At 41.4% G+C, this 72,089-nt stretch overlaps 1 protein-coding gene across 1 annotated transcript; it reads right to left on the bottom strand.

Annotated features, from left to right (window-relative positions):
- Positions 1 to 56,765: 56,765 nt before the first annotated feature.
- UQCRFS1 (ubiquinol-cytochrome c reductase, Rieske iron-sulfur polypeptide 1) lies at positions 56,766 to 60,598 on the bottom strand. Its single transcript, XM_081963680.1, has 2 exons — positions 60,314 to 60,598; positions 56,766 to 57,502 (listed from the first exon to the last, which is right to left on the bottom strand). The coding sequence occupies exons 1-2, from the start codon at positions 60,525 to 60,527 to the stop codon at positions 56,892 to 56,894; spliced, it is 825 nt and encodes a 274-aa protein (XP_081819806.1). The 5' UTR covers positions 60,528 to 60,598; the 3' UTR covers positions 56,766 to 56,891.
- Positions 60,599 to 72,089: the final 11,491 nt, after the last annotated feature.

The following is a 72,089-nucleotide window of genomic DNA, read 5'->3' as shown; positions in this document are numbered from 1 at the left end:
ATAGGCAGTCTTGAGGGCATGCCAAGTAGGACTTTATTAAACACATTTTGTTAAAATGTTATCATTTTTGAAAGGGTCACTCTTTGTGGGCACCGTGGGAGTCATTATGTTTGGAGGAAAAAAAGCTGTTACTGAGAACGAGGCATCTGAATTTATATCCGTATCTATAGATGCATATCTTGATGCACCAGAGTCTGGAATGAATCTTTTTTTTTTTCCCAGGCTGAAGTCAAGAATAAACACTGTTCTTGTTACATCTAATCTCTTCATCTCTGGGCACAGAAGGGTTCTGAGTGAATGGGCTAAGATTTCCGCTCCATGTTTATCTGTTAGTTTATTTATTAAAAGTATTTATGTAGCCTCTCAAACTCGCACATATAAATGACTCAAGTGACTTCGGCTTTGGAGATGAGCACTGCCCCCTAGAGTCTGGAACAACTAGCACATATAACTTTACCTTTACCTAGTCCTTCTCTTTGTTGGACTAGACCTACCCAGTTCCCGCAACCACAATACTTTATCCTCCAGACTCCTAATCATCTTTGTTTCTCTTCTCCGCATTCTTCTTTGTACTGTTTTTCACCATGATGGGAAGCTGAGCTTTTTATCCAAGTCCTATTCTTATCTGGTCTCCTTCCATTAAGGTACATGAAACATTATCTTTGCTGAAGTTCTATGAAGCAATCCTAAAGCCTTATTGTGGTTAATGACACAGGTAATGCTATTCCAAATGCTCCCTATGAATGCAATACAACCCTCAGTTGGAGACTAATTTTTTCCCAGCTCATCCACACACACACTGTCTTTGGCTGATAATCAGGTGCCTTAGATGTCAAACTGGAAGGGAACATTGGAAAGCATCTTGCTTGTTTGCACAATCCATTGGCAATCACATTGGAAGTTCAAATTTGCCTCAGGTCATTAATGTGGATAGCTTGCTAATGGGATAGCATTTCCACACACCCTCCCAATTCTTTTTTTAAAAAATCTCCCTGGACTCAAATGAGCCTATGAATATTAATCTGTTTGTGAACAAGGTCTTCCGGGGGCTTTTAAGAAAAAGAATCATTGTACTTTTGTTTCCTCTTTCATTTGGAGTTTTTCTTTTCCTCGCTTAGATTTTTTTTTTTTTTGGAAAAAGAAATACTCGTACCTTTCATCAGACCCTCTTTGGTAAAATGGATGAAAAATCAATTGAAAGAGAAACTCCGAAGCTGTGTTTAAGAGCATCTGAAAAAAAAAGACCCAGTAAAATATAATAGTAGTAAGAAATGCAGGACATCAATTTGAGATCCGTTGCACTGGTAGACAATTCAAGACATTTGTTCTTATCTCTCAAGTCTCAAAAAAGAAGATGGGAATTCTCTCTGAGATCAAGAATTCAAATTGGAAGAGGAGAGAGGAAAGTGGTTGGCAACAGAGTAAGTTGTAAGACACCATGAAGATGCTGTCATTTCCCCACAACTTCTGAAGGCAAGCTGTTCGGCTGATGGTTTTCACTGTAAGGAAATTTCCCCTTAATTCTAGGTTGGATGTCTTTGGATGAACTTCTATCTGTTATCTGCCATCAGGTTTTTAGAGAATAGGTTGACCCCTTATTTTTTGCGACACGAGATGCCTTTCTTTTCACAATTACCTACTACTCTAAAACAAAAAAAAGTAAACAATAGATGGATGGATGGATGATAAATTTCTAGAAGATAAATACATAAAATATCTATCTATCAATGATCAATCTATCATCTATCATCTGTCTATCATCTATCTATCTTCTACCTATCTAAGGCTGTGAACAAAGAAGAATTGGGTGCGCGGGTCAAGCAGCAGCAGATACATAAAATATCTATCATCTATCTATCTATCTATCTATCTATCTATCTATCTATCTATCTATCTATCTATCATCTATCTATCTATCATCTATCATCATCTATCTATATATCTATCATCTGTCTATATATCATCTATCATCTGTCTATCATCTATCTTCTATCTATCTAAACTACAGATCTAGATGATAGATAGATAGTTAGATAGTTAGATAGATAGATAGATGATAGATGGATAGTAGATAGATAGATAGATGATAGTACTTATTCATACTCTGTGCTCTCTCTTTCTTTTATCTACTTATCTACCCTGTTTCCCTGAAAATAAGAACTTCCTGGATAATAAGCCCAATAGGATTCATTATCAGGTTTTTTTTTAAAAAAAACTCCTTTTTCTCTTTAGATTTTATTTCACCACAATGAAATATGGATTACTGTACTCCAATCATGATGAATTTCTTTCATATTATGGAGGGTCTTTTTCAAAGCAACATGTAGCTTTGAAATTATAAAAGGCTGGGCATCCTTTTGGGTTTTTTTTCCTTTTTTATTTGCTTTGCATTTCGTTGGTACAGCCAAAGCTGCGCCTTCTTCTTATTAAAAAGCAAAATTTAGGTATGAAATATTCCTTCTCTCTCAACCGTCATTCCCTCCCTCCCAAACACACAGACTTTTAAACAGGAGAACTTTAAAGAAATGATAAATGTTTGGTGAACTAGGCCAAAAGCCTGCAATCAACACTTTTAAGCCCGTTATTCTACATGCCAAGTCCCAAAATTCTGCTCTCAATTATGCTGGCCTAAATCCAAAGTCAGGATTTGCAGTAGCCAGAATTCACGGTTGCAAATAAACAAAGAATATGCCCAAGAGTCCATACCCAGAAGGAAATGAAGAGGAAGGAAACAAACGGTAAACTGCCAAATTAAAAACGGCAAGCTACTACCCAAACCATTCTCCAAAGCGTCTCAGGGTTGGGAGTCAGAATCCATGACAGCATTTGTGGTATTTTCTTACCATTTGTGGTATTTTCTTACCATTAAAATGGAAGGACATCACCTTTCTGACACTTCCCGTCTGTCCAGATGGAATAGAAATTAATTGCTGTCACCTTTCCTTAAGCATACGTCTCCAGAGTTCAAGTTCCCCTCATTCACACCTAAAATTTATTTTCTTTCAGCCACACAAGCTGCTCTCTCTCTCTCTTTCTTTCTCCCCCATTTTCTATTAAGCTATACTCGCTTTCGTTTTCCTTCCCGGATTCTCTGTACAGGTTGGGCTTTTTTTTTTTAACCCTTCTCGCACACTTAGCAATTGATTTCACTCGATTCAATGTGACGGTTGGATTAAACTCAATTTGGCTGCCGTCAAATCCAGATGTAAATGAATCATCATCGTCTATTCACATCTAGCTTTGTGCCTGTTCTGACTTAGGCTTCTGGAGAAAGCATAAATCACAATCTTAGTCCCCAAAACCCTCTTTTATTTATATGGCTGTAAATTATGGTCATTCTGAGTCCACAAGGCTTCACAAACTGTGTAGGTTCCGACAGATGTCTGTTTGAGTTGCCACAGTCTTTCAGGGGAATGTTGATAAACACCCACCTTATCTCCCTGGGAATGCTGCCAGAGACCTAATTGATAAATGCAGAGCAAGGCCAAACTTATAACAGAGTCAAACAGAACTTTTCAAAGCTTGAACCAAATAGATAAACTAATTGCTTCCTGCAAAAGCTCCTCTTTTATGTTTTATGGGAGGGGCCAATCATCTCCAAGCCTTACTCCCAAGTCAACCATGTTTTCTTAATTCTTCTTGCCTTCTGGCAGCTCTGCACATGCACACACTGGGAACAGGCTCCCATTGTTCTTCTGCCTCACTGATGTCAGACTCCAGAGGCTCAGAGGCAGCAAATAACTACCAGATGGCCTTGATCCTCTCTCTGCCTCCAACACAGAACCCTCGTCCGAGCCTTCCCCAAAATCCAGGACTGGCCCATGATCCTCCCCAACCTCCTCACCATCCGATTCTGCTGTCAGCTCTGCTGGCCACTGGCGGGCCACAACAGTGCCCTTTATAGAGCTTGCGACAAATCAGACAGCGGTAAACTGAGTTCACAGGACTGGGTGTGGCCCTTGAAATCATTTTGAAGTATCTCGTGGAACCTTGTCTAAGCATAATTGCCACAAATCAGATGATGGGAATTGGAGATGGGAAATATAAGGCAAACAAACTTACAACGTAGACTCTTCAACAGAATCAGCATAATGAAAAGCTGCAAAGAAAGATCTATGCAAACTCAAAGGGGGGGGGGGGGATTTCTAAAGATCTTGTTGGCCATGTCCATCAAGCTGATCATTGGATCAGTCCACACCGGCTCTCCATCTTCAAAAGTTAATTGCAGCTTGCAATTGAAAAACCAAGATCAGAGAAAAACCAAGATCAAAGAACCTCTACCATCTAGCATTGCTGCATCTGAACTTCGCCATCATTAAGTATAGTCTCAGTTACCAAAAGGCTGCCTAATCTTGATGCAAAGAAAGACTGACTAAGGGTTTTGAACAAAGATAGGATGATTAATACATTTATTCAGTCCTGGATCTCCATAATACACTTAAACCTTAAACCAACAAGTAAACTAGTTTCACAACACAGGTACACTACAAGATTTCTAGAACAAATATGAATGTAGATCTAAGCATTTTCTTACAATATCCTCGTCAATTGAAGACACTTCTTGGATGAAAAACAAAACCCCTTCAAGGAAAAACAAAATCCAGTTGCCTTTTGAAAAAGCATCTTGGAGACAACCATGACCTGGATGACTAAGAATCTCCATAGACATTCCCACTAAAAGCATGTTCTGCTATTTTGTTAGCTCAAAAACACTATCAAAGAGAATATCAAAGCACCCTGCGACTGAGAAAAATAAAATAAATAAAAAACTGTTAGGTTGGGGAGAATATCTAGAGGTTCCCCAGATTAAATCCAGCACATCAACAAAGAGTGTTTTGATGGGACGTTCAGTTGCATAGACTTCTTTTCCAAGAGAATTTGTGTCATGGAGGCCTTCAACAATTGTCTATAATGTATGGTTCTATAAAGGTATTTCACCTTGCAAGCCTTGTAGGATTTATTATTGGAAATTGGATTGGGTAATTTCAAATTATGTCATTATTTTGTTTTATTAGCTGTTTTTTATGTCCTCAAGAGGATAATTTAATGGAACTTATATAGGTTGCTTTGCTGTTTGGAGGGGCCAGTGAAGTATTTGGCCTTTGTCCAGGAAAATTTGGTCATGAAAAGTTCCACTGAAATGGGATATGAATGGGTTAAGACTAAGTTCACATACAGATTATGTTCAAATGGTGCATACTTTCCCACCAGTGTTCTGACCGAGGCTTCCCAAGAGCATGAAGCAAACTCCTGGTCTCAACAAAAACCTCTTTTATTAATTTACTGTGAATTCTGCTCATTCACATCTCACAAAGATATTCGAGGGAGGATTTACAGTCACAGATCTTATTTGGCTTGGAGAGCTGCCAGGCCGATATCTGCAAAACCAATTAACAAACCAGTCACAAACCAATTAAGCAAACTAATTGTCTCCTGCAAACTCCACTCCCCTTTTGCTCCTCTTTTATTTCCTCTGGGAGGGGCCATTCATCGTCTACCTGTGGCCTTACTCCCAAGTTGACCCCTGTTCTTTAGCTGTTCCCTTCATCTGGCAACTCTGCGTATGTGCACACTGGGAACAGGGGCCAGCTGTTCCTCTGCCTCACTGATGCCTGACTCTGAAGTCAGCTGATAACTGGCATACGGCTCTGGCCCCATCTCTGCCTCCAACACAGAGCCCTTATCAGAGCCTTCCCCAGACTCCAGGACTGGCCCATGTTCCTCCCCAACCTCCTCACTCTTTGAATCAGCTGCCAGCTCTGCTGGCTGCTGGGGGCCACAACAACCAGAATGTTTAGTATTAGGTAAGGATTTTTTTAAAAAAATGTTCAGAACTTGTGTGTATTTTCTTATGACTTAGCAAGGGGGGGGGGAAGAGTTTCTGTTCGATGAAGTGCTTAAATCATTTTGCTTTCAATATTTCTAGTCCTACTGGATGCATTATGATGCTGAAGTATTTTACAATAGATTTAGGATGTCATGGTTAATGCTAGGCAATATCTCCTGTGGGTTAAGATAATAAGTTATGATAGTGTGAACAATAACAAAAGACAACAGTGTTTGCTGGCTGTTATGACTTCTTGTAAAGCTTTAGAAAAACAACAACAGCCATAGTGTGTTGGTAAGAGGGGGTGTAGGGCCCAAAGCTGCTTTAAAAAAAACCCAAAGCAAAAGTATTTTCTGGTTGGAAGGTTTCTTATAATTGACTCAAACATCTTCTTTCAAATCCACCTTGACCTTAGTTTATGTGTAAATTTCCAAATAAATAAATGAAACTTTTGTTGTTTGTTCCAAAAGTATTTTTAAAATCTTAAAACTTGTTTTTCCAAGCTACGTTTGCTAAGGATGGAAGGAAAGTCACTTGGTGCTTTCACGTGATTAGATAATAGCTAATATGTAAACTATGAGCAATTGCCAAAAGGAATTGAAAAAGGAAGTAGACAAACCCCAATGCCCTTTTCAGTTTAAGCAAGGTAGCTGCTCCCTCATCTCCCAGAGCTCTAAGCCCACCAAAGGTCACTATCTTGCAGTCTCCTTGTGAGGATCAAGTGCCTGAAGCACTTTTAGGTGATCTCAAGTGCTTTTCTGTATCCGGAGAGGAATTACGAAGGAGCTCTGCATGTCGGCTCTTCATTTCACCATTTTTAGTGGCTGTTTCTCTGAGCCTCCCCCCCGAAAAAAAATCTGAATGAAGATGGGCAGTAAGTTCTGAGCCAGGACAACGTTGAAGGCTGCCTTTCATTCTGTAAGATTTTGGGGGGGTGAGTGGGAGGGGTTGGTGCCTTCAAGTTACGGTTGACTTGAATGGAGCCATTCATCATCATTGGCATCCATCAGTCTAAAAAAACTATGGTATCATGCTCTGGAAAGAGGTCAAAGCTGGAGTGTCCTTTCCAAAGCACGAGGCCTGGGTAGATTAATATGGAGGATAGACTGTTATCCAAGCAGCAGATCCCTCCCTCTCCACATCACTGAAATAGTCCAATTGAATGGCAGAGCCAATACAATTGGTTCCAGCTGCATTGCAGGAGTTACCAGAATGTGGTTGTACACAGTCATGAACTGCTTCCGGGACTCCGGCTCCGGAATTTGCCTCGAGGTTGACTCCTGAAGCCTTTTCCAGTAGTGGATAGAGCCACAAGGCAGTGGAGGATTGTAATCAGACTTTCTCTTCTCCTAGAAGATGGTTCTGCCACTTTATCTACCATGGGGGCGTAAAGCTCTCTTCCACCTTCAAAACTGTTGACCGTCTTCTCCTGTAACCCTGGAAGGGGGCCCTTATAAGGTGCTACAGCCGGGCCAGCTGGACCAAGGTTTTTTAAGGAGGTATTACTCCTCCATCCCTCACCCTTTGTCCTAGCTTGTGAGAGGCAGAGCCTGGCTTCCCAAACGTTGGGCCCAGGATGGCGGGTTTGAACGGAGCCAAAGACATAAAATTCAGGACCACAGACAGCAACTCTGCAGCTAAATTGCAGAGGTGTTTCTCCACTTGAATTGTTAAAATGTTCCCACTGAATTGTTCTAAGTTCAAAAACCTCTCCATGTCAGGCTCAAAATTTGAATTTGAAAGAGATCTTCTGAGGTGGAAGCACTTCTATTCAGGTCAGCCTGTTTTTGACTCAGAGGGAAGTATTTTATATCTAAAGTGGGGTGCTTTGAGGTGGAAATGGCTTGAACACATCTATTTTTCCAGGAGGGGGGAAAAAGGATTTTATGGTCAAATCAGGACAGGACTGCTGGACTTCCCATCCCCTCAAGTAATATCACTAACTTCTAACTCTAAAAGTGGGAGAGGCGATAAGAAGATCATACAGTGCAGTGTGGCTCATGGGTATTCATTGAGGGTGCATTGAGTGAGCCTCTTTAAATCATTCCTTGGAATATACCTCTCTCTGAGCATCTTGATGACAGGTGGAACATCCACATGATAAATAAATAAATATGATGAGCTTTTCAATACGAAGCTGAAGAACAGCTCGTTATCATTGTTTTGCTGAGTAATGGTAGCTATTAATGGGACCTTTGGTTAGTAGCAGTTGTTCTCAGGTCTCCTGCTACTTATCCTGGAGTCAACCTGCTGTCTTCATTGCCAAAGGCTTGTTCATAAGATATCACTCGAGCAACTGCATCATTAAAAGAGCTTGAATGTTCACAGGCTTCTTTATGCAATTATACTTTGCCTTTTCCTGGGGAAAAAAAAACACAGTCTCAAAGAAGTCTTTGAGCTCTGTGCTTTTCACTGCATATTTTGGAAGGAGTGACACATATACAGTGCTAGCCGATAACTCAGCATTGCCCAGGTATTTATTTATAGGGGGAAAATGTCTGGACCAAATGTAATGTCTAATGTTGGATTTTCCCCCTTACCAGAGGGAGCCCCCTTGTGGAGTACTGTGAAGCCATTACCATGGCAACTCCACTCCACTGTACAGTAGAAGCCATTTGAAGGCACGACAGGCTATATCTTAACAGAATACACACCCCGAGGGGTGTTAGGGGTGTTTTACACCCACATAATATTTTTCCAGAGAGTAAGTCATCTGTGTACCAAGTTTGGTTGAAATTTCTGGAGGCGCTCGAGAGTTATGATAGAACTTATCTTCAATAGCAAATGTCTGAAAACTGCACATGGAGATTTGGATTATGATGCATGTTCCAAACATGATTTATATATATTTGTACATCTATCATGTAAGGCAGAGTTACATTACATATCTGGGGCAGATCGCTATCTTCAACATCATGAAATGGCAATGATATTAGAATTGAAGGGTCGTCATCAGCTTTCTGCTCATGGCCCAATTAACTACTCCTTGACCTCAATTACCCCAACATTTAGGATTTTATAATTCTGAAGACCAGCCCGACCTCCAGGCATACTTCATGTGAATGAATTAAAATAGCACTGAATTCTTACAAATAGACTTGGTCCCTGCTATTAAAGAAATTCATATGGGTGACATCTCCATTGTTTCTTAAACGATAGGCCAGTTTATTTCACCTGACATTCGGGTTCACCTCGTCAATTTCTTTTACTTCTTTGCTATAGTTCTGTTGAGCTTAATCTCTTGATATTCGAACCACATCCAATGGTGTCTAAGAAGGACCAAAAGCCTCTTTCATATCTAGAAGGGGATCTTTTCATTGCACAGAGTATGAACTGAAGCCCAAAGACACCAGTCAACCCTTGGACTCATTTTCTGTGACTCCTGGAATCACCCCTGATTACAAAAGCTAAAAACGTGGTCAAAATTTTCAGTACTGAGTTGGGAAAAAAAGATTGCAAATCCTAAAAGAGGCTTTGCATTTATTTTTTAAAAAAAATAATAATCTGAAAATCACCCCAAATTTTCATTTTGCATGAGAATTCAACAATAGCCCTCAGTGATCAAATTAAAAAATTAACACATTCTCAGTCCTAACAACATTGCTTCTTTCTTCTTGAAAAATAAGATGTGGATTCTAGATAGCTCAAGTTGGACTTTGGACTTGATATTTCTTGCTTGTCAAATCAAATCAACCCATTTAACTGAATTATCCTGGATTTCCTGGATGTTTCTGACCATTCACTGTCCTTCCTCTGAGGATTTTAGGTCCTTTGATTCATGGCTACAGTCTGAAAGCAACTGTCAGACATGCCCCAGTCAGACCCTTAGGAAAGAAAGACCCTCGACTCCCATTTGGTAGAAGTGATAGGTTTTTTTTACTAAAAGATGCTGGCTGCAGTAAAGTCAGGCTAGAACTGAATCAAAATAATACAGAAAGTTTCCTCACATCCCAGGCCTCCCCCCATGAACAGTCCATCTTCAGCCAATACGAGTCCACCTAGGTGTTTTGAGAAAGCTGAGTTGTTTAGGGTAATTCACAAATTTCTCAGGGTGCACAGCCTTGGCTACTGACACAAACTGGTTTCGAGCTCTTCTGCTCTTCAACAAGCTGTCTTTCCTCCCATCCCAATTTCCCATCATGTACACATGGAGTTTGATTACCCATTTGTTCCCCTCTGCCATGTTCCCCTTCTCCCCCTTAGCCTTTGTTGGCAGGATCCATGGCAGAACTTTTTTGCCCTCTCCATATGGTTGAGATATGGCTTCATCTCAAACTCAGATCCATTCATATCAGCTATGATTGTACCATCTTACAGGACCTCACAAGGTGGAAGTCCATTAAAAGCTGCCTGGAATAACACATGTAAGAAAAGGAGGCTCAAAGAGGCAATCAGTAATGAAAAATAAAATTGTTAAGCAACATTCTCTCCCTTTTCTAAATTATGAATATTCATAAGTCTAAATGAAGTATGGACTCAGTTAATAGCACAGCATGGAATGTTAAACCAGAAGCAATTTGACACCTGTTTTGCTTCTGTGAGAATATTAAGGAGCTTTATCTTAAATAGCAGAGGCGTCATTTTCCTTTCTCATGCAAATACTGATTAGTTATTTATTGTCCACCTGTTGAAATAATCCCCGCCCTTGTCGGTTATGTTTTACAAGCATGCTGAATGGCTCTCCATTCATCCAAACAGAAAACCATTCTAGGTTTCCTTTCAGAAGTAACTTTGCCTAATAAATTATGTTTCTTTTTCTTTTTTAAAAAAAATATCATTCTGTAGAGGAAATATAGCCTTCAGCGTTACTTCCTGGCGTAGGATGTCAAAGTTTCAACAACCAATTCGAAAGAATTGTGAAAAATGAGGGAGAAGAGAGAGGGAAAAGACGGAGGCATAAATATTAAGCTGAATAACAGGTGGTCGATATTCAATCTTGTGGGAATCTTAGATTTTGAGTAGAGTTCTGTTTCTCTGGTAAGGAAGGAGTAAGTGGGGTGGTTTAAATCAGTGATCACCAACTGGTGGGCCATGAGAAAATTTTGGTGGTCGGCAGACAAATTATTTGCATTTTGTATATTGAATTAAATACCATTTATCTTTTTTAAAAAAAAATCATAAAAAATCCGTGGGATTTAAAATTATGAATTTAGTGGTCCCTGAAGTCCGAAAGGTTGGTGACCCCTGGTTGAAATAGTCTTACTTTAGGCATGGCATTTTGAAGGATCAAATGGCCACCTCCTCTACGATTATTTTTCCTGCAGCAGTTCATTTTAAACCATTTGAAATGAGAAGATAGGTATTTTACATTAAAAAAACCCTGTAAAGTTAGATCTGTTGTAGGTACTGTATATCATTAGGAAAGGAAAACTCCACTAAACTCTGTTTAAAGAGCTGAGGTGGCACAGCGGTTAGAGTGCAGTACTGCAGGCTATTTCAGCTGACTGCTAGCTGCAGTTCGGCAGTTCAAATCTCACCGGCTCAAGGTTGACTCAGCCTTTCATCCTTCCGAGGTGGGTAAAATGAAGACCCAGATTGTTGGGGGCAAGAGGCTGACTCTGTAAACTGCTTAGAGAGGGCTGTAAAGCACTGTGAAGCAGTATATACGTCTAAGTGCTATTGCTATTGCTAAAACAGAGTCTATTGGATCAAGATAGTTGGCTATAGAAATTGAATGAATGAATGAATGAATGAATGAATGAATGAATGAATGAATGAATGAGATTTCACCCTATCTATTCTCCTATAAAGACATGGAAACATGTATTTGGACATGCTGTGGAAATATCACTACGTCACTAACAGTTCTGACTGCAAAATCTATTGAGACAGAATAACAAAATAACAGAGTTGGAAGGGACCTTGGAGGTCTTCTAGTCTGGTCCCCTGCTCAGGCAAGAAATCCTCACCGTTTCAGACAAATGGTTGTCCAATCTCTTCTTAAAAGCCTCCAGTGTTGGAGCACCCATAACTTCTGGAGGCAAGTCGTTCCACTGATGAATTCTTCTCACTCATTAGTTATAGGTTGCTTCTCTCCTTGATTAGTTTCTTTCCATTGCTTCTTATACTGCCTTCAGGATAAGATGCATAGTGTTCTAATACCAGAAATTTTTTTTATTAACAAATGGATCACTGAAAAATCAATCCAAAATTTTCTCCTGAGGTACAAATGACTTGTCTCAGATCTGATCATTTGTACTTTGGGCACTTTATGCAAAGAGGCAACTCTCTGGAAAAAGTTCTAATGCCGGGAAAGGTGGAAGAAAAGAGAAGAAGAGGATGGACCCAGTTTCATTGGAGCATCAAGATTGTTACAGCCATGATGGGTGCACTGTTGGAAGTTCTGAAGACCATTTATGGAATCACCAGCACAATGGCACATAATCAATTAATTAATCTATCCTGCTTTTATTGGGTTGTATTTGATTTCTAATTTGTTTCAATTAATTGGGTTAGCTAGGTACTTTGCTTTATTTGAATCCATCCAAATTCACTCAAATATTGAAGCCTCAGAGCAGAGAAGAGGGGGGAAAATAAATCCTAACTCAGCTTCTGGTGATATAGTGATGAAATATAATTGCACCTATGGAAGGAAATAGCATGCTAGAGAGAGAGAGAGAGAGAGAGAGAGAGAGAGAGAGAGAGAGAGAGAGAGAGAGAGAAGGGTGGTGGAGGAGGAAAACAGTTTCCCCTTCTGATAAATTAGCTATGTGCTAAGACACACCTTCAGCAGCACCTGGAAGTGCTAAAAGAGCAAGCTTCGGTCTGCTTGCTGTTCTTAAAAATACAACGCAAGCTGACACAGCCATCAGATGATGGTGAAAATTCGCAAGATTACACCTATGGAAGGAAGTTTTGAATTCGGGAGGCGAAGATGACCTTGATGAATGTAACTTTTCTATATACAGCATTAGAGTTTTCTTCTCCGTTCTTGAAAACTTGCAGAACTTTTAGGAAGTGGGGAAAAAAGAACATGTGAATATGCCAAGAAAGTGAAGGAGTGCTCTGTTTTGAGTAGTGTCAGTTGTAGGAATGTTTAAGCTCTGGAAAGAGCAAGATAAATTAGCCCCAAAGTCTACCTGGAACTAATATTCTGTTCACCACAAAGCCAAGAGAATGTGGCTTCAGAATATGAAGATGAGCTTTGTCCTGGGCAAAAATCCAAAGACTTTTTGTTGAAGAAAGACTAACAAAGCCAGAGGAAGGAGTCAAGTGGGGAATTAGTCTGGAATCCCTACATGGGCACAAGAAGGCACAGTCTGACATCTACTTGAATGCCTTTGAACCTTATCTAGACTTACCCAGCAGAGGTGGCCAGTTTGCCCCGGTTCGGGTGAACCAGTAGTGGTGGCGGCGGGAGGCTCAGTCCACCTGCCCATATGTCATCACGGATGCTCTGCACATGCGTGTGCACAGAAGCGGCATGCATGAGTGTGCACCCAGTTGTGAACCGGTAGCAAAGGTAAGGGGATTTCATGCCTGCTACCCAAGTACAAACTGCCAGTCTGAGAAGATTCCTGGGTGATAGGTTTGAGCAATAAAGCAGTTAATTGAACACTTCTTGTGTTGATCTGGTTGTTCACATCTGGCAATCGTGGCCTCAATAGGCTCTTTCTAGATAACCGAATGGAGTGGATAGCACCTCAGTGCTGTGCACCTAGATTTGAAAGTTTGGCTACAATTTTCAATGTGGGGCAAATATTTATTTCAGTGATGGAAAGTGGTTTCTTCATGGAGTAATAACAATAGCATTGAGACATATTTATCATTCCATAGTACTTTGCCACACTCTCTGAATGGTTTACAATGTCAGCATATTGCCTCCAACAATCTGGGTCCCCATTTTACTCCCCTTGGAAGGATGGAAGGATGAGTCAACCTCGAGGCCCATTTGAATCAAACTCCAGGCTGAGGGCAAAGTTAGCCCGCAATACTGCATTCTAGCCACTGCACTACCACAGCTCTTCTCTTGTAATGTCCCATGTTTTTCAGTTCCTTAGCATCACCATTTATGGGCAACCTTGTGAAGACTTTCAACCGATTCAGAAATTATTTTGAAGCACTAACATTGTCCAATCCACACTTTACCCCACCCAAGGTTCATTTTATTCTTTCTGTATTTGTTCCCTTAACCGGAAACTTCGACGGACTTGTAAAAACCAAGATCTCCTGTGATTTGACTCATGCATACAACTTGTTGAAAACAAGACTTTTTCCAAGCACAATTAGATTTGAAATGTTCATGCACGTTTGGCATTTGGACCAAATCTCTAGAAAAGAAAAGCTGTTAGAGTAGTTGGTGAATTAGCAACCATAAAAAAATTGGCTCAATAAATCAATAAATTTGAATAATAAACAGAAAGCAGCATCCAGACATTAGAGAATGGCACTCTCCATGTTTGGCTTAGAAGCTGAAGATCAAAAGCACACATTAATCTGCATATCTGCAAAAATGTTTCCTCATTAAATGATCAATCCATTAAAAACCATTTTTGCTTGCCAATAAGAGAGAAAAATAGGAAAGTATTTCCCGAATGTAAATGTCATAACCTGAGCACCATTGGATAGGAATCTCTTCCTCTGGTCTCCATCCAACTAGCTTCTGACGTGGGAAGCAAGTCCATGAAGAAGTTAACCAAAGATAAGTTCAAATGAAAGAAAGTTAAAAAAAAGGTGTGTGACTTTTCTACTAGCTACCAGAAATAAAATGGCTGCGGAACTCTGGGATCCAAATGTGTTTTTTTTTTTAAAAAAACTGAAATTAAAATCTCCTTCTCCCAGTACTTTACAACTTTTGGGGGAAGTCAAACCTACAGTTGCCTGCATTGGCCTAGTTTCGGAGAAGTTCATAACTTGCTGCCTTTGGATGCTTACCCAAGAATTAAATAACATGACACACAACAACTACCGATGAATCTTGGAAAAGAAAAACAAGGCAAGTCCATCCTCTTGTATTCAAACACAGAGATTACATGCAGATTAAACAGAGTCTTCATTTCACATTCCGAGGCCCTGTGTTTGTTTATAAAATCCCCTTTCTCCTCAGGCTCAGCTCTGCAAGACACCATCTCAAAAGCCCAGAAGATGGTCTTGCTGTTTCTTAAATCACTTGCAGTCCATAACCACGTGTTTTAGTTTTAACCTATGAAGGATACGCATCACTCGGCATTTATCTTCAGGAGCCAAAGAGACATTAAAACCTCTGCCGTGATTTCTGAACAGCATCAGGATGGCAAAAACGCTGCTTTTATTATCATGGTTTATTTGACATGCTATTATAAAAGCCATGAGAAATGAGTCTAATTCCAGCTAATTAGCAGGAGAGCATTAGCTAGGAATAGAACCCCAAAATATAAATAAGCAAGTTATAAATCCTTGACAGCTATGGTAATAGGTTATACATTCTTCACCAAAGAATAGAATACATTGTTTTCAAGTACACAGAACGCTCCTTTGTTTTAGTCTGTGAGTACAGACTGTTATAGGAATGAAAACTCTGTCATTTTGGAGGGGATACATACTCTGTAAATGTCATAATGAAATTATCCATTCCAAACCTGGGAACAAAAACCAAAGCTGACACCAAAATATAGTCATGTGTTAAAATAAAATGCATTATGCATTTGTTACCTTGGTATTTGGCCATTGGTTCTAGGACGTGTGATGAGTATTAAAAAGGATGAGTCCCAAACAAACCAGGTGATATCACGTTACTCTTTGTTTCCAAAGGGAAGAACTTTCTGTCTGTCTCTTTTTATAAGTCAGCAACTTTCCCAGCTGGACAACTTCCTGTCCTTTCCCACATCCATCTCCCTCTTCCTACAGTAACACATTGAGTACTAAACAAATGCCGATTACTGGGACAACATTTTCACATCAAAATGTGTTGGGTATCAAAGTTGACGAGTTTTCAAGGATATTTAGATGAAATTGCTATAAAGTGTCCGTGCTATTAGAAATGGGCATTTATATGTGTACAACTCATTTCTGAACCTTAAAACAATTGAAAATGATACCTACTTGAAGCAAACAGAATTCAGTTCAGGGAAAACGCGAAACAGAAAGAAACCTAAACTCATAAATATGTTCGTTTTTCTTTGAATGCAATTCTATACATGGTTTCTTCCACCTTCTACTGCCTGAAATGGGTTATGTCCTTTTTTAAAATACCCTTTTCTTCAAACTGACCCAATTTCAAAGATGCCAGAATTATTTAAATAATATTTTCATATTACAAGAAAAAAAGGAAGATCCAATAAGATACAGATTCAGAGTTGGGGATTAGTTTCAGTACTTCTCTTGACTTACTGCCACAATGTTTTTTGTAAATCCACTTAAACGCAGTCGTAATCTTGGCTACAACTACCGGAGCTGATCAGTTTAAGGACTGGTTATAAGCAGTTTCAGATATACCCACCTTCTATTCTGATCCAGCCCATAGATGGTTCTAATCCATTTCATAAAATCTACTCAAGCATGGCTCATCCCCATGGAGTGAACTAATCAAGTATGGTCTCATCGTAGCTGCTTTATTTTAGTATCTCTCCTAGTGACTGCTTCCCATCCATCTTTTCTTCTCCTTCTTCATCCCCGCAGATGGCAAGACACCCATTCTATATTATCTCAAACAATTTCAGTGGGTGCACTTTATTCTTTCTCCAATTAACTGTGCCTCTTGGCTCTCTATTTTGACAGCTGTTCCTGTCTAACTAGCTGGCTATGTAAAACACACACACACACACACACATACACACCCCTCCTCCGTGTTTGTCTGCCCTCTGGTTCTGTGTTCAGCCTGCAGCAAAACAGTGTGGTCTCTTTCTTAATCATGTAAAATGAGTGGATAGTATGCCTTCCACACTTCGCACAAAGGTGGCCCACAGTTTGTGTTCAGAATCCACTGCTTAAACTGCTGTGTTCTGAAAACTGATGTTGATCTTTAGAACTTGCTTCTTTTAACAACTGTCTGTGCGCTGGATCAATGACTTCACATGCCTTAAGGCAGGGCTGGAGAAACTTCAGCTGTCCCCTTGGAGAAGGCTAATGGATGATGGATTCCAATAACATCAAGACTACCTGAAAAGCAAATAATGGGACTGGGAATTTTGGGGCCACTGCACTAGAAATTTTATAACTATCTCTGGGCGTGATATCAAGATTCCAAGATGGAAATAGCATTTAGACTTATATACCGCTTCATAATGCTTTACAGTATTCTCTAAGCAGTTTGCAGAGTCAGCATATTTTCCCCAACAATCTGGGTCCTCATTTTACCAGCCTCGGAAGGATGGAACCAGTCAGAATCAAACTCCAGGCAGTGGGCAGAGTTAGCCTGCAATATTACAACCTAACTATGGCTCCTAGACTGTTAGAATATATATTAAATTGCTTGATTTAACTAATGGGCATTGAACCAGTATATTTGTGTCAGTGTATGTTCAATAGCAAATAATACTTTGATTGATTGATTGATTATATGCCGTCAAGTTGCTATCAACTCTTAGCAGCCACATAAGGTAGATTTTCACTATGACAATCCTAGTTTGGCCCTACTAGTCTTCCAATGGTGAACCATTACTACTGTAACTATGGTAAGTCCATCCACCTTGATACTGGTCATCTTCTTTTCAGAATTAGAGCCTCCTCCTCCTCCAGGTGTTCACATACTGTGACCAAAGTAGGAGAATTTGAGTATGCCATAGCATAGTAATAATGAGTAGATTTTGCCCCACATTTGTATGAATGGATGTCTCTATATGGAAAATGGAATGTATCAGATTGTTCAAAGCAGAATGAAAGGCAAAAATCTTCTCTGGGGAAAAGTAACAGCTTGATGAGGCCGAATAAGATACCATAAGAGACAACTGCTCAAATGGTTCCCAGGTGAACTGGATAAGACACAGAGCTCTGATGGAAAAATATCAGGATTTGTGACTAAAGTGCCAGAATGAGATTAGACAAATTTCTTGGATGAGAACCAAAATGCCTTCAAGGAAAAACAAAGAAAGTCCAGTTGCCTTTTGGAAAAAAAAAACATCTTTGGGACAACCATGACCTGGATGATTGAAAATCTCCATAGGGATTAGTCAAGCTTGTTGCAAGGTATAGACATACATGGGGAAACCAATCCTTGTCTGTTGTGGCCCAGCCGGTGCCGGTGCCGCTGCCACCAGACTCCGACAGCGAGGTGTCCTCTGAGTCGGCTCAAGAGGAGGTGGGGGACCCTGGACAGGGTTCCGACGCTGAGCAGGGCGCAGAGAGGCTGGTTGGCCACCAGGGGGCACCTGAGGCATGGAGCAGTGGTGAAAGCCAAAGGAAGGGGGCTCCTGATGTCATGCCTTGGACCAGTGGGGAGGAGTCACAGGACAGTGAGTCAGACAGCAGTGAGCTATTAGATGCTCGTTACCGACGTGCTACCCGGCGTAAGGAGCAATTGAGCAATTACCGGAGGTAATGGCTCTCAGCTGCTGATCATTAGACTCCTCTCCAGACTATAAAGGGACTGCTTGTGGACACACCCTTTGCAGGAATCAACTGATCATTGGAGTTGGAGAAGCTCAGATCTGTGTCGTACTTTGGCAGGCTGGATTGCTGCTAAAGGTTTTACCTGGATTACTGTCAATCTGTTCCCTGGACCTTGGCTGCTAAGGTGATTATCTGGAGCTTGGTAGCTGGATTGCTGCCAAGGTGTGTCGCTGTAGCTGGATTGCTGCCCAGAGTGCTATCTTGACCTTGGCAGGCTGGATTGCTGCCAAGGTGGAACCTGTATGTCAATAAACATCTTTGAAGAGACTTTGTGTTGGAGTGTCTTGGTATACAAGAGGAGGGGGTCAGAACACTTGTCTATGCTTTCTTCTGAAACTCAAATCTATCCCAACTAGCCAAGTTAGGAAGGTATGCATGGGAATATAAACGTGTGAATTAGAAGGGATTTTTTTCTTTTGTTGTTCAAGAAGCAAACAATAAAAAATAAATAAACTTGCATTGTGGGCCACGCTTCTAGATAAATAAGAATATTGAGCACCGGCAGTGCTTTCGGGCTCTTAAAGTGGTAAGTCCAGACTTTTGTTGAGCCATGTTATTTCCCTTTTTTGGATGTTAGTGTTACTCAGATATTATTTATTGTTAAGGCATATGCCATGGGATTCCATTTATCTTCTTTTTTATAAAACCTGACCTTACTCGCTTCTGTTTGAGATAGTCAGGCTATCTTCTAATATTTTCATTCTAAAGAAAATTGGAGGAGGGGGAGGATAAAGTAGAGAGGTAAAGAAGAGAGGATCGTTGCTGCTGTAGCAAGAAATTGCAGGAATCAAACAAGATCCGCAGATACCGTCAAGTCCTGATGGAAATTAAACACTCCGTGCATAAGAGACGGACAACTCTACCAAGTTCAATCTGACTCCATTTCCCATGTTTCAGCCTGTGGTTTTTCCCTGTCTCATTAATGAATCCAGTTCGTTCTTTTTTAAAAAATTACTCCCCAAAAAGATTTGCTTGTATTTTCATACCTATTTTACCTCATAGATAATGCATGGATCCAGAGACAACAAAGTAAGGGAGTAAGGAGATTGTAAGCTTTACTATTAAATTTAACTTTAAACAGATTTACCTCATAGATAATACATGGATGAGTCAGGCAATGTTGAAAGGGTGGCCTCTAAATTTAATTAATAAATAAATGCCCAAGAGTCTGACAATGAGTTCTTTGAGGACACAGAGAAAATAAATACAGAAAGAAGTAAGGAGATTGTAAGCTTTATTATTAACTTTAGCAGGCAGATTTACCTCATAGATAATACATGGATGACAGTTTTCCAAATAGGTAAGCTCTTGCCAGTAGATTTTCTTAAAATAGTACATTGTTCTCCAAAGCTTCCATCGACATTCACCCCTCTCTCTCTCCCTCTCTCTCTCTCTCTCTCTCTCTCTCTCTCTCTCTCTCTCTCTCTCCACTTTTATTCAGTTTTGCTAATGAAGCATTCCCCCCCCCTTTGGAGAAAACGTTCACATTCTGTTCCCTAAGCGAAACATTAACATCTTCCTGTTAGTGTTGCCCAGCTGGTGTTCCAGCTGCCTCGCTGTTTCAAATATTGGAGATAATGCTCTTCATAACTAGTATCTATCGGTGGTTTTATCCTCAGTGGAATACTATTTTAAAGATTTCCAAGTTGGACGTTATCCTTTCCTGGGAGGAAATTCTGTACTGGAGAATAGCTCTCTGTGTTGCATTGATTCCAGAGTCTTATACAGTAAGAAAGCTCATCTCCAAGAGTCGGGCAATGTTGCTTCCACAGTGACAGGGTGGCCTCTACATTTAATTAATAAATAAATGGCCAAAGGCCTGACAATGGGTTCTTTGAGGACCCAGACACAATAAATACACAAGGAAGTAAGGAGATTGTAAGCTTTATTATTAACTTTAGCGGGCAGATTTAAATGGAAACACAAAAGAATAACACACTGAGCCAAATCATCACAAATCTTTGTTTGGCAGTTCCGGGGGGACAACAGAGAGACCCCAAAACAGCTAAGGGGTGGTAGTGAATTTTGTTTCTTTGTTTGGGTATTTTATTCTGAGAATTTTCCAAATTTGACAGACGTCTTTATTAAACAGAAAGGAAGAAAAGGTATAATAATGCAGAAGGATTTGTCCATTCTTAGCAGGTAGGGGATTCAAACTGTGGTTAAGAGGTCAGTTGAGGTAGCTGAACACAGAACTCTAGACCCATGATGGCAAACCTATGGCACGCGTGGCCGAAGTGGCACGCAGAGCCATGCCGCCTGGCATGTGCTGCATCGCCCATTCTTCTTCTGGGTTTCTGGTGCGCATGCGCGCATAATGATCAGCATGCGGCAGTGCTGGAAACTAGAACGTTTTGTGGCGTGGGTTATGCACACCGGCCAGCTGATCATTGTCTGCGCATCCATGCCAGTAACTGGAAGGCAAGGTGGCCAGTGTGCATGCATGTGCCAGAAACCGGAAGTTCATTTCCCGGCACATGCATGCCCATGCATCCCCCTTTGCAGATCCTCTTCCAGGTTGCAGCCCTGACATGCATGCATGTACACGCTCCCTTTTTGGCACTCAGTGCCAAAAAGGTTCACCATCCCTGTTCTAGACCCTTGGATCCTTGCAATTGTATAGCAATAAGCTTCCAGAGTCACTCCACAGTGAGATGAGCTGCATATAATTTTAATAAATAAGTAGATTTGAAGAGGGCATCTCATTTTCCAAGGCACGAGACTGGCCATACTTTAGAAGTATATTTTGAGACTCCGATATCCACAGCTTCCGAACGGTATTTCAGCTTTTTAGGCTTTAATTATTTGTCAAAGCATGTTAATGAATTAAATATCCACTTTATAGAGATACATTGATCATCACCAGACAGGGGAGATCTCAACCATAAATCAAATGAAAGAAAGGTGGCTTATTCAGGTTAATCCTAGTTAAACCAGCTAAATTTTTCATCCTATCCCAGCGGGTTTTTTTTTTTTTTTTTTTTTTACAAAACAGCAGACGGTGGGATGTGAGTTGAATATAATGAGAATAGATTTCATTATTGGTTGAATCCATTCATGAAGAGGGTTGCTAAAAGAAGGCGGGGAGGAAAGAAGAAAACACCCTGCAGTAAGCAGGGAAAATAGTTTCAAGTTTTGCCTTAAATATCTCTCTGATATGCAGTCTCCCACTGAGCAAATCAACTCTTTAAGGCCATTTAGCAAAACCAGCCAATTCCAGTTAACCAAAACAGTGATTAAAATGCAGCACCACACCTTCCAATGCTATCTGACTGCTCGAGGTTATGATGGAGTTGGAAATGCTACAAACTGGTAAACCGCTAGAGGGGCGAAAGGAAATGATTTTAAAACACACGCACCCCTATATGGCTTAAAATCTCATAACTTTTACTTCTACCGTGAGACCAAATGAATTCCCAATTTAATTGCAAAGGGGGGGAAAAAGACTTGTTAATGGCCAATGAAATTCAGCAAGGTCACTTGAATGTAAAAGAGGCATAAAATTGTATTACGGGTAATAATTGGATATTCATGGGATTTATAGCCCAACCTTTATCCAAGGCAACCTCCAATGATCTCTTTTAACGGTAACGGAGGGATGTGATGGGAACTTGAGGAGAAGGATCAGCCATCAACCTGCCTGAGACAGGATTTGGGACCCTAACACTTCAATGACTACTCCATGCTACCCCTCAAAATTTAGTTAGTTTAGTTTAAATTTAGTTTATAGTAGGTGCAGCCCTGTGATTCAGGACTAATAATGGTGTTCTCTTATTATATATTTATGGGGGTGCAATGGCTCAGTAATTAAAGACACTGTGCTTGTCAGCTGGAAAGCTGACAGCCCGGTTCGAGATCTGAGCAGCGCATTAAAATGAAATTTCATTGCATTCAGCTCTCAAAAGATAACCATTATGCCTACCTGTGCTCGCAAGCGCACACACACACACACACACACACAACACAGAGAAACATCACAGTATAGTTTGAATGTATACATAAACATGTCAAAAAAGAGAATCCCGAGAGTTTGCAAGACAGGTGGCATAAGGAACAAAGCTGTTGCAGAATCTAGTAGTTCTGCTATAGATACTTTGAAACCTCCTCCCAGAGGGGAGCAACAGAAACAGAGACCCTGAAGTGGGTGTGTGGGGTTTCTTAACAATGCTTCGAGCTCTAAGCACATAGCGCTTATAAGCAGCATCCTGAATAACAGGAAGCGAGCTTCCTATAATCTCCGTTGTCCTCACCACTCTCTGTATGGACTTTCTATCTGAGCAGTGCTGCCACCAACCAAACAGGGATGCGGTTTGTCAAAATGCTCTCAATTGTGCCTCTGTTAAAAGTGGTCAGGACAGAAGAAGAAATATGTGCTCTCCTCATCTGATGCAGGGAATGCAAATGCTGGTTTGCACGTGTGACTGAAGGCAACATATGAAGAGACCAAGTCAGAGTGTTAGTTATCTGCATCCCCAGATACTTAATACTATTGACCACATAAAGGACCCATTCTTTACTATTTCATTTCATTATTGATTTGATTTGATTTATTTGATTTTATTTTGTCCTCCTGTTTATAAAGTAGCTACTTATTTGCTGCACTCATTAGAATGGCAGGGGGGTCTAAATTTAAATCCAAAAATGTTTTGGATGCTCATAGAGCACAATATATCTTCTGCTCCCTGAGGATAGCCATGTCCTTTCCTAGTCCTCACATTATCCTGGAAAAAGTTGTGGTTGTTTTAAAGAATTTCAGACAGGGGTTATGTCACACATCTGCATACTGCCAAACATCTTTTTGGAAATGAACACTACATGTTTATGCTGTTCGCTAAGAACTCAAGGAAGTGCACATGATTTTCTTTTCTTTTATCTCCACACCATGATATAATGTATTCCAAAGCTGAATGGGGTTTAAACTTGGGTCTCTTGAATCTTACACTAAACCTTAGCCAATATATCATGCTGGCTCCTTTTTTTTTAAAGTCTCACAACAGGCTGATAGTCAAAAGGTCAGTGAACTAAATCTAAATGTTCCATAACTGAAGCCAAAATCAATGCTAAACAGTCAAGCATCAAGCTCACACTTGGACATTTATATTGTTGAACAGTGAGGAGCATTTTTATGGCTTTGTTCGGTGTGAGCCCTGCAGCATGACACACTGTCACATATTCTGAAAGCTTTCCAGGGAAATACATACATTTAGCTGAATTTCTAGGTCAAAAGTATTGGGAAATCACTGTTTTTAAACAACAGTTGCCAAAAATGAAATGCAACGGTGAAAGAGATACAGTGCTTTGAAAACAAGCAGCCTAGAGACTTCCAGATATGAAGTTATCAAGAGCAGTTTGTTGAAACAGCTTTGTCACTAAAGAGGAAGATGAACAAAAGGACAATAATTTTTAATAAGCAACTAAATCTGCCAAGACAGATTCAGCTACAAAAAGCACTTGTATTTAGTATTTTTTGATGAAATGCTGTTAACTATTGCTAAAGAAACCCGTTTTTAACAGAGACATTCTCACTCAGAGCTGATAGACCTTATAGATTTCTGTGCTTCACAAAGGAAAATAATAATCTCGTACATTAACAATATATGTTTTAGGACAAATCAGATTCCAATGTTTGATTTAATCCGGGGAAGCAAAGGCTTCAATTTAATCGAGTCATTTAAAGTAACTCTGGGAAATCATTTGACTTCATTTGAATTTTTCATCAACTACACATATACAATTATTTTAATTTGTATTTCTGAGTTATCTAGGAAAATTATGATGTGTGCTTGAGCATGAGTAGCTTACCTCACAACTGCTTTGGAGAGATCTAATTCAATTTGACAATAAAATTCACTGCTCCAATTTGATTTGGAAGGTCAGTTTAGTGAGGGAATGAAATCAAATCAAATTTAGACACTGGACCTTTTTTTTCACAAGCCTTATGTATAATAGGGATGCAGTGGCTCAGTGGCTCAGTGGCTAAGATGCTGAGCTTGTCGATCAGAAGGTTGGCAGTTCGGCAGTTCAAATCCCTAGTGCCGCATAACAGAGTGAGCTCCCATTACTTGTCCCAGCGTCCCTAGCAGTTCAAAAGCAAGTAAAAATGCAAGTAGAAAAAATAGGAAACACCTTTGGTGGGAAGGTAATAGTGCTCGGTGCACCTTCGGCATTTAGTCATGCCGGCCACATGACCACAGAGACATCTTCAGACAGCGCTGGCCCTTCGGCTTTGAAATGGAGGTGAGCACCACCCCCTAGAGTCGGGAACGACTAGCACAAGGGTCAGCAATCTGCGGCTCTGGAGCCACATGTGGCTCTTTCATCCCTCTGCTGCGGCTTCCTGTTGCTAAAAATATGTATTACAACCTCCAATGCACGACACCCGTCAGCACACAGTTTATTGATCTTTTCGACCCCGAGTAGGCCAACCATGGATAAATCCAAGAAAAGAAAAGTTTCAGAAGAAAACAGAACATTTAATTCTACTACATACGCTGGTTTTGTGGGCGCTCAGGAAATAGTCAGGCACAGGAAGAGTTTTGTGGCTCCTGGTATTTTCTTTTCTGTGGGAAATAGGTCCAAATGGCTCTTTGAGTTTTTAAGTTTGCCGACTCCTGGACTAGCACATATGTACATAGGTAACTATGTATAATACTCAAGGGCTGACTCCAGCCTAGTCTTTCTAGGGCTACAACAAACAGATTGTGGTATATTATGGGCTGCATCATCTTCTCTGAACTACCACACAGGCTTCCGGGATCTTTCCCCAGTTCATTTCCATCCTCAGCATGGTTCCAGAAGTCCCCATCTTTGTAACCTGGATTGAACCCAATACATGTTGTAGGAAAGTAGCACCCATCCCACCCCTCTCCTAGAAAAATGAAATATTCTAAGAAATATTAAAAAGGAAGAATATTATATTTCCCTGGATGAGAAGCAGAGAAACAGACTCACTCTTAATAGCCCCCACCATCCTCAATAGCCCACAGCAGATGTCCCGCGCTTAAGAGATAAAGAGATTATTAGGTCTATGTCAAACCTGCAGCCATTTTTCCTTTTGGATCTTTGGCCTGCCACACTTTCTATTATTCTACTATGCATTTTCTATTGTGGGAAAATGGGAGGAGGGATTATAAGGAGTTAGATGCTATGTAGCCATAACAAAATTCTTTCTAGAAAGCCAAGGTCATCCTTTGCCTCTGCACCTCTGTACCTGACCAGAATTGGATGGGTGGAACTGCCAGCATGGCAGTGGGAGATTGGCAAATGCCCTTGCCCAAGATCCAACAAAGGTAGGATTAGCCCTCTACCCATCTCACAACATGGCACCTGGGAAGATTACATCACTCAACAAGGCTCAACCAAGCCTGGGACTCAGGACAGCCTACAGAATTGCCCCTGCTTGACCCCATGGGAGTCTGACAACCAATCAGAATACAAGCTCAAATTCAAAAGCCTAGAGAGGATATAAAACTCAGGCACTCTCAGCATCTCTTCCTTTTTTTCTTCTTCACCCAACATCTTCAAGCCATGTGATCCTGTACACCATTAAACCATCTTTCCAAACAACCACCGTGTTTCCAGTGTCTTTCTCCCCACTTGAAACTGAACCCAGAAGGACATTTCTTCCAACAATGTTTCTGAGGACCCAACTCGATAAGATAGATAAGATAACCTTTGTTGTCATTTTTTTCTTCCTATGGGACTCTGGCACACTTTAAAAATGAAACTCCATTACCTGCTCTCAAAAGTGTGCAACTAGATACAAAACTTGTTAACCCTAATGACAATAGGTTAAAAAGGATAGGAACAATACCTACATTTGAGTGGATGGTTTTACGGATAAGTAATTGTTCCTTTTCACAAGTGGATCAAAGTCAAGTTCTCCGAAATCCTTCATTTTTCATCAGAAATATTTCATAAAAGAAGAGAGGGAAAAAGAAAAGAAAGGATAAACTCAGAAAATAAAACAGTTCTCAGGCGAGTGTCTGGATTTCATATCACAAATTCTCAATGATCTCACTGATTGTTTCTCGACTTCATAAATATCTCAATCAGAATAGAGCTGGAAGGGACCTTGAAGGTCTTCTAGTCCAACCCCCTGCTCAAGCAGGAAACCTTATACTATTTCAGACAAGTAGCTGTCCAGTCTCTTCTTAAAAAGTTTGAATGATGAAGTGCCTGCAACTTCTGATGACAAGCCATTCCACTGGGTAATTGTCCTCACTGTTAGGAAGTTTCTCCTTAATTCCAGGTTGCTTCTCTCCTTGATTACTTTCCACCCATTGCTTCTTCTCCTGCCTTCAGGTTCTTTGGAGAATAAGTTGACCCCCTCTTCTTTGTGGCAGCTCCTCAAATACTGGGATACTGCTATCATGTCATCGTCTCCCCTAGACTTTTTATTCTCTAGACTAGCCAAACCCAAATCCTGCAACCGTTCTTCATATGTTTTAGACTCCAGGCCTTTAATCATCTTAGTGGCTCTCCTTTGCACTTTTCCTAAAGTCTCAACATCTTTTTTGTAACGTGGTGACCAAAACTGGATGGGGCATTTGATCTGAATCCATTTTATCCATTTTCCCCCCAGTTAATCCATTTTCTAGGAGCTCGTGACATCTTGACACCAAGCGTATCCCATGGATTGAGCTTGGATAACACTTTCAGTGAAAATCTAGCAGGCTATTTTGGAAGCCCAGTGTGACATGGGATCGTGGCCATAAACGTGACCCCCTTCTAGTATGTGTGCTATGTCAGAGCTATCATATTGTGTTGCTTCTGACACATTGTACTACATCAGATCAAAATAATATAGGTCTATGTGAGTAATTGTAAGGCGGAAGTTTGAATATATCCCTTCTGCTGCGGACCATTTCATTACCTGTCTTTGTTTGAGGGACAAATTATGTCCTTCGTTCATTCCTGATGCAATGCAACAATCTATGGTTTAGAAGCATAAGAGTGGGTTCATTACTGGGCATTGCTTTATCTAGTCACAGATAAAGAATGTTTTCTCTGCTATCTATATTCTGTAGGGTTGTACATGGCTTCAACAGACAAGTTTATTATTTTGTAGGATGCAGGACCAGAAGTTGTCATTGTCATCATCATCATCATCATCATCATCATCATCATCATCATCATCATCTCCTAGCATTATTCCTGAAGGTGCTGGGTCCACTTTTTGGATTGATGAACACCATCTTGTATTCTTTGGAGAATCAGGAACTGGTCCAATATATTTTTTTCTGTTGGTAATCCTGCAGTGGTACCATCAAGAAACTTCTTTCTTCCTTCCTTCCTTCCTTCCTTCCTTCCTTCCTTCCTTCCTTCCTTCCTTCCTTCCTTCCTTCCTGCCTTTCTCTTTCTTTCTTTCTTTTCTTTTTCTTTTCCTCCTTCCTTCCTTTCCCCTTCCCCCCTTCCTTCCTTTTTCTCTCCTTTTTTCTCTTCCTTCCTCTCTCCTTCTTTTCCCCACTCCCTCCCTTCCCCCCTCTCTCTCCCTCCCTCCCTCCCATTCTTCCTCTCTCTTGCTTCCAGTGGCAGATTAAGGCTCACTAGAGCCCTAAGCACTGACAAATCTTGGTGGCCCCCTCCTTTGTACATACTGTACAAATCTTCATTGGGTTCATTTTCTTTCTCAACTTTGTGGTGCTCCCTTGGGCCTGGTGCCCTGAGCATGTGCTTAGTCTGCTTAATGGTTAATACACCACTGCTTGCTTCTGTCTTCTTTTTTGTCTTTCTGTTTTGTTGGGGAGAAGCAGAGAAAAAGATTTACAAACCTTGAAGAGGCACATTAAAAATGTTGCGTATCTTTGATTTCTGAAATAGTCTTTTGCATCCAAACAGGTATGGTTAAATCTGTGTAATGATTGAAAGGTGGGAAAATGCAAGAGTCTGTGTTCTCAGCCAAAAAAGAAAAGAGAGAATTGAAGCAGATGCTGTAGAGTGTGTGAGAGAGTCAGATGAAATTCAATTCTTTGTTCTGCCGTTAAAAGAAACAGCACATGGGGGGGGGGGAGGCTTTTAAAGAGAGTTATGGATGTTCACCTTGGACTTATGATAGAAGCTACTGTTCTGTCTCTTCCTTCCCCACTCTTATTTCCAAAATGCAGATGACAGCATGTTATCTTTTGAATGGAAACAGGATTTTGTGTGGTCACATTATCAAAATCAACAAGTTGTTTCAAGTATATGTAGGTCTTTACATAAACCCATCCCAGTAGAGGTTTCTCTCTTATCCATTGGAAAAAATGAGGTGCTTTAATAGAATTTTTGATATATACCTGGATACTTTTGAAATTGAATGTATCTCTTCATTAATCCCTGACTTCAAGGCTTCTTTCAACATTCTTCTTACTGAGCTATATGTTGCATTTTATTAACTTGTATCACAGCAGGACCTGTCTTTAATACTTTGCTCTTAATTTTGTGTTATACACACACACACACACACACACACACACAATTCTCCTTCTTCTTTTCAAATCAGCCAGTTGAAATATCTTAGCATTGTGGCCTGGCAGCCTAACATTTTGCTTTGTTTCTTTGTGGAGAAGAAGAGAAGGAAAGTTATGGATCATTGTAGAAGATTCTACTTCTGTTCTATTGTGCAGTCAAAGAAACCAAGTTAGAAAAAAGACGGCACTCTTAACCTCAGATGTACGGGTAATACAGTTGTTACCATTTGTACAAAAAAAAAAAAAAAAAGAAGGCACAAAGACAGTGCAGATTTGCATACAATTTTCATGTTATCCTTATCATCTTTCTTATCTCATCAAGATCCGTGGTGGAGCAGTGGTTAGAAAGCAGTACTGCAGGCTACTTCTGCTGACTGCCGGCTGCCAGCAGTTTGGCAGTTCTGCATCTCACCGGCTCAAGGTGAATTCAGCCTTCCATTCTTCCCAGGTCAGTAAAATGAGGACCCCAGTTGTTGGGGGCAATAGGCTGACTCTGTAAACAGCTTAGAGAGGGCTGTAAAAGCACTATGAAGTGGTATATAAGTCTACATGCTATTGCTATTGCTATCTTCTCCTCTTTCTCACCTCTCCTCTTTCCTTCTACCTACTCGTGTTGGTACATTACAATTCATCAATTGTTTGTATCTTATGATTTATGATTCATGACTTATCACTTTGTTGTTTGCATGCACACTGAGAGCTTGTGCACCAGAGACAAATTCCTTGTGTGTCCTATCACAGTTGGCCAATAAATTCTATTCTATATTATATTTCATAGAGATATTGCCAATAATGTATAACTAGACTGTTGGAGAAAATTCTGGGTAGCTGACATCAGTTTAGCCTATTCAGTTTGGTCCTTACTATTGAGTAAGACTCAAACTTCGTCTTCAACTTCTTCCTTTACATACCTGGATTGAACAGCCTCTCAAATTAGGATGGAGAAAGAGAAATCATCCATTTGTTCCTTACTTGTTGCCACCTAATTGAAAGGACATTTGCTTTAGAAATTCTTTCAAAGGGGAAAAGAATATCCAGGGAAATATTTCCTGATATAATGGCATATTTTTGGACTAATACGAAAGGGTCAAAGATGTGGCTGACTATCTCATTCTTCACTGAATTTTCTTGGCTTCCTCTGCCGTTTGTGTCCAGCTCTTTGATGAGCAAATGTATCCGACGTGTGAGGTAGTCCAAACAGGAAGGGTGGCCAGAGAGACTAATTTATGGTAAGGTTACATTACCAGGCAGGGATGCGGTGGCTCAGTGGCTAAGACGCTGAGCTTCTCAATCAGAAGGTTAACAGTTCAGCGGTTCAAATCCCTAGTGCTGCATAACGAAGTGAGCTCCCATTACTTGTCCCAGCTTCTGCCAACCTAGCAGTTTGAAAGCACGTAAAAATGCAAGTAGAAAAATAGGAACCATCTTTGGTGGGAAGGGAACAGCGTTCCGTGCACCTTAGACATTGAGTCATGCCAGCCACATGACCACAGAGACGTCTTCGGACAGTGCTGGCTCTTCGGCTTTGAAATGGAGATGAGCACCACCCCCTAGAGTCAGGAACGACTAGCACATATGTGCGAGGGGAACCTTTACCTTTACATTACCAGAATCTTGCAAGTCTGAATGTACATTTATTCAATCACATTTACCGTGGTGGCACAGCGGTTAGAGTGCAGTACTGTAGGCTACTTCTGCTGATTGCCGGCTGCCTGCAATTTGGCAGTTCAACTCTAACCAGGCTCAAGGTTGACTCAACCTCCCATCCTTCTGAGGTGGGTCAAATGAGGACCCAGATTGTTGGGGGCAAGATGCTGACTCTGTAGAGAGGGCTGTAAAAGCACTATGAAGTGGTATATAAATATATTGAAAGATAATTGACTTCTTTCTTTTCATTGCCATCCGTAATCTATATTAAAGAAGTGCCTCAAACTACATCTGAAAACATCATTAAGTCCTCCCTGCTTTCTAAGAAGGTGTTTTAGTCAATGGCATAAAGTGGTTAGAATGCAGTATTACAGGCTGACTCTGCCCACAGACAGGAGTTCGATCCTGACCGGTTCAAGGTTAACTCAGCCTTACTTACTTCCGAGGTGGGTAAAATGAGGACACAGATTTTTGAGGGCAATATGCTAATTCTGTGAACTGCTTAGAGAGGGCTGGAAAACAGTATGAAGTGGTATATAAGTCTAAGTGCTATTACTATTGCTAATTGAAAACTTGAACAGCAGCAAGAAGGCATGGTGTTCCTTTCCTATATGCAGGACAGTGGATGAGACAGCACATTCTAGTTTGCTGACATGGTAAATGTTTGGCATTAGAAGCCAGGCTATTGGGAGTTCTAATTCTACTGTAGGGATGGAAGACAGTTGAGTGACTTTGAACTAGTCCCTCTCTCTCTCAGGCCCAGAAAGAGGAAGGTGAGGACAAACCACTTCTGAAAGGTTGCCAACATTGGGTTTGGATTTGTCCGTGTAGTTGTTAAAAGTCAAGAGTGTCTTGAAGGCAAAAGAAAAATAAAAATAAAATAAAGTCCTGGGATAGGCAATATAGCCTAAGGCAGGACTAGAACAGATGGTCTCCTGGCATCTAATTCAGTACCTTTAATCACTGCACCAAACGGACTCTCGTCCCAGCCTTAGGGAAACACAAAATTCCAACTGAGTTCCAGGTTTCAGTTTGAGTTTGGCATTTGGCCTGATGAATGTATTTAATTATGCATTAGAGAGATGTGCCAGTGTATCCTCAATTTCCCTGGAAGACTTTCTCAAGAGCCTATCATATTGTCCACAGCAGAAGTATCCAACCTTGGCAACTTTAAGACCTGTGGAATTTAACTCCCAGAACTCCCCCAGGCAGCCATGGAGTAATTCATTCTGGGACTTGCAGTTCACAAGTCTTAAAGTTGTAGGGTTGAACATCCCGGTCCAGAGAGTTTTACTCATGGAGAAACCCATTGTCGGTTCAGATGATGCTAATCAAAACCAGAAGGTTCATGATTGAGGTCCTCTAGTTTGTGTGGCCACATCTTTCTTTGTTGCTAGTTGTGAAGTCATGTCCAACCCATCACGACCCCGTGGACAATGTTCCTCCAGGCCTTCCTGTTCTCTACCATCCTCTCAAGTCCATTTAAGCTCATGCCTACTGCTTCAGTGACTCCATCCAGCCGCCTCATTCTCTGTCATCCCCTTCTTCTTTTGCCCTCCATCGTTCCCAGCATTAGGCTCTTCTCCAGTGAGTTCTTTCTTCTCATTAGGTGGCCAAGTTTCATCTTCAGGATCTGACCTTCTAAAGAGCAGCCAGGGTTTATCTCCTCTAGGTTGGATCACCTTGCAGTCCAAGGGACTCACAGGAGTCTTCTCCATCACTGGAGTTCAAAGGCTTCAATTCTTTGGTGCCCAGTCTTTCTTATGGTCCAACGTTCACAGCCATACATTGCAACTAACAAAACCACATCTTTCTAGATAAGAACAAATTTCCTGTTTACCTTGAATATTGTACTATAGCTTCCATGTGAATTATTTAACGGAACAATCCAACATAGTGCACATCTCATCTTACTAATTTCTTCTCCTGGTCTTCATCAAATTGAACGGACTCAAATCCATTCTACAACCTTGTTTTTCAAGGTTTATAGCTCCTTTACAGCTAGGATTGGTGTGGCTTAAACCCTAAACTAACACCTCATATCAGGAGTAGCTGCTCATATGCATATCACACAAGGCTTTACTACTGCAGGTAGTCCTCGACTTACAACCCCAATTGAGCCCCAAATTTTGTTGCTAAGTGAGACATTTGTTAAGTGAATTTTGCCCCATTTTATGACCATCCTGGTCACAGGTGTTAAGTGAATCATTGCAATTGTTAAATTAGTAACACAGTGCTTAAGTGAAACTGGCTTCCCTTTTGACTTTGCTAGTCAGAAGGTCCCAAAAGGGGGTCACAACATCTTGGCAACACAGCAACCCTCATCAATATGAACCAGTTGCCAAGTGTCTGAATTGTGATCATGTGACCAAGGGGATGCCACAGCAGTCATAAGTGTGAAAAATGATCCTAAGTCACTTTTTCAGTGTTGTTGCAACTTTGAACGGTCACTAAATGAACTGTTGTAAGCCAAGGACTACCTGTACATGCAAACGTGAGGCACAGATTTATTGCATGAGCATGAACCCATGGGTGCAAAGCTCACCATTCGTGATGACACAGTGGTTAGAATGCAGTATTGCAGGCTACATCTGCTGATTGCCAGTTGCCTGCAATTTGGCAGTTGGAATCTCACCAGACTCAAGGTTGACTCAGCCTTCCTTCCTTCCGAGGTCAGCAAAATGAGGACCCAGATTGTTGGGGGCAAGAGGCTGACTCTGTAAACCGCTTAGAGAGGGCTGTAAAAGCACTGTAAAGTGGTATATAAGTCTAAATGCTATTGCTATTCTTGCAAAATATCCAATCTATTTTCCTTTATTTTATTAATAACAAGATGTGTCATCTCTCTAATTAGATGTGTCCCAACATTAAAATGACAAACCGCAATGCAGCCACAAGAGTCTTTCCTAATTCCAAGGGCTGAATTAATGCAGATGTCATTGCGCTACCTGGCCTTCTACCTTACAGGCCATTCCATCACAAAGCAGTAATGGTTTTCCTCCAGGGCCCAAGACGAAATCACCATCCATTCTTAGAGTCAGTTTGAATGAGAAACCAGATCAGTAACAATTTTCTATTTCTGTCTTGGAGTGTCTGGATCCAAATAAATGCATGTCAATCCAGGACAATGCATAATGGCAAATACTGGGGAGGCATACTCCATAAACACTCGAAGGGAAAGGACAGGACAATCAATATTTTACAATCCGGCAACAAATGTACTAACTTTTTAGCAATGAATGACTTCATAGATTGTCAGAGGTTTGGAGCCAAAATATTAAATGGGCATTGCAGATGGCAATTTGTGTGATTTGGGGAGTGTTGATGGATGGCTGTAATCTACTAGGAGCGCGTAGGCGAATTAATTATTGTGCAATCAGAAGAGTGCATTAACTGGAAGGGAAACACGTAGTATCACCTGGGATGAGCGATTTTGGTTTAGTTTTGTTTCATTCTAATATTGCCAAAGGAAAAATAGTTCAAACATTTATTTGTTCACCAAGAGAGAAAAATTGCAGTCATGCCACCTGCTTCGGTGACTCCATCCAGCCACGTGTCTTTTCTTTAAGTTTCTCTTCCTTATGTAATCTATTATCAGACCTCTAATAACAGCCTTCATTGTATCCCAAAGATTCTGCATTGATGTATCTTCTTTTCTATTTTCTTTAAAGAAAAAGGCCAGTTCTTTTTCCATTTTCTGTACAAAGTCTTTTTCTTTCAATATGATATTATTTAATGTCCATCTAGATCTTGTCCTTTGGCCCTTCCATTTGATTGTAATTGGATTATGACCTGCCCAGGTGCTTGTTTCAGTCTCAATTTCTTGTATGTTACAGATCAGTTCCGTTGAGGCCCATATCATATCGATTCTGGAAAATGATGAATGTCTATTTGAATAAAAAGTATGTTGTTCTTTCGTAGGATTTCAAAGTATTCAAAATTATTCTCATATTGTCTTTCATTTCTCTCCAAATACCTTTTAAATTTGTTTCATAATTTACCTACAAGAAGTGCATATTCAAAAGAGATATGAATACTTACTAGCATGGCACTCAGCCTTTCTTATGGTCCAACTTTCACAGCCATCCATTGCAATTGGGAAAACTGGGGGAAACATAACATTTCAGAGAGATCAATCACAGTGGAGAGACGGTTGTTGAAATTTGACTGGGCTTAGGGAGAGGGCAGTGATGTTGTTTCTGTGGAAGGAAATCTTTATGAAATGATTAATTTACAAGAAAAAGCAGCAGTTCCAGCCATTTCCTCGGCTCTCTAGGATAAATAATACAGACATTGTAAAGGCCAACTGTGTCATTTTAATAATTGATATCTGGCTGCTTTTCTGGCCCACCTGAAGAGCATTTATTGTATTTTGCCACAGTCCACTCCAAACACAGCTCAGATTATCAATTGCCTCTCCTCGTTTTTCAGTCAGCGGTGTTCTGTTTTACAAAATCTTATTTCTCCCAGCTCCTCCCTTTAAACTGATTAGATCCTATGGGTCAATTTACCCTACTCTCAACAGGTAGGCTTATGAATAATGACAATTAAGAAAGCTGGTGGGGAAAATCTAACTCAAATTAAATAAGGAAGACACAGAGAAATGTCTGGGTCTATTCTTCAAGCAAAGAGACAGGCTGTTGTGGCCGAGCAGTGGCCAGTGGAGCTGAGCGGAACACTGCAACTGTCATAAATATGAGTCAGTGGCCAAGGGTTTGAATTTGGATCATGTGACCATGAGGATACTGCCTTCAGGCCTGCCACATTTTCTGCTGTGGAAAAATGGGAGGGGGGAATTATATGGAGTATGGGAGAGAGATATATAGTCATAATAGCATTCCTTTCTCAGAGAGTCAAGGACATCTTGCCCTGTACCTTGAGGGGTGTGGCTGGGAGGCATCTCCAGTTTTGGATGGTGCCTGATTGGATCATGTGATGGACATGTGGGTGCTTGGGCAGGGACTTGGATTTTCGTTTGGGTGCGGGAAAACCTGGAAACTTTCAGATTCGGGTTTTCCCAGATGTGCCAATATGACATCTCCAATAAAATGGAGCTTTGAGGAACCTCAAGCATTGGAGACTTCTTTCGTTAGGGGTGTTACTTGGAACCTTGATAGCTGCAATGGTCGTAAGTGTGAAAAACAAGCGTAAGTCACTTTTTCCGTGCCATTGTAATTTTGAACAGTCACTAAATGAATTGTTGTTAAGTGAAGGTCTACCTATACACTGCTTTACATAATGCTATCCTGATGCTAGGCTCAATGTCCAGAAACTGAAAAATATTGAAAAGCATAAACCTATCTCTTGAGGGAGATGGGTAGTTCAGAAATACCGAAGAGAACAGAATAACAGATTTGGAAGGGACCTTGGAGGTCATCTAGTCCATCCCCCTCCTCAAACAGGTAACCCTACCATTACAGACAAATGGTTGTCGGGGGGGGGGGGGGAGTGTGAATAAATAAACAAATCTCACTTAAGAAAAGAAACTAGCAATTCTTTTGCAAACATAGTTTCACCTATATTCTATATGCCATATACACTATAGACTCTTTGCAGTACTTAAGTTAGAACATAGCTGAGAATTCAGGGAACTGAAATATATCATTGGGGAAATAAAGTTTTTTTTTTACAATAGCATATTATTATAATAAATAGTAAAGTAGTAAAATATGACTATTAAAATAGTAAATTTTAACCTTGGTTTTAATTTACTCTTGTTTTAATATAGATTTTTTTATGTCTGTAAACTGCCCACAGTCACCTAACGGTAAGATGGGTGGCCAATACATTTTATAAATAAACTAGCCGATAACCCGGCATTGCCTGGGTATTTATTTATAGGGGGGAAATGTCCAGATCAAATGTAATTTCTAACATTGGATTTTCCCCCTTACCAGAGGGAGCCCCCTTGTGGAGTACTGTGAAGCTGTTACCACGGCAACTCCATTACGCTGCACGGTAGAAGCCATTCTAAGGCACAACAGGCTATATCTTAACAGAACACACACTCCGAGGGGTTTTAGGGGTGTCTTACCCCAACAGTATTGTTTCCAAAGAGTAAGTCATCTGTGTACCAAGTTCAGTTGAAATTGCTCCAGGTGTTATGTTGGAACATATACACACACAGCCATTTTTATATATATAGAGAGAGAGATAAACAAAGAAACAAATAAATAGGAGCTCTCTATTTCAACTAAGCACAAGTGAGATGCTCTATGTGAGATGCGATTATTTATTTGTCCTTCTTCCACCTTCTTGTTCTTGACTCGTGACTCGGCCTATCGATTTGTTCTTTGGTCCTGGCATAAGCATTAATTCTGATTAATTACCTAATTTTACATCCTGCCTCAGTTCGCTCCAAGACCACTTCGGGGGTGATGAACAAACTGATACCTCTTCCAGGTCCATGGTCTGGAGAGTATTGAATAGCGGTGAGTTGTATTGAAACTTTGGTGGTGAGAGAATATTTATCTTCTACCATACCCAAGGCAGAAGAAAGCTTGCTTAGATCACATTGATCACATAGCATGTATAGCTCCATCTTCCTTAAGGATGGATCTATATTCCTTCTTGGAAGATTAAATGGCCACTCAAGAAGAACAGTCCACGTTGCCAGCTCAGCGTCTTAGCGATATATAAAATCCTAAGTGACTTTACCCCAGGATATCTATGTTGTGGCCCACTAGCAGAGCTGGCAGCAGATTCGGACAGTGAGGAAGTTGGGGGAGAAAATGGGCCAGTCCTGGAGTTTGGGGAAGGCTCTGACAAGGGCTCTGCATCAGAGGCAGAGATGGGGCCCAGACCATATGACAATTATCAGCTGCCTTTGAACTCAGACATCAGTGAGGTGAATGAACAGCTGGAGTCTGTTCCCAGTGTGCGCATGCACAGACTTGCCAGATGAAGGGAACAGTTAAAGAACAGGGAGTAAGGCTATAGACGGACAATGAATGGCCCCTCCCATAGGGAATAAAAGAGGAGTGACAGGGGAGTGGAGTTTGCAGGAGACAATTAGTTCATTCCTACATTCTTGCCAAGTATTGCGGAGTCTGAAAGATATCGGCCTCTCCACTCTCCATGCCTGATAAAGGTTGGTAATTGTGAACTCTCTTGAAAGACCGTGGGAGAGGAAAGACTTTGCCAGAGAGGAATTCACTGTAAATTAAATAAAAGGGATTTATCGGGACAAGGACTCGGCTTTGTGCTGCTAGGGAAGCCTAGGTCAGAACAACCTAGATAAATCTGCGGAGGCAAAGGTTGATAGATGGTGTCATCTTTCAGTGACTCATGGTAGCACATGCTCTTAGGCTCTTTCCTGATGTTTGATGGCTATCAACTATGTCATGATTTAAGGGCCAAACTGAAAGTCTGCCTCTTCATCCAGATCTTTCTTGTTCTTACATTCTTAAGCCCTCCCATCCATTTTAATGTATATTTTATGGACTGTTTAAAGACTCTTGTTTTAGTACTATTTTTAAATATGTTATCTTTACCTTAATCTACAGGTACTATCAGAAGCAGTGTACAAATGTCTTAAAGTTCAGGGACATGGTGTGGCTCAGTGGCTAAGACGCTGAGCTTGTCGATCAGAAAGGTCGGCAGTTCAGCAGTTCGAGTCCCTAGCAGCGCCTAATGGAGTGAGCTCCCATTACTTGTCCCAGCTTCTGCCAACCTAGCAGTTTGAAAGCATGTAAAATTGCAAGTAGAAAAAATAGGGACCACCTTTGGTGGGAAGGTAACAGCATTCCATGCTCCTTCGGCATTTAGTCCTGCCAGCCACATGACCATGGAGACATCTGAGCTCTTTGTGTTGGGCTCATTGTGGGCTCAATTGTGGTCGTAACTCAAGGACTACCTGTATTTTCATGTGCAAAAATAAAAATAAAAGGCAGCTCCTCACTCATCAAACTGAAGGACGAGAAGATATTTTTAAAAGGCAGAAGAAAATGTCGGGATACCGTGTTTCCCCAAAAATAAGACAAGGTCTTCTTTTCTTTTGCCCCCCCCCACAAAAAAAATAAGCACTTGGCCTTATTTTCAGGGAGGTCTTATTATTTTGGGGGTGCAAGAGGCAGTGAGCGTGGTCACCTCATGGCTGCTGCTGTGTTGCAATATTTTTGGGGAGGGCTTATTTTGCGGGAGGGCTTATTTTAGCACCTGAGCTCAAAAGATCAAGCTTATTATCCAGGGAGGTCTTATTTTCAGGGAAACAGGGTAGTATTATCTTGCAGAGAAATTCTTTTTTTTTTCCCGGATCCCTATCGCATTGCCAAAGAGGGAATCGGCCCTTAGCCAAAGGATGCTGTCAATTAAGGCCTGGGTCTGCTAGGTTGAGCTAGGTTACAAAATGCCACCCTCGGAGTCTCTGCTGATTCAGGAATTGTTCCACAGAAGGAAATTAAACATTGAGAACTCCTTTAAAAATAATAAAGTCTTGGCTCCTTGTGATGCTCTCGCTTCCTCAGCTCAGCTTCTCTGTCTCAGCCTTTGGTTCTGATTTATGGCATGATGGCTCCCTTCTCACACCGTAATGCAATTCATATCACTTTTTAATGCCTATCGCGCTATAATGAGTACACCAAAGAGGATAGCAAGGAGGAAACACCCCTGCCCCCCGATTGGCTGTGACAGACAAAAATACTTTTTTCATTATTTCCCCTTTTGTCATTCATGGAACTAGGGATAAAATATGGGTCTCCTTGGCATATTTCAATAGATGGAACGTGCATCTATAACCTCCTTTTTTTTTAAAGTCCCAAATCCTTTTTTTTTCCTATCAATAAAGTGAAAACAGCAACCCTCAAGTGTCAGCTTCTGGAAATGTTGGAGTATGACTCACATCGTTCCCAGCTATTGATGGGGTAGAAAGTTAGCACCCACCCCTGTCCTAGAAGAATGAAATACTTTGAGAAATATTTAAAAGGGCAGAATATTACATTTCCCCTAAAATTCGTGACAAATGCATCTTTTCTTTTATGTACACTGAGAGCTTATGCACCAAAGGCAAAGTCCTTGTGTGTCCAATCACACTTGGCCAATAAAGAATTCTATTCTATTCTATATTCTATTCCCTATTCTATTCTACTCTACTCTACTCTAAAAGAGAAATGGAAATCTTAAAGGAAACAGAAACTCAGAACCACAGTTCCCTGCCCCCAACCAGATACTAAACTGAGGTCAGCTTTAGAAATGCAGATTTGGTAACCAATTTAAGACAGGATATTTTGAACAAAGGTAGAATTAGGTAGGATGATAGGATCAGCCCTCACTCAAGCTCCAAACTAGGAAAGCCATTAAGACACAATGGGAATGGCCCAACACCCTTTCCAAACAAAAACCTCTTCATTGCATCACCCGGCAGGCTTCAAACTTGATTCAGACAAACTGACCCCACATGGGAGTCTGATTACAGCAACCAATAGAAATACATGTCCTTGCCACAGGAACAGGAAGCTCAAGGGCAAGGCCCAAGAGAGGGTATAAATAACCCTCACTCTCCACTCCACGTGGTCAGCAGAATCACACTGCTTGATGGTTCTGCTTCATCATTAAAACCATCTTTCCAACCAGCCTCCGTGTTTCCAGTGTCTTTCTCCCCACTTGGAACTGAACCAGATGGATATTTCTTCCAACAATGGCGATGGCCATTGCTATCCAAAACATTTGGGAGTTGCTACTTGAGCTGATAAGGCTAAGCTCACCGGCTGGCACGAAGGCAGAAGTGGACTTCTTGGTGGTTGAGCACATTATGTTAACCCCGACGGCTTCGTAAACATGGTTTTACCAACTTAGCAGCCTGGGTGAATCCAGATGTGCATTGCTAAACAAAGTGTGGATAATACAGCGTGTGTGTTACTGATGCAGAAATGGGGGGCTGTAACCCACCTGGGAACTTGCATAGCTGAACTTAACTAACACCAAATTACAATTACAGTTCTTGTTGTTCTCTCAAACATTTAATTAAATTGACTCTCCTGCTCCCTAGCAACCCTAAGCAAAGAATGTTTTTGAAGATTGTGCTCATTAAAAATAAAACCGTTTGCCTGGATGGCATCTAGCTGGCCTTGCCTGATTTTTTAAAAAGGTAATGGCAAACCAGCTTTGTATTGTTGCTCCTCCCTCTCAAAAAAAAAAAAAAATCCAAAATGCTTGAGATTATTCAACCAGGCTTTGTGGTCCTCGACTTGATAAGGAATTTTGTTTCACTTTTCCTCCTGAGCTCTGTTTTCACTGGCAGAGGGTTGCAGGAGGCCGTCGCAGCCAGAAACAGAGCTCGTGAGCCCATTTTCACTGGCAGAGCACTTGGGATGCCACAGGCCACCCTGACATGAGTGACATTAAGCAAGCCACACCAACTCTGGTCACATTGATCCCGCCCTACCCCCAAGGTCAAACACAACCCTGATGAGGCCCTCAATTAAAGAGCCGAGGTGGCGCAGTGGTTAGAGTGCAGAACTGCAGGCTACTTCACCTGACTGCTAGCTGCAGTTCAGCAGTTCATCGGCTCAAGGTTGACTCAGCCTTCCCTCCTTCCAAAGTGGGTAAAATGAGGACCCAGATTGTGGGGAAAATATGCTGACTCTGTAAACTGCTTAGAGAGGGCTGTAAAAGCACTGTAAAGTGGTATATAAGTCTAAGTGCTATTGCTATGAAATTGAATTCGACACCCCTGTCCTAAAGGAAGAGGTTTCCCCTTGGAAACAGGCATTTATTTTCATAGAGCATGTCAGGATGAATGGTATGGGGATGAACCATTTAAGCCACTGAGTCCAGCACTTGTAGAAATCCAAATTAACCTTCCCCCAGATAGATAGCGCCCATTTTCTGGATTGACCATTTCCTTGATTGTCCATTTTCTGCTTGAACATTTCCAGTGAAAGGGAGTTCACTCTTTCTCTCATTGATTGATTCCACTGATGAGCTGCAGTTATTGGGGGTTTTTCTTTTAACTCCCCCCCCCAAATCTGCCTTAACAGCTTTATCCAGGGTTCCTGTATTTCAGTTAATCCCTTTATTGCAGGATTCAGAATGTTGTAGCACATCAGTTGTATCCAACTCAACCAAGGAAAGGAAGGAAGGAAAGATTAAGGAAAAAAAGAGAAAGGGGGAAGAAAATAGTAAATCAAAGAAGGAAGAGCATAGAGACTAAAAGAAGAAAAAAGGAAGAAACAAATGAGAGAAGGAACAGAGGAGAGTCAGACAAAAGGAAAGAAAGAAGAAAAGAAAAAAGGAAGAAAGGAGGAAATGAAACAGAATAGGAAGGGAGGGTGGGAAGGAAGGAAGGAGGGAAGGTAGGTAGGAAGGAAAGGAATGGAAAGGAAAGGAAAGAAGAATAAAAGGTCAGTTGTTCTTCGAAATGGGTGCATTTTTTTCAAAATCCAGTTTAGTGCTGTCTCTTTCCCAGAAATAATAAGCTGATGATGGAAATAAAAACTGATTATGTCAAAATGGGCAATCAAAGAAAATCATGCGCATATGACATGGCCACATCAAAGCTCATTGCTAGGCAAAAATGACATTTGGCTCCCTCAGAGAACTGATAGTGTGTGTATTTTAAAAAATGACCCTCAAAATTGTACCTACATTTACACAAATAATCATTGCCCAGCCTGCCATCCGGGCTTCAAAGACTTGTGAACATGAGGCAATGAGCTGGCTCACTCTGCTAAATGATGACTCTTCACACCTTCTTTAGGGCAACCTCTGGTGTACCTTGAGATTGTTTCTAGCATTTTGACCTTCTTTCTCTTTCTTTTCTCTCGTGCACATGACCTTTGGCAACATCCGGGGCAGAATTCATTCGAATGAGCCAGGAAGTGCTATTTTATTAGTCTTCGACAATTAGCATCTCATCAGATTCCTCCGTTCTGGAAGAGTTCCTCCGCTGATTTGCTTGACCAGGCTGAGAAAGATTTGCACTGGGTATGGTCTTGAGTTTCCATTTTTCAGATGCTGTGCAACAGTACGATGGAGCAAGTCAAGGACAGGCCGAGTAGGGGATGCGACCTCTGATCTAAGTATTAACAGAGGCCGTTTCTGGAAAACGACACTATGTATTCTTGAAATGGGGAAAAACTATATGTTCATGGATGCGGCAAGCTTAGATAGGAGCATATGAAAAACATGGGATGGGGGACAGTGGTGGGATCCTGCCAGTTTAACGACCGGTTTGGTGATTGCGTGCTTTACGTGCATGTGCAGTTTTGACAAAACTTATCTTCCTTGTTACTTCTGGGGAGTAACACAGCTGAGGCACAGCGATCTGCTCTGCTGTGCAAATCAGCTGAGAGGATATAGGTAAGTAAAGCACAGGGGTGGGTGGGCGGCCCACCTCATGATTGGATTGAACCTCTTCACTCCCCAGCTGATTGTTGGAGCTACCAGTTAGCCCAAACTGGTCCGAATTGCCTGACTCCCACCCCTGGATGGGGAGTTCCCTCTATGCATGAAAAACAGGCACTCGGTAATTCCAATTTCCTAGCTTTGAGTCCTGCTTCCTGGGGTTTTTTCATCCTAGTTCTTGCCTTTTAATTCCCACTTTCTGCTTTAAAAGAAAAATGACTTGTTTGTTTGTGGTCATTCCATTAGTCAATGACCGTTGTTCGACTGCTGTGTAGAAGGCAGTACCCAAAAGTAGATGTCTCAGGGGCAAAAGCTCACTTTAGTAAATGTACTTTTAATCGTATAATTTACTTGAAAACAATTACATGCTTTTTGCATGAGTCCTCTTCATATTTAGTAAATTTTATTTTCTGTTACATTAAAAAATCCATTATTTGTAGATGACAGAGCAACAGAATGACAGGGGTGGAAGGGACCTTGGAGGTCTTCTAGTCCAACCCCCTGCTTCAGCAGAAAACCTTATAACATTTTGCTTTCGCTCCAACGTGCCCTTGGAGTTGCCTCCAAAACTCCGTGGAAAAGCAAAGTATGTGTTTTTTGACATTAAGATACAGGTATTCCTCAACTTACAGCCACGTCTGGAACTATAGCTTCCATTACAGTGAGGTCATCATGCCTGATCTTATGATGTTTCTTTAATCAGGGTCATTAAGCAAATCATGCAATTGTTAAGAAAATCTGGCTTCCTCCATTAACTTTGTTAATGCTACAGTTGTTAAGTGAATCACTGCAGTTGATAAGTTAGTAACCTGGTTGTTAAGTGAATCCGGCTTCCCCGTTGACTTTGCTTGTCAGAAGGTCACAAAAGGAGATCACATGAGCTTGAGACACAGCAACAGTCATAAATACGAATCCAGTTGTCAAGCATCTGAAATCTGATCACATGATCAGGGGGCAAACATCATTAAGCGTGAAAAATAGTCATAAGTCGCTTTTTCCAGTGCCGTTGTAACTTTGAACAGTCTCTAAATGAACGGTTGTTAAGTCGAGGGCTACCTGTCATTTGTTCTTTCTAAATTTAATCATTTCCAATTTTTCCCCCCTACAGAATGCAAAGTTGACACCTGGTTTTTCAATGCCTTTTTTTTTGGGTTCTTTGTTAGATGAAGGTCTCTGTGAAGCAATCCGTATGGATTTGCCTTTTCACACTTAAAAGGTGTAGATGTTTCAGATTTAAAGAACAAAAACATCAGGATCAAATCAACAAGCTGCGTGGCCCTCCCTAAACCGTCTCTGCTAAAAAAAATTCATCCTTTTGTCAATAGATCAGAAGCGAATGCAGGAAATATTGCTCTTTTACAACGAAGGAAAGCCTCGCAGAAATGAGCTGAATGAGGCTATTAACAGATTTTCAATACAAAGGTAATTGATAAAAAAAAAAAATATCCAGGCAACCCAGTCTCTATCACAATTATTATTTTTTTCCCAGGCACAAAAAGGAATCATTCAGTTTGTTGTTCCAAATATATTTGACACATTAATTCAGCATGAAAAGAATGGTTTAATGAAGTCTGAAGAGAATTGCTATCTGCCCTTTGAATGAGTTATCTAAATGCCACTTTATTATGCGAAGCTATGTAAAATAAATTGCATTGCAGCCCTTGTTAAGAAAGGGGGGAAAAAGAGGGGGGAGAATAAACCTTATCACAGCCCAGTGTTGATGGACAAATGATGTGAAGATCAGGAGATCTGCTGCACTGCTTTGAAGACAAGGAGGAGGGTGGGTGAAATGTGTGGAAACTTAACACCAATGGCCCCCACATTGAAAAGCAGATAATTTGACATGGCGATAATTATCATCTTACTTTAAAAAGTGATTAAGTGCAATTATGTTCCACAAGAAGAGACGCGGAACAAAGAAAACAAAATTTAAGGGTGGCATTGTTCAGCCATATGCTTGGAGATGGAACCCCAAACCTTTCAAAACGGCTAGATATCTGTCACTGGGCGATATGAAAGTACGATAAATAAATAGGCTTATATCCCCTCTGATCTTTGACGAGGCCGACTGAAGTTCTACGCTACCCCATTAAGATGCTGTTGGAAATGGAATGTTCTGCGTTGATAGTTCCTGCAGAGAGGCAGTTTTACAGGTAGCTCTGGACTTACAACCAGCGCTGCGATTCACTTCGATTTACCACCAGTTCACTGTGAGCGTGCGCACGCCTTCCACACATGTACGAGGCCTTCTGTGCATGCACCTTGTTTGTGTGAGGTGCATGCCCGGCATCAAAAACAAGGGTACATAGAATCTTTTGGAGCTGGGGTGGGTGGGCAGTTTGCCGCTACCAGTTCGTGCGCCACCTCTGCTTACAACCATGTGCTAAGCAAACTCTCAAAGTCACAACTGCACCGAAAAGGGGGACCTTTGACTGTTTTTCACACCTACGACTGTTGCGGCATCCCCAGGGTCACATGGGCAAAATTTGGAGGCTTGGCAACTGGCAAGAGTTTATGACGGTTGCGCTGTTCCTGGGGTCATCTTTTGAAACCTTCTGACAAGCAAAGTCAATGGGGAAGGCGGATTCACTTTGCAACCATCTTACTGCCGCCGGGATTCCCTTAACGGCTACGGTAAGAAAGGTTGTAACATGGGGCAAAACTCACTTAACCACTGCTTTGCTTAGCAATGGAAAGTTTGGGCTCAATTGTGGTTGTAAGATGTAGTCTTGTCTTTGTAAAATGAGCTCATCCTTTTAAATGAAGGATGAGATAGTTCCTTCTCCTCCTCCATCTTCTTCATCTTCTTCTTCTCCATCCTCCTCTTCTCCTCTTCCTCCTCCTCCCTTCTTCCAGCTGCGTGTTCTCCTCTTCCTCTTCTTCCTCCTCCATCTTCATCTTCTCCTCTTCCTCCTTCTTCTCCTTTTCTCCTCCTCCTCCATCTTCTTCCATTCTTCTCTTCTTTCTCCTCCTCCTCCATCTCCTTCTTCTCCTCTTCTTCCATTCTTCTTCCAGCTTCTCCTCCTCCTCTTCCTCCTCCTCCATCTTCTTCCCCTCCTCTTTTTCCTCCTCCCTTCTTCTTCCAGCTTCTTCTTCTACTCTTCCTCTTCCTTCTCCATCTTCACCTCCTCTTTCTCCTCTTCTTCTTCCTCCTCCTCCTGTTTTCTTCTTCTTTCTTCCAGCTTTTCATGCAGAGCCTAAACAGATTGCTATTTCTGCCCACTGGCAGGAAACGCAGCCCAAGGATATTCAAAATTGAGCCAAGGGCCACCACCATCCCTACAGGGAGTGAGAGGTTGCTCACTCCCTGATCCATCCTTATTTACGGTGGTTCTTCGGGGTTTCAGATGGGCGTCTTTCCCAGGCCTAACACATCCTAGAGAAGATGTCCTTCATGATCAATCTGGGATGCGTAACAATACAGAGGAAGAACGCTTTTCCTTCCTGACTTGTGAATCGAATTCAGAGAGCCAGGAAAACACAAAAGGCCTTTTCTGATCCTTTGTCCGGTAGCTCTGTTAGCAGCGATACCTTCTTGGCGTTTCTTTGGTCTGCCTCCATTGGGCAAAGAAAAACCTGCCTATTGTGTTCATTTTGTGTCTTTTCTGAATGATTATAGCTCTTCGCCACCGCTTTCCCACTCCCCTAGTTTAACAGCCTTTATTTGTATCCCTTGTTTTCAACAAAATGGACTTGGGTTGCAGCTTATTATTCATCTGGGGTTCTGGGACATAATTTATTATTTGGTATTTTCCTCCCTTGCCCCCTTTTCCCTCCCCCACAAGTAACGCAAAGCTCTTGGCACAAACTGGCTGGTGGAAAGTGGATTTTTGTCATGCAACACCAAAGGAAGTGTCCTGCAATGGATAAACAATATGCATTTACAGTGATAGATGCATTGCTCCACAGAGGTTCCCTGGGGTCTGTCAGTGACAGAGCACATTGTGTTCCACATCCAGCCTCCCCTTCCTTGGTGACACGTTGTCCCTGGCACAAGGTCTGGCTTTCTGCTACCTTTATAAGCACTTTCAGGAAGGTGAACGGGATTTGAAAGGAAATGAGAACTGGGAGGATGATGGGCCTTGAGCAATCAGGATAAATCAGCAGGGCCAACCCAGGGGTGAAATGCTACCAGTTCGGTCAAACCTGTAGTAAAAAAATTACTACCAGTTTGGGCGAACCAATATTTCCCACAATCAGCTGTGATGCATGATTTATATTAGCTGGTTGATGGAAATACCACGGACATCTCCCCACTTGCTGTTCTACTTACCTTTGCGGGCACGCTTGGTAGCAGGCTCCACCCAACCACCCTGACATCTGTGGGAACAAGGTCACCATGGTATGTGTGCAGATCAGTTTTCCTGATTGGAACACATATATGGAATTTGGGACTGGAATAAATTGAGTAGTAAATGCGGGTTGAGATGGATGCCCACTGGGAGGACCCAAATTAGAAAGCTGTGTTTGCAATGACAATAGCAATGCTTAGATCTTAACAGGAACTTTCAAACTGAGGAAGTTACTAGCTGCATAGGAAACACGTGGTAAAAGCGCTTAAGCAGGTATAGCTTAAAATAACCATATTAGGCATAACGCTGTATTTTAACCAATAATAAATTACGATGCTTTTATTTCCTTATACGCTCTTAATAAAAGGGGGGTCCAGATAACGTTCTGGGCCACTCGTGTAATCAAGAAACCTGTGTGTTGTCTTCATTATGCGCAGCCCATTATTTGCGGGGGGGCAAACCCGCAGACATCATCACGCCATTTTTGATGTTCTGCATGAACCGGTAACATAGGTAAGTTGATTTCACCCCTGGGCCAACACCCCCCCCCCAAAAAAAGTTTCATGTTGAAGGAGCTGCCTGCTCATGAACCCCTATAGTTAGCGAACTCCACTGTAGGGGAAGGAGTAGCAGAATCTGGGGGAGGAGTCAAAAGAGGGACCAGCCTAGAATCCCTATGTAACCATAAGCAGTTTAAATCTCATCTCCCTTGAATTCCATGTACCTTTATCTAACTCCAAGCAGGTGCTAACCATTAGCTGAGAAGATTCTAGTGCAGGGGTGTCAAACTCAAGGTCCGGGGGCCAGATCCAGCCCATGGGGTGGTTAGACACGGCCCGCGGGACCACCCTGGAAATAGCGAAGCATTGCCCACGGTGCCCCTACCAGCAAAAATGGAACCCGGACGGCCCTCCTGAGCTCCATTTTCACTGGCAGAGGGTTACAGGAGGCTGTTGCAGCCAGAAACCGAGCCCAGAAGCCTGTTTTTGCTGGCACAGCTCTTGGGCCACCACAGGTGCCCCCAATACGAGTGACATCGAGCTGGCCATGCCCACCTTGCCCAACCCCCAAAGTCAACAAAACCCTGATGAGGCTCTCAATGAAATCGAGTTTGACACCCCTGTTCTAGTGCATAGGCTTTTAAGCAATAAAACAGTTCAATTGTACCTTCCTGTGTGGACCTGGTCTTTCGCGCCTGACATCACCTGACACAACTTGATCCCTGGATTTCTGTTTTTTCTATTCCAGTCTGAAAAATAAATAAATGACAGTTTAATTATTCCTTGCCAGATTAAAAATAAAAAGCCAGCAGCCAGTCTGTTCTTGGCTGGTAATTGGCAATCAGTGTCAGAAAATAAGTTAGTCGGTCTGATGGTTGTTAGAAAGCAGGGAGGAAGTGGCTGACTTGTTTTTTGCTAGCATACAATAGATTATCTGTCGGAACATAGGCAGTGATGTCACTCTTCAAGACCCAGTTGTTGTGGCCCGCCAGCAGAGCGGGCAGCAGATTCGGACAATGAGGAGGAACATGGGCCAGACCTGGAGTCTGGGGAAGGCTCTGATGAGTGCTTTGTGTTGGAGGCAGAGAGGGGGTCAGGGCCATATGACAGTTATCAGCTGCCTTCAGAGTCACTGAGGCAGACAAACAGTTGGTTCATAGTGTGCGCATGCGCAGAGTTGCCAGATGAAGGGAACAACTAAAGAACAGGGGTTGACTTGAGAGTAAGACCACAGGTGGACAATGAATACCCCCTCCCAGAGGAAACAAAAGAGGAGCAAAAGGGGAGGGGAGTTTGCAGGAGACAATTAGTTCACTTCATTGGTTCGTGACTCTCCATGACTCCTTGCCACGTTTTGCAGATATTGGCCTGTCAGCTCTCCAAGCCAGATAAGGATTATGCCTGTAAATTCTCCCTTGAAAGACTTCGTTGGATCTGAAGGAGCAGAATTCACAGTAAATTAATAAAAGGGGTTTTTGTCAGGACAAGGAGTTTGCTGCATGCTCTTGGGAACACCAGTTTGCAGCAGCATTGGGACAAGGCATGTAAAGGAGGGACTTATGACATCGCTGCAGGACAGGGCTTCCCATATCTTTTTTTATTATTATTAACGTTTTAAATCCCACCTTTATTCCTTTATAAATAATTCAATGGGGCCAAACATTCCTAATATGCGTTCCTCCTACTATTTTCCCCACAACAACCCTGTGACTGGGAGTGACAGATCCAAGTTCACCCAGCCAGATTTCATGCCTAAAATGGGATTAGATCTCACTGTTGCCGGCTGAATGGCCCAAACTCACCCAGCAGGCTTTCACGCCTAAGACAAAGTATAGAATTCACACTCTCCTGGTTTCTAGCCTGAAGCCTTAATCACTGGACCAAACTGGCTTGTCTTTTTAAATATCATGTACACTTTGCTGCACGCACGGCTAGAAGTGAGCCTTTCCGAGAGCTGCCCACTCCCTCACTAGCCTTTTAAAAGGCCATCAAATTCTGAGAATTTCAGCAGGTTTTAGGGGTAAAAATGGGAACTGTTCCCTCTGGTAATTGGAGAAGAGGGAGGCTGGATCGAAGTAGTATCCTTTTATTTATCTCTGGCACCAAACTGTGTTGCATCGTGCTTATTATAGATATTGTCTACCGATACTATCTTGTTTTAACCTTATTTACACAACTGCAGAGTGTAAGCCGCTCTTGAGTCAGTTATCAACTGGAGTGGCACAGAAGCCCTTTAAATAAGTGAACAAAATCTCCAAAGATCTTCTATTGGTCAAGACGAGTGCTTTCTACTTCATGTCATATATTTACTTGAAGAAAGCAAGCTGAGGGCAAAATAGCCGATAGGAAGGTAAAGAAGTAATATAAAACAATGGATCGGTTAGAGACCTTGGTCAGGGTATTTTTAGCGTGAGAAAGGACAACTGTTCGTATGATAATTGTACATTTCCATTAATAATATACAACTGTAGAGGATTGTTAATCCTTCATTCTTAAGCCTTTATCTCTTTTTTACTTCTGAAAGTTGGTCCTGAGATTTTAAGGAATGTATGAATTTGATGCTATTACTACTCATGTTTGGAAACTGCAATTGGGACTGTTGTGTAGTGGACTTTAGTAGGCAAGAACCAGACCAGCATTGCTGCAACAGTATTTATTGACTCAAAAATGGAACTGATACTGAAACTGGTACTGATACTCTAGATCCACAGGGCCTTAACCAATTGTAGAACTAGAAAAAGCCCGTCCAAATATAAATGTTCTAATTTTCCCTCCAAAATAGTTGGGGTCATCTAAAGGTTAGTTTCACTTTAGCACAGTTAACAGTTGGGGTCATCTAAAGGTGAGTTTCACTTTAGCACAGTTAACAGTTAGGGTCATCTAAAGGCTAGTTTCATTTTAGTACTGTTAACACATATACATCCAACACATAACAAGGGCCACAGGTGACTGGAATCTATATAATTGCTTCTTGGAATCTTGGATCTACTACACTTGTTTTCCATTTTTTATTCAAAGAAGCGGATGGTCTGTCTGTTATTTCACTAAGTGCTGGACCCAGCATGGGAAGCCGTAAACTCAGTGGCTGGCAGATTTGAAGCAGAGAAAATAAATGATGATTATCTTGTTGTCTACGCAGTGATCAATTTAATTAGCCTTTGTCCTAAGCTCACCCACTAACAATGAACAGATATGACCACATCAGGCAAGAAAGATTGATTGATAATGCAAAATTTGGAAAGCTCTGTGGAGATGATTCCATTTTACTTTTCATTATTACACCATTGGCCAAGATGTGTTCTATTGGTATTCGAGAAATTTGGTTGTCAACTAGATTTGATGTGGAATGATGTGTTGTGAATGTAGCTGGTCTATGACTGTAATAAACTGAATTAAATTGTGTTGTGAATAGTCTTCTATTGATCATCAGGCCTTATTGGAGGGAGGGAGGGAGGGAGGGAGGGAGGGAAGGAAGGAAGGAAGGAAGGAAGGAAGGAAGGAGGGAGGAGGAGGGAGGGGGAGGGAGGGAGGGAGGGAGGGAGGGAGAGAGGGAAGGAAGATAGACCAGTCCAACAAACTAGAGTGGGGAATATTTGGGATTTCTTAGAGAAAGATTCTAAACAATTTTAATAGTTCAGTGAAATGTGCTGAAAATAATGAAATAAAATTTAACAGAGAGACGTATAAAGAGGAAAAAAAGGAGACAATCTTAACAGGGGAAATATTTGACGTAATAATAATAGGCGTGCAATGGATCCTTGAATTGTAACTGCTCACACACTAAAAGTGAGCTAAAAAGCCAGATAATTTAGGGGAGGAATTTATCCCATTCCATGCTTGAAATTCAACATCATCTTGTGAATTGTTTCCATTGTCTATAACATTTCAACATTTGAATTTTGGAATGCATTAAAGGTTGAGAAGAAAGCAGTAGCACGACAAATGGAAGAAGATCAGAGAATGGCACATATAATCAAGGAGCATGTTATAGAGAAGTTGATATAAAATAATAATCAATATTGCAAAGAAAGAAGATCTTAGTAGCTTATGATCCAGTAGAAACCTCCTGCTGATACTGTATGTGTTGCTGAAGTAACACTGAAAGGCGTTTTTCAGGACAGCAGTGACTTAAGACAAGTGAATGACAAGCTAATCTTGTTCTAAATAAAACATGAATTGAGAATAATGAAGATTGATGTAACATGTTCTCAAAGAAAAAGGAGGAGAAAACTGAACAGATGGAAAATGGGTTGGGGGAAAAAAAGCCCACAATCCATTGTCAAAATCATTTTTCTTGCCAGGGCTCAAAGACTTCAAGGCAAAATATCCTCGGAGAATTACTGACAGTTCAAATAGGGCAGAGAGTTAGAGACAGAATACAGAATATGGGAGTCGGGAAAAGCCTTGGAGGTCTTCTAGTCCAACCCCCTGCTCAAACAGGAGTCCCTATGCCATTTCAGACAAATGGCTATCTAATTTCTTCTTTAACACTTTCAGGGAGGGGAAAACCAATAACCCCAAGACATAAACTGCTCCACTGGTTAATTGTTGTCTGTGTCAGGAAATTTCTCCTTAATTCTAGGTTGGATCTCTCTTTGATGAGTTTCCATCCGCTACTTCTTATCCTGCCCTCACGTGCTTTAGCGAATCGGTTGACCCACTCTTCTCTGTGACGGTTAGCATATCTCCCTTCTCTTCATTAGACCAGACATACTTAGTTCCTACAACCGTTTTATCATATGGTTTAACATCCGGTCCCCTAGTCAAAATAATGGGCTAATCCTCCTTAAGGCGGTAATTGTCCAAACACAGGTAATTCAAATAGAAAATAGAATAGCATAACAGAGTTGGAAGGGACCTTGGAAGTGTTCTAGTCCAACCATCTGCTTAGGTAGGACACCCTATACCATTTCAGTCAAATGGTTATCCAACATCTTCTTAAAAACTTCCAGTGTTGGAGAATTCACAACTTCTGGAGGCAACTTGTTCTACTGATTAATTGCTCTGTCAGGAAATTTCTCCTTAGTTCTAAGTTGCTTTTCTCCTCAGTTAATTTCCACCCATTGCTTCTTGTTCTACCCTCAGGTGCTTTGGATAATAGGTTGACTCTCTCTTCTTTGTGGTAGCCCCTGAGATATTGGAACACCGCTATCATGTCTCCCTTAGTCCTTCTTTTCATCAAAGTAGATATACCCAATTCCAACAACCGTTCTTTGTGTGTTTTATCCTCCAGTCCCCTAATCATCTTAGTTGCTCTTCTCTGCACTCTTTCTAGAGTCTCAATATCTTTTTTACATTGTGGCGACCAAAACTGGATGCAGGTATCCCAAGTGTGGCCTTACCAAGGCATTATAAAATGTATTATATAGAAATAGTATTCCGTGGGAACGCTAAGGTTCATTAGAGTCCTAAAGAAAACATCGAGATGACTCAAGAGCAACGACCAGTTTCACACAGTGACTGACTAGAGACTAAACTTCAGTAGCAGGAATGTTCCTCATCATTGAAATTATGTGCCATAGTGCCTCCAGTCCTAATTCTAGATGGATCAAAAAAAAAAAAAAACCCCATCAGCAGAAGAGCTGGTAACAGAGACCATTTCCCATAAATTGTGCTTGCCTTCATTAACAAGCAGGAGGTGGAAGGCAGTAATTAATACCGAGACAGAAAACACCTAACCATGGTGTTGAAAACAATGATCATGAACATTTATTGTTTGCGTGCTCGCTTCTAATGACCAAAGCTTTATTATGACTGCTTATCTGTAAATTGGACAGGACCAAGGAGCCCTAAGGCAAATTATAAGCTTGTCAGCCAGGCCTTGAATGTGTCCCTCATGTTTATGCAGCCGAGTGGTGAAATTTCTCCTGAAGTCCTGATTTGAAAGGAGGTCGGTCGGTCTCTATCTCTCTCTCTGTCTCTCTCTCTCTATTTCATTCATTTACTGAGCAGGTTTTTGCATTTGCCAGATTTCCCCTACTTTGTATTTTTCAGTTAAGATGTCGAGAGAGGGAAAGGTGAAGGGCAGAAGGCTTAACAAATGTCCTCGCAGCCGAAGTGCCACTCACTTCAATGACAAAAGTTAATGAAATGGATCTCTATCGCGGAGTGGGTGACCTATTGAAATAATTGGAAGTCTATTTGCCTGGGAAATAAGATAGGAAAGGTAGAGCTGAGAATGAAGAAGGGAAGATAAATGGCACCTGGAGCTTTGATCTTTAATGACCTCAACCGTGCAATCTGGAAATGACATGAAATTCACACTGCAAGCCATCGGCCCTTCTCCATTCAGGCAGCTGACCTATCAAAAGGCCTGCAGAGGTGATCTGATAGGCCCTTCTGACAAATCAGACAAAACATAAGAACGACGTATGTTGCTCTGAGTTTTCCGTGGGTCTCCTAAATGTAAAGCCCTCCATATGGGTTGAGGGCCATGAATAGAATAGAATTCTGCAGAGCTGGCAGCAGATTCAGACAGCGGGGAGGTTGGGGAGGAACATAGACCAGTCCTGGAGTCTGGGGAAGGCTCTGATGAGGGCTCTGTGTCAGAGGCAGAGAGGGGGCCAGAGCCCTATGCCAGTTACCAGCTGCCTTCAGAGTCAGACATCAGTAAGGCAGACAAACAGCTGGAGCCTGTGCACATGCACAGAGTTGCCAGACAAAGGGAACAGTTAAGGAACAGGGGCCGACTTGGGAGTAAGGCCACAGGTGGATGATGAATGGCCCCTCCCATAGGGAATAAAAGAGGAACGAAGGGGGAGTGGAGTTTGCAGGAGACAATTAGTTCACTTAATTGGTTCGTGACTCTCCTTGCCAAGTTTTGCAGATATCAGCCTGGCAGCTGTCCAAGCCAGATAAAGTCTATAAATCCTCCCTTGAAAGACTTTGCTGGATGTAAAGGAGCAATTTCATATCCAGGAAAAAGAGAATAGCCAATATGTTTTTCAGTTAGTTTTTCCCGGAGTAATTTGGGGAGTTTAAAAGCTGCTGTGAATGGTTTTGCAAAAAAATAAATAAAACCAAACCGCTATCCTACATTTGATTATGTGGCACAGCAGGGCTTAAATCTGTTCCATCACTTTTAAGGGTCTTACATATTTCAGAGCATCTGTTGGACAAAATTGCTGGTGCAGGTCCTGTAGAGATGCCCGTGGCAGTCTCATCCTGTTATCTAGGAAAAGTTTGATTCTGTTGGACCTGAGGAAGCAGATAGGGTCCTTATGGTTGTGGGCTTGACCCCATGGTCATTAGAATCGTGTGGTTCCTGGTTAGCTGAAGTCACCTGGCAAGTAACAATGGTTGGGTTGTCAAGAGTGGTGAATTCTTTCTTAAAGAGGTGTTGCTAGACCCCATCATACTGGACTTGTTCATTATGGAAGATTGTTGAGGTAGTGGTTGTACATTAACATCATCCTGGATGGAGATTATCTGGACCCTTTTCTGTCAGAACAACAGGTATCAACAGAAGAAAAAAAATTGTCATGAGTTTGGATGACCTGCGGTGGGGACAGGATTAGAACGGTGTTTTATCTTTTCTCTACTTGACCTCTCGGCAACCTTTGATACCATTGACTACGGTATCCTTCTGGACTAGCCTTGGAGGCTAGAAGTAGGTACTTCTGTATTGTGCCTGCTCTATTTCCTTCCTCTGAGGTTGGTTCCAGTTGGTTTTGAATGAGCACGAGGCCAAACTGGAGGTGGCAGGAGGCGGGGTTATTTGAGACTGCCTCTCCTTGGTTACATCTACCGTTCCTATCAGTTCTAGCAGATGTTGGCCATCTGCTAAGCTGCTTCATCTAACAGGCCCCACAACCCACCTGTGCTCTTTAGAGTACCATTCCACTCAAGGTGGGATTGGTCCCAACCTACTGATCTTCTAGATCCTTAAAACCCAGTTTTGACATCAGACCTGGAGATCCCAGGGATGCATGGAACCAAAGATGATATTTTAAGTTTCCGAAGGCATTCTCCCATTTTAATGGTGACACTAATCTTGAGAAACGGAAAAGAAACAGCCTAGATGCTGGTCTAATACATAATTTTTGAGTCAAAAGGTGAACTGGGCATGGAGAATGCTTCTCAGTAGGATCTTCCCTAGTTCTCTGGAAAATAAATGGCCTCCCATCTGGACTATCCCAAAGGATGAGAGCCATGTTTTTATTATAGTTTCACCAGTTTAAATGTATATTTTTTAAAAATAGGTTGTTAAATGTCATCACATAACTGATTGCAGAGATTAGTTTATGAAAGTTGCCTATAATATAAGCTTCTTACTAAGCCAGAACAAAGTTAAGTTTTGAACTTCGATTGATGTGTTTAGTTCCTTTGCCCTTCTTATCCCTGCTGTGATGATTTTATTTTATGGGAAGAGGCAGAAATCGTTTTGAGAGAAGAGTTTAATATTTCTAACTGGTAAAAAGCAATACTTTGCAAATTGATAACCATAGTGTCTAACCAGACTTTAATTATTTCCCAAATTCTGTTGACGATACTCTCTCTCATTTAGTAATTGTTATGTCCTGAGAAGGACTCAAATTAAAACAAATTGAAGGATAACGCAGTTGGGGGGAAAAATGCAATCACTTTTTGATGGTGTGCTTATAAGCGTCCAAACATCAGCGTCTAAATAAGTGTTGATTCCTACTTGTCCAGGTAGTTTTCTTAGCAAGATTTTCAGAAGTGGCCTGGCCTTGCTTTCTTCCTACAGCTGATAATAACTTGGCCAAAGTCACCAGCTGGCTTTGTGCCTAAGGCAGGACTGGAACTCACAACCTTCTGGCTTCTAGCCTAATGACTTAACCATCACACCAAACTGGCTCTTTTTCATGCCTTTGCAACCTGAAAAATGGAACCCTCCTGTTTTGTGTGAACTTAAAAGCAAGATGGCAAATCTTCCACATATTTGTAGTTTCTCATGCCATTGGGCACGAACAGTCTTCTTAAGTTCTTCATAAATCAATGCTTCAGACTATATTTCTGTACCTAAATTTTAAAATGAAAGTAGATTAAAAACTCGTCTAAAAATCAGTTCTGAATATAGTAAGGGGTTAAGGGAGCTGAAATCGCTCCGAACATCCCACTGTTGCATCCAAGCCTTTTAACTGTCTGTCATTAAAACACCACTTTTTGTTTAGAAGAAAAAAAAAATAGACTGATTCAATAAGTATAGACAGTGTACATCTGATTAGAGGACATCAGTTTAATGCCTTATTAAAGCTGACGAAACAATCCCACAATTCAACTGTAATGTTTTTCAATATCGTATGACTCAATTCTTTCCTCAACGTGTACACGAGAATCAGGATATTTAACCGACGATAAGCATATCTTCACTAGGGAATTCATGCGGTGGGACCTCCAGATTGAGTGGAGCTGGGCCTTTACGTATTCTGCCAGATGCATCATAATGGGACCCATGGCAGGGGCAGTAATAACCACCAAAATCCCCAGCATCTGAAATTGGTACACAGCCAAGATGGGTGCATATGCCTAGCACTACCAACCACTCCGGTTTCTTCACCCTATCCACATCATGCTCTGGGTCTCTTAGTTCACTCAAAGGTACTTTAGCTACTTGATCAATCTCTGCCTGGCTTCTGTGACGCACAAACAAGGGTTTTCCCCTCCACTGGAAAACCATATTCCTGCCTTCTGGAATATCGGACAGCTTGATCTCAATCTTAGCCAGCGCCAATACATCAGCAGCAGGATTCATGCTGGAGACGAACATAACGACAGCTTTCTTGGCGAAGTATGCAGAGAGCAAATAGGTTGCCCCGTTGAAAAAGTAGGTGAAGGTTTTTCTCTCTGCGCTGCTATCTTGGGAGGATTTTGTGCTGTCTTGTAAACTGTCGCGACGGTAGTAAGAGAAGTCTGGCACAGGCATGTCATTATGGACGTAACGAACGCTGGCAGGAGCTGCAAGAAAGAGAAAGCATAATTATGGGGCTGTTCTTTTAATAGAATGTGTTGCATTACAGACATTGTATTAAAAAATAGTAACTTTGAAGAAAACCTGCTCTAATACCCCAACATAAAAACGTAACCCCCCTCCGCCCCAAAATATACATTTTATACAAAAACTGAATTGGCCCATGGAGGTTTGAATTGTTGCCAGGATTCCTTCCTTTCTATTTGCAATTGCATATAAAATGCATTATTCCCTCTGGGAAGCCTATCAAATGACATGTATTTCACATCTACTTCACATATCAATGAGAGCCAGAAACTTCTAAGACTATTGTGTTTTTTCTGAAGAAATCCGTAATATTTGAAAGTGATCCGTCAGTCCCATTGTTGTAGATTCTGTATATAACTACAGCTATTTATTAATTTAAGTCATATCCGGCCACAATTACAAGCCATAAAGCAGGCATGTCCCATTTATGGGCTGTAACACGGCCCCCACAAGACTGTAAACTTTTAACATTATTATGTGATTTATATACATTAACTATATATTTTATATGCAGCTGAAGACAATTCCTTTTTACTCAATATGGCCCAGGCAAGACAAAAGGTTGGATGCTATAAAACGATTTATAAGCTAAAATCAGCACTTTAAACTACACCTGGAAGGCAATGAGAAGTCAATACAGGGGGCCACAAAATAGATGCATTATGTTCTTAAAATAGTTTATATGAAATTTAACCAAAGTTGGAATGCATTTCAAAGTGGAAGAACTTACTTTGTCGTACCACTTGTGTACATTTTATGGAAGAGTCTATGGATACTTATGACCTATTGTAAAACCTAGCTAAACAAATGTTTTTCAAATTTATATTGAAATGGAGAAGCAAGTTGCATATCCACTGCCATCTATAGCTTCTCTGAAACTTATGGACATTAGAGTATTATTAGGTTTAGTACTTCTGGGGAAATGTTTCATTTTCTACAAATTTTACACTAGAAAGCTTTATGAGCCAAATGGACGAAGCATTGCTTTAAAATGTTTGATAGAGTTTGTCAACTTAATTTCCATAAAAACAAAATATCTCAAGTTTCTCCAACACCGTTAAATAGTGGACCTAAAATATCTGATTAGACAAATATCAAAATCAGTAAAATGCTTCTTAATGAATTTGACAAATCTAGAGCTGTACTGAAAATGTTTTTAAGTGTAAACAGTTGATACTCATAGTTCAATGTTATTGTTTAAAATGTGAAAACACTAAAAAGTCTTTGAACTGTTTTGTATGCAGAAAAACAGGTATATATTGTGCCTCCCCATTTATATACCTCACATATACACCTGAGTACAACTTATGTAGCTTGACTATTATTATACTTATTCCATCATTAACTTTATGAAGCAATGTTTATTATTAAAGAAACATTTTTGCTTACAAGTAGAACCAAACAGCAATTGTAGAATTGCAACATTAATGTTACTGTTATGGTCCTTTGAATCAATCCTGCAATTTTCTTAAAACATTTTGGAAATAAATGCTGGAAAAGTAGTGAATTAGAAGCACATTTCCAAAATAAATTGGGGAAGAAATGGCAGACTGAACCAATGGCCACAGCAGAATGAACAACTAGTTGTAAGTAGAATGGCTCTTTGGTAATGCCAGATGAGGAAAGGACCATCCAAAAGTGCACTACACAACTGCTCCTTGTGAGGAGATGGCTATAGCCGTCTTGCAGCTCTGGGAGATGAGAAGAGACCCATCTTGCCCAAACTATGATTGATGCCTTTGAAATATCACTAAAGCATATTTACATTTCACCCTAACTTATATTTATTCATACGCTGGGAATATTAGAAGTACCAAATTTGCGCAATTGCAACATGACGTCAAAACGGTTTTATACCTTAGTATCCATCCAGTTTATGAACTGAAGTGTTATCTATGATTCTATAACTTAGTCTCATCTTTTCCTCTACACCAAAAGACAGACAACAATAGCATAGGAGACGTTTTAACAAAAAAGTTCTACCGGTAATAGTTAAGCATAATTTCCACTTAGAGAGGGAAAATGTTGACAACTCTTACAATGGCTAAGACCAAGAAGAATAAAACATGTAAGGAAAAGCAATTTTATAACAAAGAATTCCTTCTTTTATGGCAAATCCAGACTCTAACTGTGGATGGGGCAGAATTGAGAACATTGTTAAAAAAAGGCACAGTACTAACTTTTAAGGACCAAGGAATATTTACTCCAATAGTGAGATGGGCAGCATATAAATTTATTAAATAATAAATGTTTACGACCAGAAACCAGCCTTTTCAAAACACTTCCCAAAGGGTTGTTGAAGCAGAAATCGTCACTGGATTTTTTTTTTAAGAAATGGTTCTTTTGGGTGCATTTTAAAGAGAAAGGAAGGAAGGAAGGAAGGAAGGAAGGAAGGAAGGAAGGAAGGAAGGAAGGAAGGAAGGAAGGAAGGAAAAAAGAGGAAGGAAGAAAAAAGAAAGAGGAAGGAAGGAAAAAGAGAAGGAAGAAAGGAGGAAGGAAAAAAGAGAAGAAAGAAAGAAAAAGAGAAAGGAAGGAAGAAAGAGAAGGAAGAAAGGAAAGAAAGAAAAAGAGAAGGGAAAGAAGGAAAAAAGAGAAGGAAGAAAGGAAAGAGAAAGGAGACTATGACACCCTGGGATTACAACTCCCAGCATCCCCAGCGGTCCGTTGTTCCTGACAGTCGCCCTCCTGCCGTGTTTGAGAGACCCCCATGGGGGTGCGGCGCCAGCGACCCCACCCCCACCCGCCGCCGACCCTTCCCTGCCCTCCCGCACCGTTGAGGGAAGCGGTGACGACCAGGCCTCCCCGGCTCGCCTGGCCCAACAGCGACTCCCGGCACAGCAGAGGCCGCCTCGGATCCAAGGACAGGATCTTCGTGGGGCCCGGCGGGACCTCCATCACCAGAGACTTCCGCGGAGCCGGCACGATGTGCGCGGCCGCCGCCAGGTAAGGCGCCAACGGGCCGCAACGGGCGGACAGCGACAACATGGCGGACGCGGCGTTCAACTTCTCTTCCTCACGGCGGTCACCTTCCGCGACCGCCGGACGCAAGCGACGCACGCCGAGCGGTGACGCAGGGCGCACGCCGGCGGAGAAGCCACGCCCACTTTGGAGCGACGAGATTAGGGCGGGATCGGGGAGGAACCGAGGGGGAGGAGCTAACATCACTTTCGGGCGGCATGGGAAGTGCGCCTGCGCGCGGGACTTGCCGCTAATTGCCTCGCTTTAGCTACTGAACTGGGAATAAAGCTACCTTTTAAAAATAGTTTTGGTTCCTAATTTTGGTTAGACATTTTTTACGTAGGTAATTACGAGATAATATGAAATCTTGCCTGAAATAGGTAAATGGCTTTTACAAGAAGTCTCATCAATAATTTAAAACAATGACATATTGATAACAGCAATGCAAAAGGAATAAATGTTAAGAAATCAAAGTTTGGTAGCAAATGCTGGTAACGTTGATATTTTGCATAAATATTTAATTTATATTTTGTGTATGTTTTCCTCTTGCACACGAGAAGATCTACTATATGTTTGATGGTTAATCGCTATAGACGATCAGTTTTATTTTAATTGTCTTTATGATACTGTATGCTGCAGCCCGTTTTATGCATATGTGTCGAAAGTTAGGAGATGCAAGCCTGCTAAGCGAAAGATATTTTATTCATGGCGGTTAAGAGTATATCTCCATAGGCATGTATGACATGGTCATCCAGGAGACAGGGACTTTTGTGCTAGAGGTTTCCCAACATTTCCAAATTCTACATTTCACAAGCCGTGCAAACTGCAACTAAAATGAATGTAAACATTTGGAGAGAGAGAGAGAGAGAGAAGAAGGAAAAACTCCCATGAAATATAATCTTTGAATCCTATACAGGTAGTCCTCAACATATAGTCATTTAGTGACTTTTTGAAGTTACAAAGGCACTGAAAAAGTCGACTTACATCAGCTCCTTGCACTTATGACTTCCTCATGTCACATGGTTAAAATTTGGATACTTGGCCACTGGTTGTTCTTTCCAACAGTTTTGCTGCATCCTAGGGTGAATGAGATTGTCATTTGCAATTTTCCCAGCTGGCTTCCAACAATCAAAGACAATAGAGGAAGCCAGACTTGTTTAATGACTGCATAATTCACTTAAGAACAGTGAGTGATTCACTTAACAACCATTGCAGAAAAGGTCATAAAATTGGGAGCAACTTATTTAACAACACCTTCTTTAGCAACAGAAATTCTGTGTTCAGTTGTGGTTATTTGTGAATACCTGTAACTGTTGGATTGATTATTTATAATTTTTATATAGCGGCTTCAATCTTATCCGAAAAACTTGCAAAATGGAGTTTTCAGCCAAAGAACGGACTACTTTTCTCTTGGATTCCTATATTTTCCCCCAAGTATTCTCGTTCTTCAAAGCAACAGTAATATAAAAACAACTGTAATCTGCCTCCCCGTATGATCCTTCTAACTCTTAAGGAGCTGCTTTTGAATAAAAGAAAAGGTCAAGGATAATCCTCCCAATTTTTCATTCGAGAAAAAGTGGTATATCATAGATGGGACTTGTTCAAAACAAGCTGATTCCCAACTGGCTTATCCTGCACACATTTTGTCCTTCACCATCTTTTGGGATTCATCTGATGTCAAAAAAAAATCTCCCTAGTAAAGTATTGATGCCACCAAAGTGTAGATTAGGCAAAAAATATTTGCTGCACTGGTTTTTCAGCAACATCCATGTGTTAAATCCAAACTTGACAACTTTAAGAGTGTAAAGGCTTTCAACTTTAACACTGGGCAATTTTGGGGAACTTTAAGGCTGGGGAACTTTAAGACTGAAGAATTCTGGGAATTGAAGTCCACAAGTCTTAAAATTGCCAAGTTTGGAGATTCCTGCATTAAGTGATTGGATGGACCATCAATGGGTTACTCAGTGTTCTGTATGATGAGGAGATAGGAAACCAGAGCCTGCTCTTTATTCTGCTGAGTTGTTGGTTAATGCAAATGTGCATTTACAATCCCAGCTTATTGGCTTGAATGGATTGGAGAATTAACACATTGCATTTTTGTTGTTCAGGTCGCTGACCAACTCTTCGCAACCCCATGGACTTAGCACATAGCACAACATCCCCCTGTTCTCCACTGTCTTTCAGAGTCTGTTTATTATGTCAATAACATCATCAAACCATCTCATCATCTGTCCCCTTCTCCTTTTGCCATCCATCTTTCCTAATATCAGGGTTTTTTCCAATGAGTCTTCAGTTCTCATTATTTGGCCAAAGAATTTGTGCTTCAGCTTCAACATCTGTCCTTCCAAAGGGCAGCCAAGATTGATTCCCTTTAGGATTGACTAATTTGATCTCCTTTCAATCTCAAAGGTCGTCTTCAGCACCACAATTTGAAAACATCAATTCTTTGATGATCAGCTGTCACATATGTGTGTGTGGGGGGGGGTTGCATTTGAGCTGATAAATAAATAAAGGGAGACTAATATAGATCTATTTCAAGCTATTTAGCTCTCATCAGCTAGCCATACCCTTACTGGGATTTGAACCTGGGCTGTTTTTACATGTTAGGCAGTTGTATTAGCCTCTAAGCCACAAGCTCTCCTCCCTTATCAGATGAGCCAAGGAAATAATTAAGTGTTATGTCAAAGCACCTCGTATGCCCAAAGTTTTTGCCTTTCTGCTCCACCCTATATATATGTCCAGTGGTGAGATTCAGCTGGTTTGGCCCAGTTTGGGAGAACCGGTTGTTAAATTGCTGGCTGGCCTTGCCTCTTCCTGCCCCACCCCTTCCTGGAGTCCCCACGTGCCCCGTTTTTGCTCCCAGGAGAGTGCAGGGAGGCCTACTAGGCCCAAAATGAGGTGCAGGTGGGTGCCACCCCCATGGCCTGATTTTGCTCCCAGCGGGGTGCAGGAGGCTGTCACACGCTCTGCCTATGCTCACTATGGCCAGCAGGTCACAATAGGGGATACCATTATCCCAAGACACTGCAACCGTCATAAATATGAGTCAGTTGCTAAGCGTTTGAATTTTGATCATGTGATCATAGGGATGCTGCAAGGGTTAGGTGAAAAATGACCATAACCTGCTTTTTTCAATGCCGTTGTATCTGAACAGTCATTAAATGAATTATAGTAAGTCGAAGGCGACCTGAGTTAATTAGATTCTATGGTGGCCATTCAGTAAGACTTCTGCTGCTGGTAGAATATGGCCAACTCTCATTGCTAAAAATAGTTTGATGCTTCAAGGAACCATCCACCCCATTTTCCTTTAAAAATTGTTCCGTGTGTGCTTTTGATAAATAATATTTCCTGCCAGTGCCAATGGCTCATCAAGATAATGCGAGTCAAGACACCAACTTGGATGATAGATAGATATCACGGATATTACTGAAGGTTAATACTATGGGTTTCAGTGGGGGAAAAGAAATAAATGAGATATCACATAAAAAAGCTTGACAGATGCTTAAAAAATGGCACAGGGCATCGTCATTTTCGAATGCTACAGCATGATACATGGCAAAGCTATTTCTAGAAAAAGCGAAAAAGCATACATGCTTCTATTTTCCATTAAATTCTGATGTATAAAGGTGCAGGGTTTTTTGTTTGTTTGTTTTTACAGATCTACAGTGGTTTTCAAATGTTGGGTAACATCTTCAGACCGCAAGCGGTTAATTTCAAAATCCCATCTCGCTTCTGATTAGGAAGACTCGTCAAGAGGAAACACAAAGAAGAACCCAAAATTCTGGCAAATCTCGTAGTTTCAAATGAGAAAGTATTCCACCCAAAATTATTGCTGTGAGATAGGTGACTATATAAATTATTTAAAGAAATAAATAAACAAGGGGCAGAGAAGGGTGGATGGATGGATGGATGGTTGGTTGGTTGGACGGACGGATGGATGTTTGGATGGATGGATGGAGAGATGGTTTTGGTTGGTTGGAGGGAGGGAGGGAGGGAGGGATGGTTGGAAGGAGGGAGAGAGGAATGGATGGATGAATGCATAGATGCATGGAGGGATGGATGGTTGGATGTAGGGAGGGAGGGAGAAGGGATGGAATGTGTACCTTTCTACTGATAATACAATCCCCTTTTCACATTGTGCAACAGCTCCGTATTCTTACATTTTTATTGTCTGTTAATGGTTTTGGCATATCCTAGAAGTAAACCTAGCCTTAAGTTCACCAGTTTTTTTTCTCTCAATCTTCTCTATGCTCCTTTGCTTTTAATAATGGCTTACAATGCTGAGATAGGCAATTGTTGTGAGCCAAGGACTACACAACATTTTTTCTGGTATGTTGTTTGCACACACCCCCAAAATGAGAAGAATCGTAGTCATTATAAAAATGATGAAAAAAGTATCCTATATTAGGAAACATAGTATTATAGTAAAAAAAAAAGATGGTTCCATAGTTCCCTTTTGGGCTAATCTTATTTTCAAGGGGTCCTTGGTGCCCTCTGAGCTTGCTAGTTTTCTTGCAGGCGTTTCATTACCATAGCTAGGTGACATCATCAGTGCTAGTGCTAGCACAGTGCTAGTACTGATGATGTTACCTAGTTGGGTAATGAAACGTCTGCAAGAAAACAAGCAAGCTCATAGAGCACCAAGGACCCCTCATTTCAACCCCGAGCGACAAATATTCTCTTATTTTCAAGCTTTGAAAATCTCCTCCCTCGCCATCCACATCTTTCCTGATTTCCACCCAAAGTATTATTTCTGAGACTTCCTTTTGCAGTTGTCAACAATTAACACAGGTTGGAATTTAACACATTGATATCTTCATTAATCTAGGGCTTTCCAGTGCAATAGCCTACAATAATTAAATAATATATACCCCTTGGAGCTGGCCATGGTGCTAATGAACAAATTACTTGGTACACAGGTATGCAGAATATAACACTAATCAATACCCTTGTCTAGAAGCTTCAACTTAGAAAGAGAGCAATAAAACGTAAATGAAATGTAGTGGGATTTGGTGGTTTTAATTAAATGGAATGATTAATTGATCATTCAAATTGTATTGATTTACAGCTTTTTTTCAAAAAAATAAAATTCCCTGCAATCTAATTTGTCTAATACAGGCTCAGATAAGTAATGATTTGTACTTTGAATGTTAACATACACACACACACACACACACAGAGAGAGAGAGAGAGAGAGAGAGAGAGAGAGAGAGAGAAGTGCAGAACATTTCAGCTTCCTAGTAACAATTAGAGCTTTGAAGCAGGTTCGACAGAAACGTACAAGGAGCATCCAGTCTACCGTTTTATAAGATTGTATAAAACTAAAGCGACTTGCTGTACTAGCTGTATTCTTTTGTGTATTTCATTTTTTTATCATGGTGCATTGTTACCAATTCCAGTGCGCGGCTGAAATGAGGAACACCTGGCATTTATACAGCAGCTAATAAAACACCCACTTTTACAAGGGAGGATGAAAATTTGAAAATATCTCATATTTTTTTCTGCCAGAATTGCTCCATCCTCTAGAATTCACCCTCCGGAGAGCTGGCAAACTCAGTAGATTAGGCAAAGGTATGCACAAATGATTACATGTAGTCCTCAGTTTACAACAGTTTGTTTAGTGACTGTTCAAATTTACAAAGGTCCTGAAAAAAAAAAGTGGCTTATGAGCGTTTTCCCCACTTATGACCTTCCCGGCATTCCCATGGTCAGGCGATCCAAATTCAGATGCTTGGCAACTGACTCATATTTATGACGGTCGCAGTAACCGGCGGTCACGCGATCCCCTTTTGCGACTTTCTGAAAAGTCAAGTCAATGAGGAAGCTGGGTTTGTTTCACAACCGTGTTGCTAACTTAAAAGCCGGAAGGATTCACTTAACAACTCTGGCAGGCAAAGTCATAAAATAGGGCAAAACTCCCTTCACAAATGTCCCACTTAGCAAGATAAGTGTTGGGCTCAATTGTGGCTGTAAGGTGAGGACGACCTGTGTTTCCTATAGCTGTGGATCATTGGGAGGTTTTGTCATGCCCTCTTCGGAGCCTGAATATGTGGAGGAAGAGGAGCTCGAGCCGAGGGAGATCGAGGGGGCGGCTTCGTTGGCTTTGGAGGAATGCGGGGAGCAGCAGGCCGAGGCAGCCCAAGGCCCCTCAGGATTGGGACAGCTTGTTAGCAGGGAAGAACAGGGGAAGATGACTGAGAGAGAGCAAGCAGTGGACATGAGGAGCGACGGAGCTCAGGCAATGAGCAAGGGCCACCCCCTCCTGATCCCTGAGCACGGAGAGTGGAGAGAAGGCGGGAACAGCACAGGTCGACATGACAACTCAGGAGGAGAGCACCCCGCCCCGCTTCACAAGGCATATCTGAGGACTGAGATTTAAGGAGATGCTGTGGGAAGGGGCGTTTGTCGGGAGCAAACACTTAATTTGTAGAGTTTTGTGTGCCGTTGAAGACATTTGCAGACGTGCTTGCTTCTTCCTTATTTATGGACTCATTGCTTCTTCCTTGCTTTATGGACTCAGTGTTTGTTCCTTGCTTTGTGGACTTATTTCTCTGTTCCTTTGATTTGCTGGACTGCACACAGGCAGAGGCTGCCATGTGAGTGCGCGCGCGCACGCCCGAGCATACTTGTTTTGACTGGGGCTTCCCGAGAGTCTGAATCAAACTGCTTGTCCCGGCAAAAACCTCTTTTATTAATTGATGGTGAATTCTGCTCATTCACATCCAGCAAAGTCTTTCAAGGGAGGATTTACAGTCACAGATCTTATCTGCCTTGGAGAGCTGCCAGGCCGATATCTGCAAAACCAATTAACAAACCAGTCAAAAACCAATTAAGCAAACTAATTGTCTCCTGCAAACTCCACTCCCCTTTTGCTCCTCTTTTATTTCCTCTGGAAGGGGCCATTCATCGTCCACCTGTGGCCTTACTCCCACGTCGACCCTTGTCCTTTAGCTGTTCCCTTCGTCTGGCAACTCTGCACATGCGCACACTGGGAAGAGGCTCCAGCTGTTCGTCTGCCTCACTGATGTCTGACTCCGAAGGCAGTTAATAACTGGCATATAACTCTGGCCCCTCTCTGCCTCCGACACAGAACCCTCATCAGAGCCTTCCCCAGACTCCAGGACTGGCCCATCTTCCTCCCCAACTTCCTCACTGTCCGAATCTGCTGTCAGCTCCACTGGCCGGCCACAACAGTGCTTTGCTCTGGGACTTGCCAAGAATGTGGAAGCATTTCAGGGGACATTTGGAGCATTAAAGGGGAGTTTGAACTCTCAGCTGGCTGTGTGACCTTGTCCCAGGTCATCACAGGTATCTACTATCCTTTTTTTCCGCAACTTCTACATCGGTGGCGAACTGTTATCCATTCCACCTTTGCAGTGGCGGATGCAATGGGGGGATTCTTCTCTGCCGCTATCCTAACCTTAAAGATTTCCATTGGCCCAGCCCGTATCCTACAACACAGAGGGGGAGAATCAATGGAGTCATTATAGAGGAGGTTTTGAAGAGTGAATTACCGGAGTGTGCATTAAAAAGAGAGGAAAATGGAGTGTCCACAGAGCCAGGCCAAAGGTCTTACTGAGTCCTTTGCGAGCATTGCCAAGGAGACAAAAAGAATTGAGACTGCAGTAGGGCAAATGAAAGACCTTATCATTTTTTTTAAAAAAAAAGAAAAACCCAGAACACTAACAAAAACTCTCCAACTTAGCAACAGCCAGAGGCGAGATAATTGCCTCCAGCAGCTTCCAAGAGTGCTTAAGCAGGAAAACACTGAAGACTAAATAAAGTTGCCCTGAGCAGCATCAAACACGGTGAATGTCAGTGGAAGAGACAGCGGGAGGACAGAATAGCCTTCTTTGAAATGTAAAAAAAAAATTTCCTACCTTCTGTAAAAAAAAACACAGCTGTTCGGGTTCCTACATTCAACATCAACTTATCTTAAGGTTGCTTTGTTTAGGCGATGCCTCTTATTCAGTGGCTCAGGGGCTAAGATGCTGAGTTTGTCGATCAGAAAGGTCGGCAGATCGGCGGTTCGAATCCCTAGCACCAAGTAACAGAATGAGCTCCCGTTACTTATCCCACCAGCTTCTGCCAACTTTTGAGCAGGGTTCACATGAGAAACTGGGTTTATTGTGGAGAGCTGAGCCAACAGGGCTGGGAAGGCGCATAAGAACTCACACCTGTACATACCTAAACTGGGGAAAAATAGCAGTTGCCTTCAAAATAAAAACAGTGCAGTTGTACTGCATGAATGATGTACACTTATTTACATTTTATTTCTAATTTCTAATGGACAGGGACAGGCAAAGGGCTGGATGTGGCCCAGGGGGGCATAAAATGCTGAGGTCTGATATTATTTGTTCTATCTCAAAATCATGGAAGCTCAAAAGCAATGCCAATAAAAATTCTAAAAAAAAATTGCAGAATACTGGAATTAAAAACAAACATTTTTACAGCACAAAACCTACCTCTTTCTTTGCCCAAGTTTTCCCCAGGAGCCCGGAGTTTAGAAGTCTAGAATTGTCCCACTTTTTAATTTAATTTTATGTCTTATTGGCCAAAGTTTTAATCAGAGCAATGACCTGCAACTTTTTCTGAGCAAGAAAATAAAAGTAAGGCATTAGCTCCATTTGTAACCTTAAATAATAAATTCAATTAAGTCATGTGTACTGGCAAACTGCCTACAGACCCGAAGAAGCAATTAAAAATAAATCAATCACCTCTAACAAAAATAACAATAATTTGCAGAAGCTGTTGTTTCCACAGCTTGAGACGGAGGGAAGATATGGGAGCAAAATTAATGCAATAAACACTTATCTTCATTACGTTAAAAAAAAAAAAGACTGGGAAATATTTTCATAGCTCATAAATGTGAAAGAAAACAGAAATCACGATTTGAGAAGTGGGATGAAAAATAGAAAAGAAACTTCAACTTTGTGGTGCTATTTTGAACGGGGATATCACACCTTTCTTTCTTTCCTGGAATGTCTTCTGAGGATGTTTGTCATGCTTTCATTGTAGCTTCAGGAAATCCAAAAAATTGGCGGAGACATAGAACAACATGTATATTGCAGAAAATGCTCTGACAGTTATTTCCTGTGAAATGTTATTGAATGTTATCAGAGGTGGGTTTTCTGGCTGAGCGCGGTTTGGTCGAACCGCTAGTGGTGGTGACGGGAGGCTCCACCCATCCGCCCGGATGCTTCTGCGTATGCGCACGAATGAACCGGTAGTAAAACCGGTACAAACCCACCACTGGATGTTACATACATAGAAACATAGAACTGTTGTTTTGGGGGAAGTGTAAAATTAATTACACACTCGTAGGAGAAAGAGTGAAAGAAAACGCCAAGGTGGAAAATATACTGTACAAGGATTGCTCTGCTCAAAATAATGCTTTGAACAATTTGGCCAAGGAATCTTTTCCGCTAATTAATGGATGAATTAACTGCAAAACTGATACTGTACAGCTGGTAATTACAAGTCTTTAATATTTATTTTAAAATCTTACATTCTTCCCACCCTCAATCTCCCAGGTGGGGTGGGGTAGGGGAAGAGGGAAATATCGGTGGATGTGGCTTCATTTATAAAACCGCTTCATGCCTATGGATCAATCAATCCCCTAAATGTAACTATAATGAGTTCCTTTTAACAGGAAAGAGCTCATTAATTACAATACCGTTTAGAAAAAAAATAATAAAACCCAACCATAAAAAAAGGCCCCTGCAGAGTCTCCTCTTCCGTCTACCCATGGGGTGAATGTTTCTAATTAGCGCAAAAATAAAATGAATTGGAACATTGTCTCCTTCCTTGGCTTGTCCTGGCAAACCTGCGTTAAGCCACGATACTGTTTACGTGGGCTGCCTCTACTTACTTTCCTGGGGTTGATCATCCCAAATGAAGGGTGAAATTATCAGACCTAATCATGTTCTGTATCATCCAAGAGCGTTTCACATAATTGGAAGCTGCGCCATCCAAGAAAATATTTCCTACATATAATGAAACCCTATGATTTATTGTCAGCCTACAACAGAGTGAAATAATGAATAATGTGTCATTCGGTTAGGAACTCTGGGTTATATCAGTGGAGAAGGAAGAAAGCATAATACCGTCTGCTAGTAGTTTCGCTCCTCTTCCATCTGCACCTTGTTTTATCTGGGTATCTTAGATCCACCTTCCTCACCATCCAAATATCCCAATAGCATTGGCCGAAGCTATCTGTTGATTGACAGGGGGAGATGAAAGGAAGATATGAATGTTCCATGACTAATAAGTGTTTGTTCTTCCATTGTTTAATAACATTGTTTTTCTTTTCTGTTGTACTTCTGTCTTTCTCCTTGATGGACTCCTCATTCTGCTTGTCAAATGCCCCTATAACCAATAAAGGAGAATGTTTGTAGCTCAGGGTTGAAATGAGAGGTCCTTGGTGCTTTTTGAGCTGGGTTGTTTTCTTGCATATTATTGTGGCCCAGCAGAGGCCAGCAGAGCTGGCAGCAGATTCAGACAGTGAGGAGGTTGGGGAGGAACATGGGCCAGTCCTGGAGTCTGGGGAAGGCTCTGATGAGGGCTCTGTGTCGGAGGCAGAGAGGGGTCCAGGGCCATCTGACAGTTATCAGCTGCCTTCAGAGGCAGATATCAGTGAGGCAGACGAACAGCTGGAGCCTGTTCCAAGTGTGGGCATGCAGAAAATTGCCAGACTAAGGGAACAGCTGAAGAACAGGGGTTGACTTGAGAGTAAGGCCACAGGTGGACAATGAATGGCCCCTCCCAGAGGGAATAAAAGAGGAGCGAAAGGGGAGTGGAGTTTGCAGGAGACCATTAGTTCGCTTAATTGGTTCATGATTCTCCAAGACTCCTTGCCACGTTTTGCAGATATCGGCCCCCTTGAAAGACTTCGCTGGATGTGAATGAGCAGAATTCACAGTCAATTAATAAAAGGAGTTTTTGTCAGGACCAGGAGTTTGCTTCATACTCTTGGGAAGCCTCGGTCAGAACACAGATGTTTCATGACCCAGCTGGGTAACATCATGAGTGATTGATGATGATGATGATGATGATGATGATGCAACTTATGATGTTACCTAGTTTGGTCATGAAATGTCTGCAAGAAAACAACCGAGCTCAGAAAGCACCAGTAACCTAACGGAAAAGCTGCAACTTTTCACAGAGATCTTCTTTTTATCTCACTGATAGGTAACGTAAAGGCAAGTATGACGCATGTTAGATCCTTTTCGCTTGTTCCTATAAGAAGCTAAAGAAAACACATATGAAACCTACAACCACGTATACACATCTCCCAGTTTTCTTCCTACTGGATGAAGCTGCGTTTTCAGATATTAGGCGAACACAGAACATCCGTGTTGTTGTGATACAGAGAAAAATGGGTGAGAATGAAATTATTCTAGCTTGTATTTAATTTGTTCCCTCTACAGGTACTAATTTAATGCATTTTAATTGGTTTGGGGAATATGTTTCAGCTCAAATATTTTGCTCAAAACCATCCACAGGGACCCAAAGGAGATAGCAACTGTAGTTCAAAACCAAAGAAAAATGGAAGGTGGTATGGGGGGGACGGGGGACGGGGGGGACTGG

The sequence above is a fragment of the Natrix helvetica genome, assembly GCF_964273705.1.
Source record: "Natrix helvetica genome assembly, chromosome: 10".
Lineage (NCBI taxonomy): Eukaryota > Metazoa > Chordata > Lepidosauria > Squamata > Natricidae > Natrix > Natrix helvetica.
The sequence above is the reverse complement of the archived record's forward strand: the minus strand, read 5'-3'. Positions and strand labels throughout refer to the sequence as shown.

Coding starts and splice junctions, on each gene's coding strand:
- UQCRFS1 (XM_081963680.1), bottom strand. CDS start 60,527: ATGTTGTCGCTGTCCGCCCGTTGCGGCCCGTTGGCGCCTTACCTGGCG. Junction 57,503..60,313: donor CGTCACCGCTTCCCTCAACG/GTGCGGGAGGGC, acceptor TCTTTCTTGCAG/CTCCTGCCAGCGTTCGTTAC.